The sequence below is a fragment of the Vigna unguiculata genome, chromosome 3 (genome assembly GCF_037176805.1).
Source record: "Vigna unguiculata cultivar grain cowpea cultivar isolate G323 ecotype 2 chromosome 3, ASM3717680v1, whole genome shotgun sequence".
Classification (NCBI taxonomy): Eukaryota; Viridiplantae; Streptophyta; class Magnoliopsida; order Fabales; family Fabaceae; genus Vigna; species Vigna unguiculata.
This window is the reverse complement of record NC_140794.1, coordinates 26,730,098-26,793,178: the sequence shown is the minus strand read 5'-3', so window position 1 is coordinate 26,793,178 and position 63,081 is coordinate 26,730,098. Positions and strand designations below refer to the sequence as shown.

Sequence of the window (63,081 nt, the reverse complement as noted above, 5' to 3'; positions counted from 1 at the left end):
CTGGCTCACGCGTTCCATGAACCCCGCTATTAAGCAGTCCATTTTATGCTTCAGAAATCTGGACAGATCTAAAGGAACGTTTCTCTCATGCGAATAAGTTTCGGATTGCTGACCTCCAAGATCAAATCTAGAATTGTAAGCAAGGTGATTCCACCATTTCTGAATACTACACCCGTTTAAAGATCTTATGGAAAGAAATTGAAATCTATCGTTGTGTCCTTCTCTGCAACTGTACCTCGAAATGTTCTTGTGATCTTATTCCTAAACTCCAAAAAGAAAGGGAAGATGATTACGTCATTCGGTTCCTTCGTGGCCTTAACGATGAATATTCCCAAGTTCGTTCCCAAGTGATGATCATTGATCCTATGCCTTCAATTGTCAAAACTTTCTCAATGATCCTTCAACATGAACGCGAGTTTGTGGGTAATCTTCCTTCTTCTATGTCTCAAGACTTTATTGCCTTTTCTGTTCAGTCCACTGATTCTTCCAAGCATAATACCTTCACCAAACCCAATACTGGGATGTCCAAAAACTTCAATCTTGGAAAGTCATCTCACTAGAACATCAAATTTTGTGAAAAGTGAAAGAAAACTAATCATACCATTGAGACTTGTTATTGGAGAATTGGTTTCCATGCTGGATATAAAAAATCAGGACGCACAAATTCCTATGCCACCATTGCATCGGTTTACTTCGCTGAAGTAGCTCCAGATACACCTTCCCAACCTGCTAACCTGGTTGAAGAATCTTCCCATGATCAATTCAGTTTCTCCAAAGACTAGTATCAAGCTCTCATGGCCCTTATTCAGCAGTCCAATCTTAATTCGTCTTCTGTGAATCATACTCAAAGTTCTCACCATAACTCTTCAGGTACTGTTTCTTCTCATTCTTCCTGGATTGTTCACAATGGTGCAACGGACCACATATGTCCTTCTAAATGTTATTTTAATTTTTTAAAGCCTATTACTCCTATTCAGATTAAACTACCCAATCATACCACTGTTTTGGCTCGTTTTTCTGGTAGTATTAATCTTGGCAAAATCACTCTTCATCATGTTTTATATGTACCAGATTTTGTTGCCCACTTAATATCCATCCCTCAGCTTCTTTCTCAAAATAACTGCATGATCATTTTCTGTGATATAACTTGTTTCATTATGCAGAAATCCACTTTCCAGATGATTGGTCTAGCTAAGAAATGCAATGGCTTATTTTACCTCCAAGATATACATGATTTCAGTGATTTGAAGCCTACTGGATCAGGATCTGTTCCTGCTGTCAACACTTCTCATACAGCCAATAATAGTCCCATGCTCTGGCACCTTAGATTAGGACACACATCCAACAAAGTGTTGCACCATTTATCTTCCATATATAATGACATTGTTTTCACTAGTTTTCACTAGTTTTCACCCTTGTGATACATGCCATTATGCAAAGCAGAAAAAGTTGCCTTTTCCCAACAGCATTAGTAAAACTTCCAATTTTTTTGAACTCATTCATGTCGATATTTGGGGTCCCATTTCTTCTCTTTCCATTGATGGTTTTCGATACTTTTTAACAGTTGTGGATGATTTCACGCGTTTTACTTGGATTCATCCCTTAAAAGCTAAATCTGATGTCAAGATTGTTCTCCCATCATTCATAAAATTAATTGAAAATCAATTTGCTTTAAAATTAAGGTGTCTTAGATCTGACAATGGAAAAAAGTTTCTCTTAAATGAATTTTACTCCAACAATGGCATTTTTCATGAAACTACATGTGTTGAGACTCCTCAACAAAACAACATTGTTGAAAGAAAGCATAAACACTTATTAAATGTTAGTCGTGCTTTATTATTTCAGGCACATTTGCCAAATTGTTTCTGGTCTTTTGTTGTCAAACATGCCACTCATATCATCAATAGACTTCCAAGTTCTTCCTTAAATTTTAAATCCCCTTATGAACTTGTGCATGGTCGGTCATTCACTTGTTTTAAATCACCTACGTGTCTTTGGATGTTTAGCTTATGCTACCACTATTGCTGTTGGGAGAACTAAACTTGATAAACGTGCATCGAAAACTGTTTTTCTGGGATTTAAGCCAGGCACAAAAGGTTTTGTTTTATATGATCTTAGTCACAAATCTTGTTTTATATCCCGCAATGTCATTTTTTATGAACAACATTTTCCATTCTCTATGCATTCTCATACTGCCAATACAGATGTCATACAACCTGATAATATTTTTTTTTATTGCCTTTTTCCTTTTGACTCTAATGCATTACAACCCCCTCCTGCCACTCATGTTACAGCCAACCCAGAATCTCTTCTAGAGGCTCCTGCTCAAATCACTAAATCATACGTATTTCTCATAGAATCAAGAAGCCACCTGCTTACTTAGCTGATTATCACTGTCCCACTATTGCTTCCTCTCATGCTACTTCTAGCACTCCTTATCCTTTACATTCATATCTTTCATATTCTAATTGCTCTATTGCTCACACTGCTTTTTGTTTGAATCTTTCTGGTGCCTTCGAGCCAACCTCTTTTAAGGAAGCAAATCAAATTGACTGCTGGAAAATGGCCATGTTAGCTAAACTACAAGCTCTCCAAAGGAACCAAACTTGGTCATTGGTTAGTCTTCCCCAAAGCAAGAAGGTTGTGGGGTGTAAATGGGTCTACCGAACCAAATTCAAACTGGATGACTCCATTGAAAGACATAAAGCAAGATTGGTTGCCAAAGGTTTCAACCAAACAGAGGGAATAGATTTCTTTGGGACTTTCTCCCCTGTTATCAAATTAACCACTGTGCGATTTTTACTTTCCATTGCTGTCTCTTCTAGCTGGATTCTACATCAACTTGATGTTGATAATGCTTTCTTGCATGGTGAACTTGATGAAGAGGTGTACATGAAACCATCCCCCAGATTGTCTCTTTCTTCTCCCACACTTGTTTGCAAGCTCCATAAATCTTTATATGGCCTACGACAAGCAAGTCGACAATGGAATGTCAAACTTACCTTTGCCTTAATCAACTTCGGATTCACTCAGAGTAATGCTGATCACTCTTTATTTATGAAGCAAGATGTTGATTCTTTCACAGCCCTTCTCATGTATGTCGATGACATAGTACTCACAGGCAATAATCTTGGTACCATTAATGATCTCAAAACCTATCTTGATAATCAGTTTCACATTAAAGACCTTGGTGAATTGAAATACTTCTTGGGCTTCGAGGTTGCTCGATCCAAACATGGCTTTGTTCTCAATCAGCGCAAATGTTGTCTTGATATTTTAGCTGAATTTGGTCTGACGGGTTGCAAACCCGTATCCTCTCCTGCTACTCCCTCTGTTAAGCTCAATGATGATTAGGGATGGCAACGGGGCGGGGCAGGGACGGGTTTCACTATCACATACTCATCCCCGTAAAAAAAATTCATCCGCATCCCCATACCAAAACCCAAGGGGTATCAAACTTTTGTCTCATCCCCATCCCCACCGGGTAATGGGTATAATCTCATACCCATTTTCTTACTACTTTAATATTAATTTTAACTAATTTTTATAAAATAATAAAAATTACGGTAAAGGAAATATAATATTATCAAATATTCAAAATTAGGAGTATGGTTGTTTCTTTGATATCAAATACTTTGAAATAAATTATAATTGTTTACATTTTAGATTAGAATACCAAATAAAATTTAATGAGAACCAAAACATTTATTAAATTTGCAAACATTAATGAAACCTAGTTGATAAACTTAAAAAATATTTTTTAAAAAAACTATAAAAGGAAAACATATTTTTTTTAAAATATAAAAGGAAAAAATATTTAAATTAAAATATATTTTAAATGTTTGTTTACTTCAATTTTTTAAATTATAATGAATCTATATTCTATACACAAATAAAAGTTATAATACATCACTTGATCAAAATGACACAAAGAACAAATAATAAACATAATAATAAAATTTTAACATAGATCATGTATCTTTTGAACCACAATATATGTTGGATGGTGGTAAAAAAATATTCATGGCAATTACATTAAATTTTTATATTGTAGTAAATAAAAATTATTTATACAATTATAGTGAAAAAATTTAAAGTAATATTGTAATGAGTTAAAAAATAAAAAATAAAAAATAATTAGATAAAATTTATCGAAATAGTATTCTACATCATAAAAATAAACAAAAAAAGAATATTAAAAAATTACCAAATGTGTATCTTATAAACAATTTGGAGACTATTGGAAGGAATCACACAAAAGAAAACAAACATATAATTAAGGGTATGATAAGATGAAAAATATCTTAAAGATCTAAGAAAATTTTTCTAATATCAACATATATACTCAATGGTTGATAAAAAAATGACGCAAAGAACAAATAATAAACATAATAAAATTTTATCATAGATCTTGTATCCTTTAAACTCCAATATATGTTGGATGGTGATAAAAAATATTCATGACAATTACATTAAATTTTTATATTGTAGTAAATAAAAATTATTTATACAATTATAGTGAAAAACTTAAAGTATGATTGTAATGAGTTAGAAAATAAAAAATAATTAGATAAAATTTATCGAAATAGTATTCTACATGATGAAAATAAACAAAAAAATATTAAAAAGTTAACAAATGTGTGTTTTATAAACAATTTGGAGACTATTGGAAGGAATCACACAAAAGGAAACAAATATATAATTAAGGGTATGGTAAAATGAAAAATATCTTAGAGATCTAAAAAAACTTTTCAAATATCAATATATATACTCGATGTTGATAAAAAAATGACGCAAAGAACAAATAATAAACATAATAAAATTTTATCATAGATCTTGTATCTTTTAAATTCCAATATATGTTGGATGGTGATAAAAAATATTCATGACAATTACATTAAATTTTTATATTGTAGTAAATAAAAATTATTTATACAATTATAGTGAAAAAATTTAAAGTAATATTGTAATGAGTTAAAAAATAAAAAATAAAAAATAATTAGACAAAATTTATCGAAATAGTATTCTACATGATAAAAATAAACAAAAAAAGAATATTAAAAAATTACCAAATGTGTGTCTTATAAACAATTTGGAAACTATTGGAAGGAATCACACAAAAGAAAACAAACATATAATTAAGGGTATGATAAGATGAAAAATATCTTAAAGATCTAAGAAAATTTTTCAAATATCAACATATATACTCAATGGTTGATTAAAAAATGACGCAAAGAACAAATAATAAACATAATACAATTTTATCATAGATCTTGTATCTTTTAAACTCCAATATATGTTGGATGGTGATAAAAAATATTCATGACAATTACATTAAATTTTTATATTGTAGTAAATAAAAATTATTTATACAATTATAGTGAAAAACTACAAGTATGATTGTAATCAGTAAGAAAATAAAAAGTAATTAGATAAAATTTATCGAAATAGTATTCTACATGATGAAAATAAACAAAAAAAGAATATTAAAAAATTAACAAATGTGTGTTTGATAAACAATTTGGAGATTATTGGAAGGAATCACACAAAAGAAAACAAATATATAATTAAGGGTATGATAAGATGAAAAATATCTTAAAGATCTAAGAAAATTTTTCTAATATCAACATATATACTCAATGGTTGATAAAAAAATGACGCAAAGAACAAATAATAAACATAATAAAATTTTATCATAGATCTTGTATCCTTTAAACTCCAATATATGTTGGATGGTGATAAAAAATATTCATGACAATTACATTAAATTTTTATATTGTAGTAAATAAAAATTATTTATACAATTATAGTGAAAAACTTAAAGTATGATTGTAATGAGTTAGAAAATAAAAAATAATTAGATAAAATTTATCGAAATAGTATTCTACATGATGAAAATAAACAAAAAAAATATTAAAAAATTAACAAATGTGTGTTTTATAAACAATTTGGAGACTATTGGAAGGAATCACACAAAAGGAAACAAATATATAATTAAGGGTATGGTAAGAGGAAAAATATCTTAGAGATCTAAAAAAACTTTTCAAATATCAACATATATACTCGATGTTGATAAAAAAATGACGCAAAGAACAAATAACAAACATAATAAAATTTTATCATAGATCTTGTATCTTTTAAACTCCAATATATGTTGGATGGTGATAAAAAATATTCATGACAATTACATTAAATTTTTATATTGTAGTAAATTAAAATTATTTATACAATTATAGTGAAAAAATTTAAAGTAATATTGTAATGAGTTAAAAAATAAAAAATAAAAAATAATTAGATAAAATTTATCGAAATAGTATTCTACATCATAAAAATAAACAAAAAAAGAATATTAAAAAATTACCAAATGTGTGTCTTATAAACAATTTGGAAACTATTGGAAGGAATCACACAAAAGAAAACAAACATATAATTAAGGGTATGATAAGATGAAAAATATCTTAAAGATCTAAGAAAATTTTTCTAATATCAACATATATACTCAATGGTTGATAAAAAAATGACGCAAAGAACAAATAATAAACATAATAAAATTTTATTATAGATCTTGTATCTTTTAAACTCCAATATATGTTGGATGGTGATAAAAAATATTCATGACAATTACATTAAATTTTTATATTGTAGTAAATAAAAATTATTTATACAATTATAGTGAAAAACTTAAAGTATGATTGTAATGAGTTAGAAAATAAAAAATAATTAGATAAAATTTATCGAAATAGTATTCTACATGATGAAAATAAACAAAAAAAATATTAAAAAATTAACAAATGTGTGTTTTATAAACAATTTGGAGATTATTGGAAGGAATCACAGAAAAGAAAACAAATATATAATTAAGGGTATGATAAGATGAAAAATATCTTAAAGATCTAAGAAAACTTTTCAAATATCAACATATATACTCAATGGTTGATAAAAAAATGACGCAAAGAACAAATAATAAACATAATAAAATTTTATCATAGATCTTGTATCCTTTAAACTCCAATATATGTTGGATGGTGAAAAAAAATATTCATGACAATTACATTAAATTTTTATATTGTAGTAAATAAAAATTATTTATACAATTATAGTGAAAAACTTAAAGTATGATTGTAATGAGTTAGAAAATAAAAAATAATTAGATAAAATTTATCGAAATAGTATTCTACATGATGAAAATAAACAAAAAAAATATTAAAAAATTAACAAATGTGTGTTTTATAAACAATTTGGAGACTATTGGAAGGAATCACACAAAAGGAAACAAATATATAATTAAGGGTATGGTAAGAGGAAAAATATCTTAGAGATCTAAAAAAACTTTTCAAATATCAACATATATACTCGATGTTGATAAAAAAATGACGCAAAGAACAAATAACAAACATAATAAAATTTTATCATAGATCTTGTATCTTTTAAACTCCAATATATGTTGGATGGTGATAAAAAATATTCATGACAATTACATTAAATTTTTATATTGTAGTAAATAAAAATTATTTATACAATTATAGTGAAAAAATTTAAAGTAATATTGTAATGAGTTAAAAAATAAAAAATAAAAAATAATTAGATAAAATTTATCGAAATAGTATTCTACATCATAAAAATAAACAAAAAAAGAATATTAAAAAATTACCAAATGTGTGTCTTATAAACAATTTGGAAACTATTGGAAGGAATCACACAAAAGAAAACAAACATATAATTAAGGGTATGATAAGATGAAAAATATCTTAAAGATCTAAGAAAATTTTTCTAATATCAACATATATACTCAATGGTTGATAAAAAAATGACGCAAAGAACAAATAATAAACATAATAAAATTTTATCATAGATCTTGTATCCTTTAAACTCCAATATATGTTGGATGGTGATAAAAAATATTCATGACAATTACATTAAATTTTTATATTGTAGTAAATAAAAATTATTTATACAATTATAGTGAAAAACTTAAAGTATGATTGTAATGAGTTAGAAAATAAAAAATAATTAGATAAAATTTATCGAAATAGTATTCTACATGATGAAAATAAACAAAAAAAATATTAAAAAATTAATAAATGTGTGTTTTATAAACAATTTGGAGACTATTGGAAGGAATCACACAAAAGGAAACAAATATATAATTAAGGGTATGGTAAGAGGAAAAATATCTTAGAGATCTAAAAAAACTTTTCAAATATCAATATATATACTCGATGTTGATAAAAAAATGACGCAAAGAACAAATAACAAACATAATAAAATTTTATCATAGATCTTGTATCTTTTAAACTCCAATATATGTTGGATGGTGATAAAAAATATTCATGACAATTACATTAAATTTTTATATTGTAGTAAATAAAAATTATTTATACAATTATAGTGAAAAAATGTAAAGTAATATTGTAATGAGTTAAAAAATAAAAAATAAAAAATAATTAGATAAAATTTATCGAAATAGTATTCTACATCATAAAAATAAACAAAAAAAGAATATTAAAAAATTACCAAATGTGTGACTTATAAACAATTTGGAAACTATTGGAAGGAATCACACAAAAGAAAACAAACATATAATTAAGGGTATGATAAGATGAAAAATATCTTAAAGATCTAAGAAAATTTTTCTAATATCAACATATATACTCAATGGTTGATAAAAAAATGACGCAAAGAACAAATAATAAACATAATAAAATTTTATTATAGATCTTGTATCTTTTAAACTCCAATATATGTTGGATGGTGATAAAAAATATTCATGACAATTACATTAAATTTTTATATTGTAGTAAATAAAAATTATTTATACAATTATAGTGAAAAACTTAAAGTATGATTGTAATGAGTTAGAAAATAAAAAATAATTAGATAAAATTTATCGAAATAGTATTCTACATGATGAAAATAAACAAAAAAAATATTAAAAAATTAACAAATGTGTGTTTTATAAACAATTTGGAGACTATTGGAAGGAATCACACAAAAGGAAACAAATATATAATTAAGGGTATGGTAAGAGGAAAAATATCTTAGAGATCTAAAAAAACTTTTCAAATATCAATATATATACTCGATGTTGATAAAAAAATGACGCAAAGAACAAATAACAAACATAATAAAATTTTATCATAGATCTTGTATCTTTTAAACTCCAATATATGTTGGATGGTGATAAAAAATATTCATGACAATTACATTAAATTTTTATATTGTAGTAAATAAAAATTATTTATACAATTATAGTGAAAAAATTTAAAGTAATATTGTAATGAGTTAAAAAATAAAAAATAAAAAATAATTAGATAAAATTTATCGAAATAGTATTCTACATCATAAAAATAAACAAAAAAAGAATATTAAAAAATTACCAAATGTGTGTCTTATAAACAATTTGGAAACTATTGGAAGGAATCACACAAAAGAAAACAAACATATAATTAAGGGTATGATAAGATGAAAAATATCTTAAAGATCTAAGAAAATTTTTCTAATATCAACATATATACTCAATGGTTGATAAAAAAATGACGCAAAGAACAAATAATAAACATAATAAAATTTTATTATAGATCTTGTATCTTTTAAACTCCAATATATGTTGGATGGTGATAAAAAATATTCATGACAATTACATTAAATTTTTATATTGTAGTAAATAAAAATTATTTATACAATTATAGTGAAAAACTTAAAGTATGATTGTAATGAGTTAGAAAATAAAAAATAATTAGATAAAATTTATCGAAATAGTATTCTACATGATGAAAATAAACAAAAAAAATATTAAAAAATTAACAAATGTGTGTTTTATAAACAATTTGGAGACTATTGGAAGGAATCACACAAAAGGAAACAAATATATAATTAAGGGTATGGTAAGATGAAAAATATCTTAGAGATCTAAAAAAACTTTTCAAATATCAACATATATACTCGATGGTTGATAAAAAAATGATGCAAAGAACAAATAATAAACATAATAAAATTTTATCATAGATCTTGTATCTTTTAAACTCCAATATATGTTGGATGGTGATAAAAAATATTCATGACAATTACATTAAATTTTTATATTGTAGTAAATAAAAATTATTTATACAATTATAGTGAAAAACTTAAAGTATGATAGTAATAAGTTAGAAAATAAAAAATAATTAGATAAAACTTATCGAAATAGTATTCTACATGATGAAAATAAACAAAAAAAAAATAATAAAAAATTAACAAATGTGTGTTTTATAAACAATTTGGAGACTATTGGAAGGAATCACACAAAAGAAAACAAACATATAATTAAGGGTATGATAAGATGAAAAATATCTTAAAGATCTAAGAAAATTTTTCAAATATCAACATATATACTCAATGGTTGATTAAAAAATGACGCAAAGAACAAATAATAAACATAATAAAATTTTGTCATAGATCTTGTATCTTTTAAACTCCAATATATGTTGGATGGTGATAAAGAATATTTATGACAATTACATTAAATTTTTATATTGTAGTAAATAAAAATTATTTATACAATTATAGCGAAAAACTTAAAGTATGATTGTAATCAGTAAGAAAATAAAAAGTAATTAGATAAAATTTATCGAAATAGTATTCTACATGATGAAAATAAAAAAAAAAGAATATTAAAAAATTAACAAATGTGTGTTTGATAAACAATTTGGAGATTATTGGAAGGAATCACAGAAAAGAAAACAAATATATAATTAAGGGTATGATAAGATGAAAAATATCTTAAAGATCTAAGAAAACTTTTCAAATATCAACATATATACTCAATGGTTGATAAAAAAATGACACAAAGAACAAATAATAAGCATAATAAAATTTTATCATAGATCTTGTATCTTTTAAACTCCAATATATGTTGGAAGGTGATAAAAAAATATTCATGACAATTACATTAAATTTTTATATTGTAGTAAATAAAAATTATTTATATAATTATAGTGAAAAAATTAAAGTATGATTGTAATGAGTTAGAAAATAAAAAATAATTAGATAAAAATTATCGAAATAGTATTCTATATGATGAAAATAAACAAAAATAAAAAGGCTTAAATACCTTTTTGGTCCCCATTTTCGTAGTGTTTGTTGCGGATGGTCCTCATTTTGACAGAATGTTTAAAATGGTCCTCATTTTTACCGAATGTTTAAAATGGTCCTCATTTTCGCAATTCGTGTTTTATTTGGTCCTTTTCTAACGCCATTTAAATCATTAACGGAGCATTGCACCACACCTGTACAGTACACGTAACACACCCTAATACAAACCGTGCCACCTGTACAATGCTTCATTAATGATTTAAACGGCGTTATAGAAAAGGACCAAATAAAACACGAATTGCGAAAATGAGGACCATTTTAAACATTTGGTAAAAATGAGGACCATTTTAAATATTCTGTCAAAATGAAGACCATCCGCAACAAACACTACGAAAATGAGGACCAAAAAGGTATTTAAGCCAAATAAAAATATTAAAAAATTAACAAATATGTGTCTTATAAACAATTTGGAGACTATTGGAAGGAATTGCACAAAGAAAAATAAATGTATAATTAAGGGTATGATAAGACGAAAAATATCTTAAAGATCTAAGAAAACTTTTTAAATATCAACATATATACTCAATGGTTGAGAAATAACAAAAATTGTTTTAGTGAAATAAAAGAGTTCTTGAAATGAAATAAAAATTAATAATAATAAGTAATTTTTTTTATATTACCAAGTAAATGAAATGTTTATGCTATTAAACACTTATTAAGAGTATTAAACATTCTCATGTGAAAGGAAAATATACAATAAATAAAAATATTAAAAAATAATAGAAATATTCAAATGTTAGACATAAATTTTTTTTAATTGACATACATCATTTTAACATAACTACATAAAGATTATGATAAGATAAACAATATATTGGAGATGCGAATGAGTTTCATGACAAACCAAATATTTAGAAGAAATAAAAAATAAAAAGAATATATATATATATATATATATATAGAATTATTTAATTAATTGTGAATATTTTAATAATTTAAACGATGATGGAGATATGGCGGGGACAGGTATTATGGCGGGGATATATTCATCCCCATCCCCATCCCCATACCCAATTGAAAAAATCGGGGATTCCCCATACCCATACCCATACCCATACTCTAGTCAATGCGGGGATTCCCCGTCAAAATGGGGACAAGTTCGGACAATATCCACGGGGACGGGTTTATTTGCCATCTCTAATGATGATGATGGAGATTTACTTTCTCATCCAACCAATTTCAAGAGACTCATTGGCAAACTCTTATATCTCACATATACATGACTTGATATAAGTTTTGTAGTGCAGAAAATAAGCCAATTCATGACCAATCCACAAAGCTCTCATTTACAAGCTGCCATTTGCATTCTCAAATACCTTAAAAATGCTCCTGGACAAGGTCTTTTTTATCCTGTCCAAAATTCTCACAGATTTCAAGCTTTTATAGATTCAGACTGGGCAAGTTGCAGCACCACTAGAAGATCCATCACCAGATATTGTGTCTTTTATGGGCATTGCTTAATATCATGGAAATCCAGAAAGCATAACACTGTTTCCCGTAGCTCGATAGAGGCTGAATATAGAGCCTTGGCCACTGTGGCTTGTGAATTACAGTGGTTGCAATACATTGCCACTAAGGCTTGTGAATTACAGTGGTTGCAATACATTGCCACTGATTTATCCTTGAATATTCCTTTACCAATTCCCACATTCTGTGACAACCAATCCACCATACAATTAGCCAAAAATCCTTCATTTCATGAGAGAACCAAACATATAGAGGTTGACTGCCACTTCATATGTACCAAGATAAGTGAAGGCCTCATTCTTCTTTCCTACATTCCTTCATAGCATCAACTTGCGGACATGTTTACCAAAGCCTTATTTCCTGCACCTTTTGTTGTGGATATGTCCAAGATGGGTTTCATTAACATTTATAACCCACCTTGAGGGGGGATATTAGAGATACATGATTTTGCTATTCTGTTAGCATAACCGTTGCTGCCACGTGATACCCCTGCTGTGCATTTTTGTGCATTTTTCTGTTTTGCCTTTTCTCTTTCTGTTAGAGAAAGTTTGTTATTTTCTCTTTTCTTCTTTTTCTCAGTCCTATATAACTAAGCCACTGTATCCCTTTAACCTTGGGTTGATCTTTCTAATACAATGAGAAATGATATACCATCATTCACTAATACTAACCATCACAATGTGTAGGAGCAACTGATAACGATTGTATTGGAAAACAACAATGACTTGTTTGTCTGGACATCAACCAACATGGCTGGGATACATCCAGGGGTAATGGCATACAAGTTGGCCATCTTCAAGGATCTTAAGTCGGTCGCTCACAAAAAGTGGTGTTTGGGAGAAGAACGGTGTAAGACGACAAAGGTGAAAGTGAAAAAGTTACCAAGGTTGGTTTCATAAGAGAAGTCAACACCACTTGGCTTTCTAATGGTATGCTCATCAAAAAATCGAGTGACCAATTGCGAATGTTGACTGACTTCACTACCTCAACATAGTTTGTCAGAAGGACTCCTACCCCCTACTCGCCACGTGTAATAAAATACCTATGTTTTATCTTTATAATTAATTGAGCAACTATTGTTACGAGGTCAAGTCGTTTAGACTAAAGAATTTTGGTGCAATGTACTAGAGGCTTATGGATAAAAATTTTCAGCAACAAATAGGCAAAAACATTGAGGTGTATGTGAACAATATGGTGGTGAAGTCTGAGTTCGTCGATGACCATGCTAATGACCTCAAGGAGATATTTGATCAAATATGAAGATACAACATGCACCTAAACTCATTAAATGCGTCTTTCGATTAACAGGAGGAAAATTCATGAATTTCATGCTGACGGTGAGGGACATCGAGGTCAACCCAGAAAAGTGCAAAGTTATCATAAACATGAGAAGTTACGTAAATCCGAAGGAAATGCAGAGGTCAAATTGATTATTAAGATATTAATCAGTAACCATTTAGAAATTAATTAGCCAAAATCTTAATAACTAATGTTAATAATCAATTTAAAATCTAAATAGCCACTTATTATAATTTTGTATTCTTAATAGTTTATTTTAGAAATCAATAATTTTTAATTTATAAAATAGTATTTAATTTAATAATTACAATTATCAATTATTTTTAGTCTTGTAATTTAAATATTGTCTTATAATATTTAAATATTGTTTCATCAGATCCAAACATCCATAAACCTTCACATGGCGGCAGGTATAATTGTTAAAGTTGCGTTATTTTCAAAATTCTCTCAACTTTTCTAATTTGATGTCTTTGTATTCAATAGTTTTCTGCATTAAGTGATATTTTTTGACAGAATTTTAGTTCATATCAAACAATGTAATATAACCTTTTAAAATAATGGAACCAATTTTTTCGATGATAAATTGATATTTTTCAATTTCTAATATACTTTTTCCTTCATTTCTTATCTTTACTTCTTTGGATGTTTCTTGAGTTTAGTTAAAAGTCAAATCTCCATTTTTAATATATAGATTCAAGTTTGTACAAAGTTTATAAATAGATAAAGTTAGGTTTTATAAAATCAATTTACCCTTTTTATCGATTGAATAATAATACAAAACAGCTTCAAAATAAAGTCATTTAAACATTAGGAAACCAAGTCTATTGATTCAAACTATTTTTTTTAAATTAATTTATTGAGTATAATATATTTATTTATTCGTCCAACCAATGTTTTTTTTTTCTCTTAAAAACAACAAATTTTTAGTTATCTAATAAATTTACAGAATTATATATTTGATCTCTATTTTATTATTAAAATGTAATTTAATCTTTATATAATATCTTTATAATACAATCCAATTATTATTTATAATATTAATAAAAGAATTCTTCTATACAAACATAAGATAAGGTAAACTAATTTACGAAAGAAACAAACATATATGAAATAAACAAGTTTCATCATAATGCAATACACTTCAAGTAGTCATAGAGAAATACAACATACAATATAAGGACTCTTTTAACTTAATTATCTAGATAATACATTGATATATATTCGTGGTGGTCTCTACTACTCTATAGAGTCATTATCAATGGGTTTCACCCTACTATAAACAAGGTTAATCCTTTCACCTTACCACACTTCAATGAACACACTACAGAAACTCAACTAATGAAATTTCCCCCATAGGATTCCTAACATTATATCAACTCATATCCCTACTATAAGTTTGGGAAAATCAAGAATGTCAACAATTAAAACCAGCCAAAAATAATAAAAAGCATAACGGAACCAAAAGCAGAACTAGCGCTTGACGGTATCAAAGGCATGCCCAACGCTAGCATGACAAGGGCTCATTGCCCATTGAGTACCCAACGACCTAAGCTAGCACCTAGCACTGGAAACCCTTTGAGCTCTTTGTGATGAGTGCGCCTAGCAATGCAATCCAGAGCCTAGTGTTAGAGACCACCAGAGTTCTGTGGAACAATGGCGCCCAACAGTACAAACCATTGTTGAGCGCCCTAGCACGAATTTGTCCTCTGACTTTAAAACTTTAGCCTGGCATCCATGCTCCAAAGATGTTGCTAGAGGCCATGACAATAAATCTCAAATTGAGTGTTTTGCTTGTTCAATTGCTCAAACTAGTACTTCCCATTCTTTTCTTAACTCAATAGTTTTGAAAAACCTGCTATAATTTGTATTAGTTTGACCAATTACTCAAGTACAACTCTCTCATTCAATCATACAAAAATCAACAATTTAACCCCAAGCAAAAGGATATTCGGAGCATCTAACAATTTCAACAAATTTTCACATTCACAATGTCAAACTTAAAGGCTTCAACATACAAAATTCATCATTATAGGTTAAGTAATAGGATACTCAACTCAATTTCACACCACTATTGTTTCACAATACACAATTTCAAACACACAACCACACGTAACATCAAGAAATCTTAGCTTTCCTCACCTAACAAAGTTGCTCAAATAGCTCTTAAGACAATTCTACACTTCCAACCCACAAGATGCTTTATCTACATATAAAATCATCAGAAATATGATCAAACCATAATATTATGATACCTGATCTACAAAGACTCATATAGATGACTAAAAGAGCACATGTAAGCAAAACAATTTGAATCGAGAAAAAACAATAATAAATCAACTTACTCAGTTGAAGAAACAAATCAAATGAACTTGAAGAACTTGTCGCAAGGATCACTTGAGAGTGAGAACAAGAAGAGAGAAGATAAAGTACTTAGAAAAGTGGTTTCTAGAGAGATAATGGTTTTATTTAAAATGAAATCTAGTTATTAGAAATCTATTTATTTTTCAAACCTTTTATTACTAAAACAATATAATGTTACCTTTTTACAGAAATCACCACAACTCTTAAGCTATTTTCTAGGTTTTCACAAAAATGAAAAGTTATTTATAACAAAATTATCAAAAATTTTACTTTTTATAATTACCCTGTATAAAAATTATTTTATAATTTAACAATATTTTTTGTTTCAACAATTATTATAATAATAGTAATTTATTATTATAATAAAAAATAATATAGACATATGCACATAATTGTAAAAGAAACATTGAACATTTTATTGATCAACTCAGCTTGAAAGATCAATATACAAGAGTATATGTACAACTGAAAAACTGTTAAGAAGAACCATCTTGTACACATTTGCATGGAAAGGTGTTGGATGAAGAAACTTGGTAAACATGCCCGCAAGTTGATGTTTTGATGGAACATGAGAGATAATAATGAGTCTTTCAAGAACCTTGGTCTAAATGAAGTGGCAATCTACTTTTTTATGTTTGCTTCATTCATGAGAAAAGGAATTCTTGGCTGGCTGAATCGTAGAATGATTATCGCAGAACACAAGAAAAAGGCATGGGTATGGAAAGGGCTACATTTTAGCTATGATGCACTTATTATTAATCTTAGAACTGACATAGATTAGTCTAAGAGGTCATTACTAGTATGGTTGTATTGGGCTAAACAGAAAAATGGAAAATACAATCTTTCTAATGGTTCCTTGCAGGTTTATGAGTTCTTACAATGGTAACAATCATAGCATTTTTCATAACATGGAAGTGTCAGGAGATAGATTTTATTGTTTTTACCAATTCTTAAAAGGGAAAAACTTTTGGGCATAATCTGAATTATGTATGAAGCAAATCAAAAAAAAGGCACAACTATCTCAAGCAAGCATATGGAAAACGGCGCCTCACATGTAGGAATAGGACAAACAACTAACAATTTAGGTTTTAATAGAATCTTTGGAGGAGATTGAAACTACCTTATACAAATGATTAAATTAGAGAAAATAACAGGTGGACTATGTATTTTGTTGCATTGCTAAGTAAGTTAGCTCTTAGCCCTTCTAAAAGTAAACTCCAGACATTAGGAACCGATTGAAAGGACATGTTAATTGGATATTTCTCATGTAATTAGCTTCATAAATATTGTTTGGAGTTTATTGTGTATAAATACATTGTATATGGGTTAGAGTACCCTAAGTACTCTATCTTATAATTATATAAATACACTTATTGCTGATAAAAAAAATGGAAAGGGCTAGATCATCAACAACATATTTTAACCATTGTAATTCAAAATCCAGTGTGGCTAAAGCCTTGTATTCAACTTTTGTGGAACTACGAGAGATTGTAATTTGCTTCTTGGAATTCCATGATATTAACCAATGACCATAGAATATGTAGTAGATTGTTATAGATCTTTTAGTGGCACTACATATGGTCCAATTCGAATTAGAGAAGGCTTGAAGCTTGTGAGGATTATCTGCTGGATAAAAAACGCCTTGGCCAGGTTCACGTTTCAAATACTTGAGTATGCAAAAAACAGCTTGAAGATGTGGTTGTCAAGGTTGAGACATAAACTGGCTAATTTCTTAGACGACAAAATAGATAATTGAATAGGTTTTGGTCAAATATATTAATTTGCCAATTAATCTTCGAAAAATTGTTATATCGTAAAGAATAACACCATCTTCTACATTTAATTTCATAAATGGGATGGAAGGAGTATTGGTTGGTTTACATCCAATGAGACTAAATTCAGAGAGAATGTCAAGGCAATATTTCCTTGGGTTGAGAACAAGACCATGGGTGGAAAGGACAACCTCAAAATCTAAGAAAAATTTAAGTTGACCAAGATCTTTGATATGAAACTGAGCATGAAGATATAGTTTGATTTTGGTAATGAAGGAGATATTATTGTCATTTAAGAGAATATCATTTAAATAAACCAAAAAAGTTTTGATGGATGAAACATTATGTTGAATGAACAACGAGCGGTCAACAAAACTTTGGATAAAACAAAAAGTGAGTAAAGCAGAGGTGAGCTTAGCATTCCATTGCTTGCTGGCCAGACGCAACCCATGTAGAGATCTTTGTAGTTTATAAACCATCTTAGATGTAGAATGAAGAAAGCCATGAGGAAGCTGCATATAAACTTGTTTAGTGAGATCTCCATGAAAAAATGTGTTGTCAACATCAAATTGGTGAAGAAACCATCTAGAAGAGAAAACAACATAAAGAAGAAAACACATTGTGGTTAACTTCACAATTGGGGGAAAATTTTCAAAAAACATCCACCCCCTCTATTTGTGTGAAACTATGATGCACAAATACAATACGTGTATCGGCTACGACACGTATCCGATATGTCGACACAATTATTTTTAAAATAATAGGATACAATACGTGATAGATACGTTATGGTTTAATTACTCGGATGGTACCCACTTTGGTAGGAGTGTGTCAATTTGGTACCCGCCGAAAAGTGGGGACTAAATTGAAACAATCAAGTACATATGGGTACTAAATTGAAATCAGTACAATGACAGTTGTCACACGTGGCATTATCCTGCCACATGGCACTGACATTGCCACGTGTCAAAATAGGGACTTGACACGTTGCAAAAAAAATTTTTACAAAAAAAATTTAAAAAATTTAAAAAATTTAAAAAAAATTAAAAAAACGTGAGAGTGACACGTGGCCTGCTGTTAACGACGTTAATTATTTTTTTCTGAAAGGGACCTGATTGATGCACTTTTTCAAAAGTGGGGACACAATTGACACTTTTTTTTCGGCGGGTACCAACTTGACACACTCCTACCAAAGTGGGTATCATCCGAGTAATTAAACTATACGTTATATATGAATAATGAAAAGTGTACAATAATTCTTACAAACATAATAAATATATGATTGTTAATGTGTGAATCCAAATTTTCCAATTAGAGACCAATTATTTTGGTAGTCAAAACCTTGTAGCTAATGTTAATGACCAATTTAAAAACCAATTCATCATTAAAACTATTTTAATTAACAATTTAGAGACCGATTATAATTTTTTGGAACTATTTTAGTTGTCAATTTTGTCACTATATAGTGACTAATTATTTTTTGTCACTAAAATTGGTTACTATTCAAAGATTTTATTGTAGTGTACTACTACTTTATAAATTAAATACTTCATTGATAAGTATCGTTAAAATATCCTAAAGTATCAGACACGATACGTGTCGGATACGTGACCCAAGTTGAAGTATCGGTGCATCATAAGTGTGAAACCTTGAGCCACCAATCTTGCTTTGTAACGCTTAGACCCATTTGAATGGTATTTGTTACGATAGATCTATGTACAACCTACATTTTTCTTTCCAAGAGGAAGAGCAACCAAGGACTAAGTTTATTTCTCAGAAGAGCATGTGATTCAACCTTTATAGCATGCCTCCAACAATCAAGTTGACTTACTTCTTTGAAAGTGGTGGGATTAGATGTACCAGATACAGAAAAACAAAAAATAGTATGATTATTTGAGCATTTAGAATATGACAAATAGGAATCCAAAGGATAGAGAGTAGTACAAGCAGAACTAGATGACTAAGTTTATTTCTCTGAAGAGCATGTAATTTAGCCTTCATAACCTACCTCCAACAATCAAGTTGACTTGCTTCTTTGAAAGTGTTGGGATCGAATGTACCAAATACAGAAAAACAAAAAACAATGTGATTATTTGATCATTTAGAATATGACAAATAAGAATCTAAAGGATAGAGAGTAGTATAAGCAGCACTAGATGAAGAAATAATAAAACATTAGTAATCAGTTAAATAAAAAGGTAATTTTCTTACTCAAGTGGAAACTCTTGAATCTGATTTAGTAACTTGAACTTGATCAGTATGTAAAGAACCAATATTTTTTAAAAAAATTGAGATTTTCATGTAGATCTGAAGTGTTATGTGCAAGTGTAACAGAAGAATTAAAGAGAGGTGTGTCAATACTGAAATCAAATTTATTATGGTCTTGTAATGTTATTGACAATATCAGTATGTGGGTTAAAAGAATCATCATTGGGATAACGAAGATGAGTCTCATAAAGATGTCATTTGAGAAATAGAAAAGATTTGTGATTGAGATTATACAAAAATAGACTTTAGTAACACTTTTAAGTTTGGTATGTGCAATTGTAAGACTGTTGGCAAATACACGTAAATCATGCAAATAAGGGGAATGTCCATATAAAATTTCATAAGGGGATTTAAGTTTTGAAAAAAGATTGAGAAGCTTGTTAATGATATGTGTAGCATGATTGACAACAAATAACCAAAAGCAAAAGGGTAAATTGGCTTGAAAAAGTAATTCATGACTAACATTAAGTTAATATTGGTGCTTCCTTTCAATAATACCATTTTTGAGGAGTCTCAACACAAGAAACCTCATGCAAAATGCCTTTGTTGGAAAAAAATCATTTACAAAGAACTTTTACCATTGTCAGACTTGATTTTCTTAAATTTTAAAGTAAATTGTGTTTCTATTAGTTGAATAAAAGATGAAGAATGGTTATGACAACATATTTGGTTTTTAAAAAATGAATTCATGTAAATTATGTAAAATCATCAACTATGGTAAAAATATGTTGAAAATAATCAATAGACGTATGAGCAATAGGGTCCAAAATATCCACGTGTATGAGTTCAAAGAATATAGAACTACAATTATGACTATTGGGAGAAGGTAATTTCTTTGTTTTCCATAATGACAAGCATCACATTGAGGTAAAGACTCAAAAGTGATATCATTGTATTAGAAGGCAAGTATTTTAACATTTATGAAATGTGTGGCCTAGCCTAAAATGCCACAACTAAGAGTTTTCAAATGCCATTACAAAGAAAAACTGAAAAGGAAAACAATGTGTATTAGATGTATGTCTTCACAAATTCAATTGGATCTTTACATGTAAAACAAGTCATTCTTTTAATTAGCTATACTAATCATTTGATAGTTGGATATATGCATGATGTAACGATGAAAATCACAAAATAAAATCATGTAATTGAGGATGGAAATTAATTTTGGAATGGAAATTAAATGAATCGCAAAATCTGGTACCTAAAAAGTGTTTTTGAGGATTAAAGGTCCAAGATGAATGGTGCCAAAACATTTGGCAAAAATTGTGGTTTGATTAGGTAATTTTATTGGAATAGGCATGATAGGCTGAATGGATGTGAAAAAAGATTTACAGGGACAAGTATGATTTGTTGCCCCACTATCTAGAATCCAATGACAAGAAAAAAAATTTTCACCTGAATGATTGGTAGATGAAGTCTAAGTGATTAATAGAAGACAAAGTGTCCTTGTTTTGTTGGAGGAGAGTTATGAGGGTCTAATATTCCTCTTTTAAGACATGAAATTGATCTTGATTAGAACTATCTCCCGAGGAAGAAGGTTGTGAAATAGTATTTGGGTCTACATTAACCAAGCTGACCGAAGGAGCAGAATTGGAAATTTAAGTGCAGTTGGATCTTCTATAGCCTAGGGAAAAGCAATGTGAAAGTAACGAGTGTCGATGGTGTGATTGGTTTTCTTGCATTTCTCACAATATTTTTTGTTGCGACCAACAAGTTTTGGGATGGGAAAGGTTCCTTGTGGAAGTCGATGATACTTTGGTGGAAGCAGTAAACACAATGGAATCTTGGGGTGAAGGAATGGAACGCACACTAAGAAAATATCATTCATGTTGCATTATCATAGAAAAACTCTTCACAGGGGAATGCATGGGATCTATCATCATGATCTGAGATCGAACTTGAGAATAAAATCAGTCAACTCACGAAGAAAGTGAATGACAATCATCTTTGCGTTCTCTTTGAAGCTAAATAAGAAGACCACAAGAATAAGAACCAGAACAGGTGCAAGAAAGAATACACCGATGCATTTTTATTTCTTTCCATAAGATCTTCAATCGAGTATAATATTCAGAAACAAAAGAGTCACCTTGTTTGCAACTTTGAATGTGTTCTTGAAGATCGACAGTGTGAAATTTATCAGCATGCAAAAACCTATCTTTAAGATCTTACCATATTTTTGCTTCAATTTCCATCCACATCACTGAATGTTTGATAGTTGGACTCATTGATCTCGTAAGCCATGAAATCACCATACGATTGCATTGACGCCATACATCATGTAACAAATCATAGATCGAAGGATATGGGAAGGCATTTATGATAAGTTTTTTCGTTATTCTTGGTTTCAAGCGCAACAATCATTTCACATTCTCAGTGATAGTAATTAGTTTCCATGAGAAGGGCATAAAAAAGAATGGAGAATGCTAACCCGTGCCCTTAGGGCACTCGTCAAGGAATCATTAATGTGCATTGGTAATATTATTTTTACATTGAAAACTGAAATAATTAAATACATTAATTAAAATAGTATAAATGCATATTACAAATTTTCTAAAAACAAAAATACCCTTTTAATTTTAGACAAGAATTTTTTGATACAAAACAAAGACTTTGGAACTTTTAAAGTCCCAACTCAAGTTGATACTTTAATTGTTTTTTTTTCAATTTTAGATGTTCAACACTATTTTTTTTTCTTGATTTTTCTGTTAATTTAAACTTTCTTATGTTTAATTATATTTAATTTTTAACAACATTAAAATATATTTTTTATTATTTAATTGTTTTTTAATTTTTATTGATGACTATTAAATAAAATATTAAACACACATGTACAACACTTATGGGTATTTTTGTCATTTAATTAAAATAAAATTGCATTAATAGTTGTTAGGTCAGATTTTAGTTAATATCACACTTAACTATGTACTTTTATATGATTCCGTGTATATTAACTATCCTTAACCAGTGCTATAAGGACACTTGTTAGCAAGACCCAAAAAGAATAAGGGCTAGATTTTCTCAAGGATGGAGATAAAGAGGATTTGCAAGATTGATAATATGATCAAGTGGTTGATTGGGATAAGGGTTTTGGATGTTGGAGGTCATAGTTGATCAAGAAAACAAAAAAAAAAAGGTGTAGAGACAAAAAGTTTTTTTTTTTTTTTGTTTTTTATAGTGATACCATATTAGTGTTTCTGAAGAGAGAAAAATAGAACACTCATAAACGAAACACTAAACACTATTGATCAACCTAGCATGAAAGATCAGTATACAAGAGTATATATACAACTGAAAAACAGATCAATGGAAAAACTTATTATAACGGAATCAATTGTATACAAAAGCAGATATTCCCTAATAGTCTTTCTTAATAAATTATATTAACCCAAAAAATTCATTTAAAATTCAAGTCTTTCCTTTAATCTTTATTTTTAAAAACTACACCATTGTCCCCCTAGTTTCATATGTTCATACAAAGTACATAAAACAAAGTTTTTAAATGTAAACTTCAAATAACGAAATACAACATTCAAATAGAGGCGATTTGAGGAATTTACCATTCTCAAAAGAGCTCTAATGTTGTTGCCATGATTAACTAATTGAGACGATTGTGAAGTTCACCAACTCCCACGTTACCTACAAAACTACCAAAGTATGGAATTTCTAAAGTGATTCCAACTACGATAACGACATTTTGAAAAAAAAATTAAATGCAACACACAATTGACTTGTTGGTAAAGTTAAACGATGAAATAACTATATTTCTCTTAGTGTAAGCATGTAAAGAATATAAGGGTACCAAACGTGTGACATTAGTCGTGTTCATTCTCATTAAGGTAGCTTTTGTAACTTGCTCAATGCTTTTCAGCAAGTCCTCATTACCAGTAATCATTACATGAGCATTTCCCATTAACAAAGTGATGGAAACGATTAGCATCCCTCACAATAATTTCCCTCTGAACTACTTTTGATATGTATTTGGTAACAGTATGACAGTCAACACATACACGAAGGTTTTTGGTGATCCTAATCAAGCTTCCATATGGAGTGCTTAAAAGACCAAATGCAATGGCTAGTCTCTCACTGTGTCCCCAGAGTAACTTAACCTTCATTGGCTCATTTACATCACGAAGAACACAACTAGTATCAGGAATGTAACCTTCTGCCTCCACCTCAAGTCTCAAATTTTCTAATAATTGATAAATATCTGACCAACAAGGATGTGAATCGTCACTAGCAAAAAATGTGTATAGCCGATTCCCTATTTCTATCAAACTGTAACCTGGTACCTTTTTTAGACCATGCATCCTCATGAGGCCTCGTATGTAATTCACTGATTCCCATCTTCCTGCTTCAGCATAAATATTTGATAACATGACATAAATTCCAGAGTGCAAGTAATCTAAGGAAATTAATCTATCTGCTATCTGTATCCCCATGTTAATATTCTTATGGGTTCTGCAGCCACTGAGCAAAGCTTCAAACACGTCTGTGCTGGGTTGGAAGGGCATTTGTTTCACCAATGTATCTGCTTCCTTGAGGCGGCCAGCTCGACTAAGAAGATCCACAAGACAAGCATAGTGTTTGTCCTGAGGCTTGATATTATGATCCCTTTCTATACAGTTGAACAAAGCCTTACCCTCTTCAACAAGACCTGAGTGACTGCAAGCTGTTAGCAAAGAAATAAATGTTGTTTGATTTGGCTTGAGCCTTTCCTCTATCATTCTATCATATACAGCTAGAGCGTAATGCCCAAGACCATGCATTCCATAACCCATAATCATAGTGTTACATAGTATAACATCTTTTAAAGGGAATCCATTATTGAATAACTTCTCAGCAGAGCGAATTTTACCACACTTGGCATACATATCAAGCAACGCTGACATATTAACTGCATCAAATGCATAGCCATGCCGGATCAAATAAGCATGGACACTCCTTCCTTTCTTGAGGGATCCTAGGTGGGCACAACAATGCACAAGGCTAACAAGAGTGACAGAATTGGCGGGAACCTTTTCTTCTTGCATTTGACAAAATAATTTAAGGGCATCCTCTGCATAGCCATTTTGAGATAAACCCACCAGCATGGCAGTCCATGTAATTACATTCCTTTTCTCCATTCTTCCGAAAACAATAGTTGCTAGCTTTATGGCACCACATTTAGAATACATGTCAACAATTGAAGTGGACAAAACTATGTTCGACTCAATTCCTTTTCTTATAATACAAGCATGGAGGATTCTTCCATTTTCCATGTCAGATGTTTGAGAACATCCTCGAATAAGGCTCACCAAGGTCCCAGAATCAAACCCAGAACCACTTTGGATTAGTCTACGAAAGAGTGCAAAAGATTCAGGTATCAAACCATTTTGAACGTATCCTGAAATCATAGTATTCCACGAAATCAAACTTCTATTGAACATGCCATTGAAAACCAAAGCAGCATTGTCTGTGTCACCTAAATTACTATACATATCAACCAACGAAGTAAGCACAAATACGTCATTCCCCATGCCTAAAGCAATGAGAACACCATGAGCAGAGGTTCCTAGTTTTTTAAGTCCACTCTCTCCACAGGCTTTGAGTAAGCTCACCATTGTCACTGGACTCGGCCTTAACCCACCACCAATCATTGCAAGGAACAGTTTAATTGCCTCCTTGAAGAATCCCTCCTGCACATAACCACCAATGATAGAATTCCAGCATACAATATCCTTTTCCGGCATTCCGTCAAAGACTTTTCGCGCATCATCAAGATAGCCACACTTCACAAAAAAGTTAACAATCGAACTACCAACATAGGGATGCAAATGAAACCCCCTTCGAAACACTGTCATAACTATTTCCATACCAATTTCATGATCCAACAAGCTGGTGCATGCCTTGAGAGCAAACATGCACGTGTAACTATTGATTTCTAAATCACCAGATACCATCATTTTGAACAACTTGGGAACCTCCACGTGTTGCTGGTTCCTCAGGAACCCAGCCATCATGGCATTACAAACAGCTGTACCACGTAAAGAACATTGATCAAACACCTTGCGGGCAGGGCAAAGAAACCCCAAATCAGAATAGACCTTGATGAGTTTTGCGGCCAGATAGTTTTCAGTGGATATCCAGTTCTTAATAATTTGTGCGTGGATGGACTTGACATGGATAAAGGTGTTTGAGAATTGATGCAAGAGTGAGTAGAAAATTGAAAGAGGTTGGTTGAATGGGGCATAATGAAGAGAAACAAGTGTAGGGAATGGTGCAGAGTTGCAGATACACCTGCACCTGCAGTGGATCCTGGTCTTCGCAAATGTGTCTCTGAGGTGGAAGTATGATAAAGGCATCAACAACAACCAACCATAGATGAGGAAGGAAAATTTAGTTACGTGCTTCGTTAAACGACCTAGCTCCCTTCAATTCGGTTTCTTCTGCCGTGTAAATATCATATAACCGTTATTATTACATAGTTAAGAATTTAAATATTTGGCAAAAAGTACTTTTGAGTAAAAAACAAGAATATATCACGAATTTTTAATTTCTAATACTATGTATCATCAACATTTAAATCTAATCGATTTTCAAAAAAAAAAAATAATTGCTTTCATGAAAACATGACAAACCCTGATGGATCAAATGAAAAATTATATTGGTATAATTTGATCAATATTTTAAATAGATAAAGAAAAAAAACTTAACATAACTGGATTTAGACAAAAAAAAATGATATTACTTGTTTCAAAAGGCTAGAATCAATTAGGTGGCAAAAGTTAATTAAAATAGGTTACAGTTAATACATAACATGTCTAAGTTTTTATATGATAAGTTTGCACATGATATGAAAAACCTGATAAAGTACTTTCTTTTTAAAAAAAAATTAAGTTATATAAATGAAATTCATTTTAATTTTTTATATATTGATTTGATAGATAAATTCTAAAACCTGTTTGTGCTATAATAAAATAAATGCTACTTCCACCTTTAACAAAAAGTGGCCGCTTAATTTAGGTTGCTATTTTTTTTTTTCAGTGTGGCCCAGTTTATTTTATGAAATTTTTGGACTAATACATTGAAACATACTTATTTTATCAATTCTACAAACTATGATGATTTTTAACTTTTGTACTACATTATTTATTGAAAATTACTCTTCTAAGAAGTCAAATGAAATTGAACTTTTTGTAATGTAATAAAAATCAACTTGACTTTCAGAACCATTCAATGCTCATAAGTTTGAAATGTTTTCCAATGTTGGTTAAGTAATATACCCACAGCAGGAGTTTCTTGGTCAAAAGTCCAATTTCTTATTGCATGTCATACACCATTTTAAAAATGTTTTTTCACACCAATTGCACCGGTTGCCAATCGGCTTTTAGAGGTAATTTGGTCATTAAAAAAATTAACATTTTGTATTTGTAAAAAAAAAAAGAGAGATTGAAGAGTAAAATAGTAGATATAGCATGATATGAAGTCGCTCCATATGTTGAACAATGGTTTCAACCTGGCTTCGAATAACATTAATGGAATCAGGGTCGATGCAGATGCTTAAATCTTGCTTCTGGTTAATATTTTGTAGCTTGTGATCGGGAAAGAGTTTTACCTGGATCTTATAATAGGGGCCAAATGTTCTTATCTGGAAAAATCTTTGAGATAAGTTAGTGTTTTTGGGAAGTTGGGCTACTATTCAAGTCAACAGAAAGGAGATCAAACTCTAACAGAAATCAGGAGAGATCCATTTGCAAAATATCCTTCAATAACTGTATAAAGTGTTCAGTAATGATTAAAAGTTTCTTCATGTTATAAAGCACACCCAAGATAATAACAATATACAAAAAATATTATATTTATCGAACTCGGGTTGAACTGAAGTAACTTTCATTTAAAATGTTATCGGGTCTGGATTATATATATATATATATCATAAATATCAAATGTGCAGTGTAACATTTCAATTTTAGTGGCTTAAAAAAAATTAGGATATTTCATTATAGTATTTAAAACTGATGATCCATTTATATAAAATATATTAATACAGTCTTATAAAAGATATGATTATCAAAATATATCATTTATACAAACCGAGTAAAATCAACCAAACTTTATACACACGTTAACCACTTATTACAGCTCCCAGAAACCTTTTACTAACCTAACTTATGGTTCCTCATCCTTCAAAGGGACCCCTAAATCTGCAACCTCATCTGCTACCACCAAAAAATGATCATCGCAAAAGAAAGAAGAACAACACAAGACACAAAATACAAGGGTAAGCTAGTTTATAAAAGAAATAATCATATAACAATTAAACTTATTACATCATAAAATAGCATATTTCAAACATTCATAAAAAGAAATATCAAACATATAATTACAGACTCTCTAGACTCAATTATTTGGATTGATGCATTGACTTAGACATAAAAGTTGTTCACCTGTCATAAAAGTGGATTGCGGCAAAAGCCCTCACTCCACTTGGCCTAACCAACATAAATTAATTTCCACTGGACAGGGTAAGTTACTTGTGGCATCACTAGATTAGTGGTTCCACCCCCCTAATATTGCCATAAGAACCTCCTTCAACTCTCACCACCTAGGCCACGACACTCTATATGAGTTTGTAAACCTAGTAGAGTATAGGATAACTTTTGACTAACATATATCCCTAGCCAATGCATAACAACTTACTAGTGAGGACTACACTTCTTCTTTAGAAGCTTAACCCTTATGCAACAAACAATTCAAATCAATTTTTCTCATTTCATTCCACTTATTCTCTTTTATACTTATAACCTCATCACTTCTCCATAAAGCATAATCTCACACCGAGTTCCTCATACCAAACAGTCATACACAGCTCATTCATCATATTCACATATCATATTTCATAATTGCATGTAATAAGCACTATGTAACATCAATGTTCAAGAACAACTAGTAAAACTTTATAAACAAAAATAAAAACACAAATGTCACACATGACAAATGGGAGTCGAGAGTTCATGTTAAAGTTGAAGAAAACAAACAGAAGGTTTCGCAAGTAACTTGTGGATTTGGTAATAGGATGAAGATTTCATACCAGCGTGTTCCACAAGTAACCAGTGGATATTTCCACAACCTATGGATTTAACTACAAGAAGCATAATTCAAACAACGAATTCCATAGGTAACCACTGGATATTTCCATAACTTGTGGGTTCAGCTACGACAAGCATAATTCTAACAACGAATTTCACAGGTAACCAATGGATATTTTCACAACTTGTGGATTCAACTTTGAGAAGCATAATTTAAACCATACAAGCAAAAACAACCATACTCATCACATATCAAATTCATCAACATGCATTCATTAATTTAGAAAAACACTACAAAGTAAACCAATACTAGCTTCTCTTACCTGACAAAGCAGATCAACCAGCTCAAATAGCTCAACAGACCCAAGGAACACCAAAACACCTTTAACTCCACATGATGCTCTATCTATACCTAGGAACAACACAAGAACGATCATGACCAACCATTATGATCACTAACCGACAAAGACTCATATTGATGATTAAAATGTCACATGCAATCAAAGCAGGATGTAACATCCCTAGGGAATATTACTAATTAAATAAATAAAATATAAAATGAAATTTAGTCGACGAGATATTATTATTCCCAAACGCGGGAAAAATTCAAAATGTTTAACAACACGCCAAAAATTTATACAATAGTAGTATTGAAAGCATTAAAATTTCTAAAACCCTTAATCATAAAATAAAACATGATAAAAAATCCCTAGCTCTAATCCCAGCTAGCCCTCACTCCGTCGCCTGAGCATCCTCAACATCACCTGTATCATCATCTACTCCCGTGCAACGAATCACACGATCATCGCCATACGCAAACAGAAAGGGTGAACTGATAAAAATAGAAATAACATATATAATCACAGAATATAATAAGATACTCATCTTATTTAACCTAATTAGTTCTTGGCCAAGACCTTAACTCCAAGGCTTTTCAGCCTTCAAATCACACAAAATGGTTAGCCTTGGACTCAAGAATGTGATGCTCACACGAACATGCCCGCTCGTGATCCTGCCTCTACAAACGTCCTCGCTCGTAGTCCTGCTCTACGGACCTACCCGCCCGTAGTCCAACACATGTGATCCATCAGCCACGTACCTCCCCGCACGCAGCACCTCTCAAGCGTGAGCACGGAACATACGAACCTACCTCGCTCGTATCCCCACGCGAGAGTAACTGGATATGAACCTCCCCGCTCATATCATCACATGTTAACCCCCATCCATGAACCTACCCGCTCATGGCACAACATCTCCCGACCCAGGTATAGCATCACTGCTTAAAAGCAACGCACACAAGTCATAATCTGCAACACTATCGCCTGGCGCAGCCCCAAGCGTTGCCAGGCAAAACCCGTGCAGACCACCTAGCGGTTCAAGCCACGCCGCCAGGCGCCAGGTCCATGAACAGAACACCTACCTCTTCGCTACCACCTGGCGGATCCTACCCTACCGCTAGGCGCCAATCATTGTAGACCCCTTCCTGGAGCTCCTATCGCCTGGCACGCACGCTCCAGCCGCCAGGCGTTGTATCAGCAGCGTACCAATTGTTGTTTTCGCACCTCAACCAGATTATCTCATACTCTCTTAACTCCTCCAAGGTAGCAAGGCACTCTCATTCATCCAAGTCTCATTCTTGATTCCTTGGCACCCCACAGGCGATCCCATTACCTATAATTCTCATTCCCAATCTCATAACAATACCTAGGATTTACCAATTTCTTCCCTCATTATCCAATGACTCAACCTAACTCCAAATTAGACCACACAGTACAGTTCCTTATAGCACACATTACCTACCTTAATCACATTACAATAGTAATACACCGTCTACTCATTTAACTTTCAATCCATATTACACAATTCATAGCTAATACCTTAACTCACTAAGGCACACTATCTCGTGACCTAATTGTACATCCCCAAGTAAACCTATACTTCCCAAACCTGAAACTTTGAATTAGAATCATCATTCTCCCTTTCTTTAATTAACTTTCCTACAATTACACCATAATATACTCATACTTCCAAACCTCTTTCAATTCACATAATTTAGTACTATAATTATATTTTTCCTTACAATTTCATTAATAAATTTCTAGTACCACTCACTCACATAGGTTCCTCTCTTCATTTTCCACTACTCAAACTCGCAACCCAATGACTGCACCTCGCCATCGCCTGGCGACAAGCATAGTGCCGCCAAGCGATACACCAGTATTCAGCCTAAACCTAGGTTTCTCCATCCCTGCGAGTGATTTCAGCCTCCTTCAATATACGACCCTGTTGTCAATCGAACCAAACTGTAGCAATTTACCTAAAATAGGCTGGACTTCTCCTCTCAATGTAATTCTTAAATTTTACTCAACCCTTGCTCTCTGGAATCCACCCCAATTCACTCCCTTCTCACATTAGAGCATATGATCACAGATTCTCATACATGAGTATGTCCCCAAACTGTACTATACACACAATTCTAATTAATTTCCTATCAACAATGCCCCCAATAGGGTCTACACAAATCAATTACAGAAACCACCTTGATTTTCGTTCAAACAGCATCAGAACAAACCAAATCGACGTGAGCACTGTCTCGCCGCCTGGCAACAAACAAAAACAAAAACAATGCACATATTGATGAGCCGTCAGGCGATTTCTGGGCAGAAACCCAGAATCGCGAAAACAACACAATGAGGGAATGGGTTCATGCAATAAGGTTTATTCAATGAAACAGTACATCATAAAGGATTTAAAACATGCGAAAGTAGCTCCCCTTACCTGGATTCCTTGCTCCAAATTCGAATTCTTGATATGTCTCTAACTCAAAAGCTCTCTTAGCCTTCTCTTGCACTTAACAATATTTTCCACTCTCAATTCTCTCAGCACTCATCACGAAACATTTATGGAAACCATTGCTTGAATTTCACGCACAATGCAGTACCATTTCCCTTCCAATTCTCTTCTCTCTCACAATTACTACCCTAATTAAATGAGATTAACTCTAAAAACGAAAATACCATTAAGTTTTTGGTTTAATGGTTAATCAAATATCATTATGGTTTTGTCTCTAGCCTCTCAAGCTATCTCCCTTGGCAGCTAGGGTTTTCTATCTTTTTGTCTCCATGCCAAAAATAAAATTAGGCAAAAAAATAAAGTTTAGTTCTTATTCTTAGATTAAAATAACACACAATTGGCATACATAGGACTTAAACCCAAGTCCTCTCACACAATCAAGTACTCTCAACCATTTGAACTAGTACTTTTCCACATCATAGCACTCTGCATTAAATGTCTTAAAGGCTCCTATTACCCGCATTTATTAAATAATTATTTAATTAACTATTTAATTTTCTCGGGTCTTACACAGGGTCACATGCAAGCCAGAACAGAAAAGACCCACAAGAAAATAAGTAGAAATTCAACATACACAGTTGAAGAAACTAATCAAATAGAAAGGAAGAGCTTGCCAAGAGGATCACCATAGCAGTCTTCGATCTTCCAACAGATGAACAGAAGATGAGAACTTCTAGAGAAAAGTCAAAGAACTCTAGAAAAGTGATTTCTAGAAAAATTGCGTTAAAATAATGAAACTCGTTTATAATAAAACTATTTATACTAAAACCTTTCAATATTAAAATAATTGAGTCTTACTACTTTTAAACATATATCAATTCTAAAACGCTATTTTCTAAGATTTAACCTAATAAGAAAGTTCAACCATAGGATGCTAAGAAATGTTATTGTAAATGTAGATGTTTCTTAAAATAATTAGATTTAAATGCTTCAAGTTTTGTTTTTTATCATTTTTCTGAGAATTTTACTTTTGGATTTTAGGGGACGGTTGTTTTAATTAAAGCTATGTAATTATTCTTAACTTTTTAACATTTCTAATAATTGAAAAAGTGCTTAAAAATACTAAAAAGAGTTAAAGCAAAGGTCAATAAGTGAAAATCATTTTTACCAAACATCAAGAAGTTAGATTAGTTTAAAGTAAAGTCTCGGAATACTAGTAGCTCGTGTGGAAAAAGAAAGAACAAAGGTCAATGAAAGTGAAACATGTGGTATGATTAGCGGATCATCGATTTCTGAAGTAGCTAATATAAAAGATATGAAAAGAACCTTTTACGAAGAAGGTGAAAACAAGAAGCAGATTAAAAGGACTGGGACACCATAGAAGAGGGAAGGGATCCGATCTTGCAGCTTAACCACTTGTCGGCATAATCCAAGACAAAATGCCAATGAAATAGTGTAACAATTTTTTATTCATCAATAACTCCAATAATACATCTTATAAATCTAAAACGAATTTAAGTATAGCTTTTTTAGTTCTTATAATAAAAAGGTAAATTCAGTTATCACTTTTACAATTTCTGTTTTTTAATTTTTGCATGTATTTTTCTCAAAAGTAAAGTAATATTATTTAAAACATAGTTAGATGTCAAAATAGGAAATTAAATCGACTGATCCTTATTCAATTTTAGGGAGTAATTTTACAATTGATTTGAATACGCGTGGAGGTGTCTGCATATCTTGGGTGATTGGCTATTTTGTGGACTTTTCCTGATAAACTGGATCCAGTTGCTTCCTTGCTGTTTGATTCAAAGATGACTTCTACTTGAAGTAAATGAGGCAGATGTTCTAGGCAGATCTCTCACATTGACCTCACACTGAATCTAGTGTGCATTTATTCGAGGAAGATTCCTTTTCAATTTCTCAGTTAATCTCAATGATCCTGATGGAGTTAACTCAATGATTGCACAGGAAGGAGCATACCAAAAATGTTTGGTTCAAACTGAGCTCATGCCCTTCAAGGAAGGAACATATCCAAAACAAATATTAGTCACAGATTCTCTGAATGAGTATATTCGTATAAACTTCTCTTTTTCTTTCCATCTTCTACTTTTATGATTTGATTAGGAAAAGCTGGAAAAGAAAAAGGGAGACAACTGTTGACTTTTCTATCTGGGAAATTTGATGTTAAATCTGAGTACATTTATTGAGATTCAAAGAGTGCCTTGATTCTGGCACGATCTAATTTAAGTTGTAGTCGGTAGAACAAGGGCTAGATGCTACAGTTAACTATTTCAACAGTGCAAACAGCTAAAAAAGACGAAAACAGGAACTTGTGTAAGAATTTCATAAGGAAACAATATATCAATTGATTTCTTTACACGCTCATACAGGGGTTAAAAAAGAAGAAACCAAGAAAAGAATAACTGAATCAAAGAGGCTGACTTTCTTACTTCACCTCGTATGACCAGTTTGCAAACCGCAGTGTGGAAAATTATGTCAAATAATGAGAGAACAGAAGAAACTTGAAGTTGTTTGCAGAACTACACCATTCAAAGTTGCTGCAACTTACGAAGATGCTCCAGTAATGAAGTAGCCTTCCGTTTGGCCCTCTCTGTACCAGTTCGAGCAAGTTCAGAGAGAGGTATGACGGCACCGAGTCTACTTATACAAGCAAGATTGTCGGCATCCCTTTTGCACAAGGCCAGAAGAATAGCAGCTGCATTCTCTTTATTGCGAGGCAATCCGGTCCTCAAAAGATCTATCAAAACTGGTATAGTGCTGGCTTTTACTATAGCAATTTTTGCCTCTTGGTGGCTGGCAAGAACTGACATTATTGTCAGGGCTTCGTCAACCATTGATTTGCTTGAATCTGTAAGCATTTTCAACAATGCTGTGATGATCCCTGCTCTAATGGCCCTGCCCTTGTTCCCTTGATAAATGCATAGATTGAACAATGCTGTTGCTGCATCCTTCTTTCCTCTAGGACTCCCGTTTTGGAGCAATTCTACCAATGCGGGTATGGCTCCTGACGCGCCAATTATTATTTTGTTCTCATCTGCAAGTGACAAGCTGAAGAGGGTTGCTGCTGCATTTTCTCTTGCTTCCATGGTTCCAGCACGGAGGACTTGGACAATGGATGGAATGGCACCAGCAAGCATTATAAGTCCTTTGTTATTTTCATAAATGGAAAGGTTTAGAATTGAAGTAACAGCATTGTCTTGCGTCAATACATCTTCAGATGTTAGAAGGTTCACTAGAACTGGAATTGCTCCAGCTTCAGCAATTAGTATCCTATTGTCAGTACTTCGTTTGGATAGTGATCGGATTTCAGTAACGGCTGCTCTACGCTCCTCAACAGATCGGCTGGAGAGCTTCCGCACCAGAGCTTCAATTGCTGCTATGTCACCCGTAACGTCTCTGAACGACCCATCACTCTTCTTTATTTTCCCATTAGTTAGTCCTGTTGGCTGCTCGATATGGTGCTCTATACACCACTGAGAAATAAGGCTCCTTAAAACATAATTTGGTGTGAGTGTCAAATGTTGGAGCTTCTGCTGAGTTTTCGGACACGTTGTATTTCCACAATCTATCCATCTCTGTATGTAAGATCTCTCATACGTCTGCAGAATAAAGGAAGCAGGAAATTTAGAAGACCAGAAAAATTTGCAGGAATATTTCTTTTGTTGATGCAGCATTTGATCTGATGAGATGAATTTACCTGACCAGTCGCCACAATAACAGGATCTCTCATTAGTTCCAAGGATATAGGGCAAAGAAAATCTTCAGGAATCACAATTGCTTCAGGCCTTTTAACCTCAGGTAGACTTTTTGTCTCAGAAATTTCTTGACTTTCAGGATCAGATTCATTCAAAAAGAGAACTTCAGAAGAAGCAGGGATGCTCCTTGCTCTTTCCAAGAGAGATCCAAGCCGATTTGTGCTGCAATTATTCTCTCCATTGTTTTTAGGAATGCTGTCTAGTTCTGATAAATTTTCAGGACAGCTGTGTTGTTTGTACAATCCACCTACGGATTTGGAAAGAACCTGACTAATTTCTTCAGTCAGTGGCTGGGATAATTCATGAGATGGCATCTTTGAAATCATAAACCCATATTTATCTGAGGCTCGTTTCAATTGCGTTCTCACCAAATCCACCTAGAAAAGCAAATAATATCAGCAAATTAACTCAAGCAAATAGTATATCAAATTAAAACCCAACCTACTCATCCAAAGTGTACCTGTTCTTTGACTTCCTCTGAGATGTCCAAATTGTCATACGGCAAATCACTCAACAGTTTCTCCAATTTCCACGTCACACACTGAAATTGGAAGACAATGGTCTTTGCGGCTCCATCCTTAAATCAAGATACATCAAATTTCAGAGAAGTACACAGACATCCTTTTACATATAGACATGGCCACAGAAATTCAACCCCCCGTAACATTCCGACTTAAACAATTGAACAAGTGCAAAATTATCTCTCTATATAAAGAACACATCGTAAGGACACAAATTTAACAAAGACACGAAGAACAAAACCAGAATGCCAAACAGAAGAACACTCCCATTCAATGAAACAACACAGTGGACATTTGTTTTTTTTCTACAGATATCCTCATTGAGCAAATTTGTTTCAGACACCGTTTAGCCCCAAATGCAAGACCCTCTCTCATAAAGGACTCAAACCTTGATTCGCCACGCTGTGCGAGAATAGTCTTTCTACAAAACCGACCCTCTTTGTAAATAACGCAAAGAACATAACGCAAAGAACATAAGCAAGCCCTGACTAACTTATAGGGGAGGTATTTTACTTCTCCACTGAAACATGACAATAGCTAGTGATTTGATTGCACGCATTACACCCACTCAACAAAAAATTAAAGTAACAATTTCCTGAAATATCTACTCTCACAAGTAACAATTGGACTTTATAACCAACACAAAATTAAAGAGCAATCTTCCTCAAAAAAAACTTTGTACGCTGCCGTTACGGTTACTGAAAGGAATGCAAAAAAGACCTAAAAGTTTGGGAATTTTAGGCAGCGAACTACAGATCTAAATTACTGGAAAACCGAAGAATACGAAGTCGTAGCTCAAGTTTCGAAACCCCCCACGCGTTAGCGTTGAAATAGATCAAGAAACTCACAGAGGAGCAATTGGAACGGAAGTTTCTGGCGACGGAAAGCAAGCTTCTTGCAGACTGAAGAGCGAAGATAAGATCAGAGGACCAAGATGCGGCGGAAGATGAGGAAGAAGACGAGGAAGCGGAAGCAACAACATTGTTGCTGTTGTTGTTGTTGCTGTTGAGTTCTCTAATCTCCTCGAACAAGTGGGTAAGGAGGGAGATCCGGCGAACCAGATCGGTACAGTCCTTGCGGAACATGGCGTCGGCGGCAATGGGTGCGGCGGAGGAGGAGTCGACGCACATTCCGGCGATGTCGTGGACCAGACAGAGGAGCTCTGGTGTGTGGTCTCCGGCGAGTTCGCCGGCCATTGTCGCTGCAAAGGTTAAGGTTAAGGTTGTGTTGTGTGTTGAGGAAAGTGAGTCAGAGACAGTCTAATAAGGTGTATGAGGAGACTTATCAAGTGTGGACACGTAGAAACACTGCAAAACGCTGTAATAATGTGTTTCATCGGGTTTTCTAAATTAATTAAATTATATAATATATAATATTTTTTTAGAAAAAAATGAAAAATAAAATAGTTAATTTAGTTTTTGTAGTTAATAAGAATTAATAATTAATTGGTTGGTTCATTCTGAGAGGGTTAACGTGACGCCTTAACTGGGCAAAGCGAGAATCTCGGAGGAATTGAAATTGAGAAGAATGATAATGAAAGAGAGAGAAATGAACAAGAGGATACAGTTGGGTTTGGAATATTATGAATTGTAATGCAACTAACTACTATTTTTCCTAAAATGTATAATATATTTTAATGTCTTGGAATTTCTAACCAATTTTTTATTTTTGTTACAAACTACTATATATGTAGCTATATCCTACTACCCATTGTCTAATTTTAATTTTTAGTCTTTCACAGGTTTAGATTATATTTTAGTTTAAGTAATTATAATTTGGTATTGCAAGTCCAATTTTACCATAGTTCAATTTAAATTAATTGGATTGGATTTAGTTTACCTTCTATTTCATTGGTTCATAAAAATATTGTCCAATACTTATGAATAATCATCAAAATACTAAAATGTCATGATTATAATCATGATCTATTTTTTAATTGAATTGAATAATTCGATTAAGAAAATTAAGCAAAATATGATATTTATTCACATGTGTGACATATTATATTTATTTCGATAAAAAAATATTCAGGATGATTACAAAATTGCTATTTACGATATTAGATTAACTCTATATTTATTATATAATTAAATTAAGTTTATACTTTGAAACCTTATTTCTAATTGATATATTAGAGAAATTCAACTTAAATTAATAATTCAGGGAAGTATAAATATTATTCAGTAAAATAAATTCACAAATTGTACCAACGAAGATGTTCACGTTTAGGTTTGAGCAATTTTAATTTAATATAAATTTTGAATCCAACAAATATTTTGCAGTATGATTTGAATTGTATTGTTTCTAGTATTTGATAAATGTGGGAATTTTTAATTAAGTCTATTATTATATTTTTATTCTTGTAATGTAATTATTTATTGAGACAGAATAATCATCACATTACTCGATTCATAGTCATATTACATAATTAATAAAAATAATTTAACAATAAAAATATAATTTTTAAGTAGTTAATAGACCATAAATATTTATTAAAAATTAATTACAAGTTTCTAAATAAATTTAAAACTTAATTAAGTCTTAACTTTAATGATATTATTAATATAAAATTGTCAATTTTTTTAATTAGTTAACAATTTTATATAATAACATATTTAAAAGTTTAAAATGTTCTCCTTTTCCTAAATAGATTATACAATATCGCAATTAAAAATACAATACAAAATTACTATCATATTTTAATAAATGTAAATATAACAAAATGAAACTCTAAAACAACCTTCCATAACCAGTACTTATACAGCTTCTTAATTCTAAATATAACATTATATCTTCCTTTTCAATCCAAAATATAAAGCAAAACGTTTGATGAAAATAAAGTAAATTCAAAATAGTTAAAAAATATTTATTATTATAATCAATTTTCAAAATGTTTTTACATCAATTAGTATTAACCACAAACAGTACACAATCCCATTTGTTTTATGAAGTATTATCAAGAATTTTATTTAGAGAACCGACAATATAAATGATTTTATTTCATTATTGAACTACATATTATTTATGCAATAAAAAAATAATTTTTATAATAATTGATTTAAAAGTTATATATCTAAGTATTTTTGTTATATAACTTTTAAATACGATTAAATAATTGTTGAATAAAAACATTACGCAAAGTAGCAATAGTCATAAATTATGAACGTAGGCAGCGGCGGAGCCGCGTGAGAGCAACGTGGAGCACAGGTCTGTCTGAATTTTTCCTCAAAGAAAAAGCAAAGAAACTAAACATTTATTTATTATTAAAAAAATAAACATTTATTATTTTTAATATTATCTTATCTTTTTCTTTCAACGTCATAAACTGACATTTTTTTATTAGTTTTTGAACCATCTAGCTTCTCTCTCTTCCGTTCTTTTTCCAATGCACCAAAAATCCACTACCGTTTATTTCTTTCCATTTTCTACAATAGCTGCTCATTACCTTTTCTACCCTCACTCACTTTTATTAGGCCATAGAATATCTATATTTACCAAACATAAGAGCTTTGTGATTTGTATTGTGTGAGTGTTTAGAATTTTCTTTATTTTATTTTTTTGCAGTTGAGCTTGTAATTACTAAATATTTAAGCAAATTAATGGAGCAATATTATGGTAATATTAACTGTAAAGATATTTAAGAGTTTAAAGAGAAAATGAATTATGTTTTAATTAATTTACAAAAGAAGGGGTTTTAACATTTAGGTAATTAGTTATCTGTTCTGTTTTTGTTGTGATATTTTGGTTTGTTATGATGATTTTGGTTGCTAGCTGGAATAGAAGCATTAGAAATAATGCATGAAAAAAAGAAGGAAAGAAAAAGGGTGAGGACGCAAGGTCTTCTGCCAACCTGTAAAGCCATCATATTGTCGTCTTACAAAAACAACTATCAACCATTTAGATGTTTTTATAATCGAATAATATAATATATTTGTGGGGTTAATACAATTACATAATATCACTAACGAAAACAATTTATATATATATATATAATCAATTTTAAAAATAAAAAATAATAATCATTATATTAATCAATTTAAATAGCAATTTATTAATTAAATATTATTAATAACTAAAATCATTTTTAAATTGATCATTATAATAAATTGATCATTAACATCAGTTATTAAGATTTTAGTTACAAAAAAGAATTAGTCTATAAATTTGTCTTATTAGTGACAAATTTAGATACAAATTCACACACCAATTTTTTTAATAACTAAAATCTTGGTAGATAATGTTAGTGACCAATTTAGAAACTAATTCACTATAGTGGCAATTTAGAAACTATTTTAGTTACCAATAATTTTTAACTTATAAATTAGTATCTAAATTAGTCACTATAGTGACTAATTATTTTTTATTATTAAAATAAATCATTAATTAAACATTTTCTTGTAATAATATATATTATTCATTTTATAACTACATCTTAAAACATGCATTACATTACTTTAAGCACACTAATTTTACTTGATCAAATCGAAGAAGATTATTTATTTCAGTTATGAATATCCGCACCAATATTCATAGCATTTTTAGTGATAAATACTTTAAAGGAAAGAAAATTGATTTAGTTTCTTTTTTTTTAAGCAATTTACTTTATGCTTGATCATCTAATACTCACATAAAAAAGAGCCAATGTCAATTTTTATTATTCAAGCATTACAATATTGCTTAAATGATGCCAATTCTCATATTAAGTCATACATTCCAAAGATTACCCCAAGTCTCTAAGTCTTCATTAGTTAAAAGGCAAAAATCACAAAAGAAAAATAATTTATTCGATATATTCCCGATTCGTCGGTTAAGTAACAACCATTATCACTTGAGTGACCATGTTTTATCGTAATCATGATTATCATCATTCTAGTATGACTCAAGTAATCAATATAACACTCAAGTAATATAGGTAGAAAATCATAAAATCACAACAACAATGAATAATAATGGATAGTACAAAAGTCATAAAACAATACATTCTAATACATCTTACAAGTTTTAACCATTGTAATAAACTTATTTACTACCCCCAACTTCCAAATATATACTCTCAACACAATTACAAACTCATATGCTCTAGCTAAATTGTAAAATTATCACTAATATAAATAAAATTGTTTACATAATCAACACACTTAATATTTTAAATTCATAGTCTTAACTTTATAATATTTAACACGATTCCAATATTTTTTGATATCTTAAACATACCAATTCAAACTGCAACACTTGATATTATCCCAACTTAACTAAATTAACATATTTTAATAAATGTATATCATTAACTTATCTTATCTAAAGGCAACTTAATACTTAAGAAATCTTCAAAACTAAAACTTAGTTTAGAAACTTTTGAACTAACTTCTAAACTTTAATATTGTAAAAACAAAAAAAAAAAAACAAATCTAGAATCTAAGTTTCACACCAGTTTAATATAACTTAAGTTTCTACTCTTGAGTTGATTCCACCCTTAAAGCATGAATATAATCGCATTAAAAGAAAAAAGACAAGAAAAAAGAGAGACAGAAACTGAACTATGAAATTAGAAAACTTAATCTATTCAAAGTTCTAATTTTGGTCAATTTTAATATATTTCTCATTTGTGAGATCTAATCATAAAAAATAATACACAATCAATGTATAAACTTAATAAACATAGAAAATGTAAAGTTTAAAGATATAAGATTTTAGAAGATGTATTTATTCATTTAATTTAAATTTTATTATCTAAACTTAAAAGATTTATCATATCCTACCAAAACCTGTAACCATTTTAACATCTAACGATATCATTTTTAATTATATAAAAAAAATCATCTATCAAAAGGATATTTAAATTTTAGAGGGATAATTTCTTTTGAAGATTTAATATATTTGAAATTTTACGAGAAGAGAAAACATATTTTACCATAGTATCTTCTTTATTAATAGCGTAAAAATTGATTATATGGTTTTTTTTTAAATCTTGTTATTTTTTTTAATTAGCTAAATGATTTCTGAGTTATTCTTTTTTTTTTTAATTTCATTTATATTTTTACCATTTATGTTTAATATTGGTTTTAAAACATATCAAATAAGCCTTAATTTTGCAAATTTAAATATTATTAAAATTAAATCATAGTTAACTGTATAATTTAAATGAAAAAAATAATTATTTTATTAATTAAAAAAAATGTATTGATACTCTTTAATATTCAAGATACCACATAATTTGTATTTATTTCATTTTATATTTCCAATTTTTGCTATGGTGCAGGCGAAGCGATACACTATAGGTGAGAGAGGTGGACTTTGTCTTAGTTGGAAACCATCATTTATTTATTTATAATTAAATGAGTTTTGAAATGGTATTGCTTTGTTTTTAATACGTGTGCATTTGTCCTAAATATTTGTTTTTTTCTTTGTAAATAGCCATAAATAACAATGCTGGTCCCCCTTTGTTTAAATAAATTCCTTCATGAGTACCTATAAAAAAGTAAATAAAAAAAATCTCTCATAAGATAATTTTAGTTTAAAGAGATTTTTTTTTCTACATTTCTTTTGAATATTTATAAAAGCTCAAGAATATCATACATTGATGAGTAACACTAACTATTAAATTAGAGATAAAAGAATAATCCGTGTAAATTTAATTTAACTGTGGTGTGTTCTTTTCAGTTATATTTTCTTTTTAATGTACTTGTAACCTCAATCCATTTCTTTTTCTTTGTGGTGATTTGTGTTTAACTAAATTAAATCGGTATTCAAATACACCTTATACTGTTGGATGTTGAGGAAAAGGCCAAACAGAAGAAAACCCAATCGATAAATTAATAAGCAAAGTATATTATCATAGTAAACTTGATACAAGATCTTAATCTAAATCCTTAAAATATATATATATATATATATATATATATATATATATATATTCCATTTTATATATTGTCCACACTCATCACATTCTCAACCAACATGTGAGATTTCGAGCTTGCTAACATATGCTTTCAGAAAATTTATTTTATTTTGAATAAAAATAGCTCATTTAATACAGTTCTTCTTTGATGTTTAAGTTTCAGCAATATGTTATATTTTAAAAGGAATAAAAGTGTTACTAAAAAAGGAGTGTAAAAGATTGACATTTTAAAATACTTTTTTGTGTATAGTTTTTTATGCTATTTACATAAGATTTTAAACTAATATACTACAAACTTTAATATTATGGTATTTATCACTTGGATTATTTTATTTTTAATTTAAAATATATAATTATTAACAAAACAATAATCATAATAAAAAAATCCATATTCATGCTTTAATAGATTAAAAAAACTTTTTTATTTAAATATTAATACTTTTTTTACTTATTATATGTTTTTTACTAACAAAGGTTATTAATGAAATTAATTTTATATATTGATTAATAATTTTTTTATTATAAATTTAAAAAATAAAGTAAACTTATTTAAATTATTAAATTATAAAAAATAATATTGAATTATAATTTTAAATATATACTATTTGCAATATCAATTTTATAAACATTCTAAATTTATAAAATTATTATGTTTTATTTTTTATTTTCCTTATATAAATTTAAACTTTTTATATCTTGTATTATCAATATTAATATCTTATTTTTCTATTAATGTATATGTTTAACTTATGTTTATTTTTATATCTTGATGAACTTGGTTAGGAGATGAGTTATGTTGACTTGGCTAATGATGTTAAATGTTGATTAGTTGTCCTTGATAGAGTGTTGGCTAAGGTTTGAACATTCCAAGATGAACAAAGAAGAAAAGAAGACATTTGGCCAAAAATAAAAGAATAGAGATGAATTAAGACTCACCTTGAATCGAAATGTACATTTTTTCATAAAGTCTTAGTTAATATTTGAAGAAGCTTTCTCTCCCTTTTGGATATGACTCATCAAGTCAAAGGGGAGTTTCTTTGCTTCTCTAGGATATGTCTCACCAAAGGTGATAAAGAAAAAAGATAAGTCATTGAGAATATTATTGGCCTGAGATGAAACTCTCTCACTTAAAAGAAGACACAAAGACTCTTCTTGAATCACTCTTATGATTTCTATTAAAAGGAAATTTACAAAGCTCATTATACAGGGAGGTCGAGATACACTTGACCCAGGGGAAGCCGAGATGTGCTCAGCCCAATATGTATACAAAGCTAGCCTTGCCAGCAAAGGGGGGAAAGTGGGATGGAGGGTGGCCCATTTCGGCATGGAAAATTCAAAATGGAGGGAGGGAGTGATGAGGGGCTAGTGTAAGAAGGGGTCAGGAACATCTCGTCCATGGAGGCCGAATACTTCTCGGCCCATTAGGCCGAATACAACTCAACCCAATTAAGGGCATGCCAAATCTTAACCCAGTACGGGAATAGACAATGTAATCTCAATCGGAATAAGGACATATAACGGTGTATTCAGGTCTGGGACAATTACAATAGGATATTCATAAGGTTTATTACTATTTATGAAGGAAGGAAAATGGCTATGAAAGCAATGAAGTCAAGATCGAAACCAAGTAATATAAAATAAGGTCTAGTATTCGAAGCTAGGGGAAACTAACTCAACTCAGTTTGAATACACACGCTCTATTGAAGTGTCACTAACTTGAGCATCAAAGTGCCTGCAGGTACCCTAATTCCAGGAGTGTGGTTCAAAAGTTACTTAGAAGCGAGTTCCAAGAAGTAAGGGCAGAGGATAAAAGGCTCTTGAGATAGTTTGGTTCTATTCAAGAACACTCACTAAAGCATCCTTATATAAGCTTGAGTGATGAGATTCTAAAAGAAAAGTTTTCAAACAAATAGTTTGAAAACGTTTCCTCAAGAAGACAAGTCAAAAAATACAAAACATGTGAAAAATATTGCACAAAACCTCTCATATGATAAAAATAGCTCGAAGAGAGACACAAATTAGTAATTTATAGAATAACTAATTTTAGGTTAGAATAATGATAAGGATTTATACAAAACTTTAGGTGGGAATTCAAGTCCCACATTTGTAAATAAGATTTGGATACTTAAGACTAAGACCTCATAATAAGAACTCATATGAGTGTTGTTAGAATCCTTTGAATTAAATATACATTTGAGAGCTTGAATAATCTTTTTGTATAGGTGGGCTTGGTTTGTCATTCTATTTGTCTTTCTTGGAGCATCCGTGAGACTGTACCAAAAGACCTCAATGATCTTTGTCAACCCTCTTAGGTTATGGACATTTGGTAAGATACTCACATCCTATTTCCATTTAATTTTCTCATGTTCATTATTATTCATTGTCAATTTTTATTTCATTTCTTGCATATCTTTTGTGTTATTGTTAAACGTGCCTCTCTCTTCTTTCCACCTCTTGAAGTTGTGAAGAATAAAAAACAACACAATAAAGGATCATTGAATTGTGTTTTTAAATCTTTCATAATTTTTCATGTGTGTCATCTGAAGATTTTCCTTGAAATGACATGTTGATAAAGATTAGATGACTTATCAAACGCTTTTGCATGGTGAGTTTTAAAACTTCCTCATTTTGTTAGTTTCACAATAATAAGATGTAATATAACAAATTAAGCGAAAGAAAATATACTTTGCTTTTTTATATTTGTTTGTCTGATCACATAGACTACATTAGTTCTTTACCAACTAGTCATGTTCCACTAAGCAAACTATGGTTGCAAAGTACAATTAAGTATTATCTTGGCTCTCAACCCCTTTTGGCTGACTTTGTTCAATTATTCTTTCAGTAAGCCACCTTTTTGTTCAATCAAGTCTTCTTTCAACATGTTACTCTTGGCTCAACCTGAGCATTCTTTCAGCTTACATCACTGTTGGCTCAACATGAGTATTCTTTTAACAAGTCACTTTTGGTTCAAATAAGTTTCTTTTAACAAGTCAATTATGGTTCAACTAAGTTTCTTTTAGCAAATCACTCTTGTCTCAAGACAAATACAATGTCTTTGTTATTGCAAGATCACAATTTGCACTCACTAGGAAGGGTAGTGTTTTTCAACGTGTACAAGGTTTAGACTTTTTATACTAGTTTTCTAGAATGAACACAAATAGTATTCTCACAAAGCTTTTTAGATAAATGAGAAAATTCAGTAGAGTTTTGGCACTTGTAAGCAGTGGTCATTCTTCTTGTCTTATTCTTCAAGGAGTGTCTTTATATGAGCTCATTAAGAAAGAATCATTGTAATCCCTTTTTCTTCCCTTTGAGTAGCTTTGAACTCAAATGTTTGTCCCATTATTTTGCTATCATCCATTGAGCTTGGATGTTGAGAAGCATTGAATGCACTTCATGCAACATTAATTTGTCTTCTCTTCTTTATGCAACTTCAATGATAATTAGCATTACTTATCTCCCTAGGTTGCATAAATTTTTACTTCAAAGAGTGATAAAAGCACACACTATACTAGGCATATAGTTGGCCCATAGTTGACACATGTTTGTATAAAAAAAAGTTGGCAGGCATTCAACTTTATCTTGAATCGCAACATATATTTGAATGAAACTTGTATTTGGCACAAATCTCTTCAAGATAAATGATGAAGAAATTTCCTACATTATAGAATTAAGCATTAGAAATATTCTTTAAGTTCACGTCAGCTTAAAGTCTTTTATTGTTCTTATCATTTGATCATCGTCATTCACTTATCACATGTAGTGAAAAGAAAATTACACAGTGCTCTATCACCTATCAAATGAAATATATGCACTCATGATCTATTCAACATGTATCAAATGAAACTTCTTATTTTTTTTATCTTTCAACTTTGCATTTAAACATTTAATCAAAAGAATAGAGAGTTTAAGCACTCAATCAAAACAACACTTAAATCCTTCAAGAAATAACAACTTAATTCAAAATAAAAATCATAACAAATGTTATTTCATATTAATGCTTTAACAAATTTTAAAATATTAATTTAAATATTAATATATTTTTACTAACAAAAGGTTATTCATGAAATAAATTTTATCTATAGTTTAATAAATTTATTTTATTATAATTTTAAAAAATAATATAAACTTATTTAAATTATAAAATTATTAAAAATAATAATGAGTTCTAATTTTAATTATATATATTTGCAATATAATTTTTGTAAACATGCTAAATTTATAAAATTAGAATATTATATTTTTCATTTTCTTTATATGAAGTTAAATTTTTTATATTTTGTGTTATCAATATCAATATTTTATTTTTTCAATTAATGTATATATTTAATTTATTTTATTATCTTGAAAAACTTTGTTAGGAGATGAGTTATGTTAACTTGGCTCAATGTAACATTCATACTTTGCAGTTACATTACTACTACTCATCTTTTACTAAACATCTTTTTCATTACTACGACGAACCATAAATCCCTAAGTTTACCATTGGGATGATTCGTCATTCACCTTAGACTTCAATTGGGGACTTATGTTGCTATCACGCCTAATAGTTTCATATCGCTTAGGAGTCGAGACTTAAGGCGGTTTAAATACCTTTTCCTCTTTCCATCATCTAAGGCGTCTTTTACGGACAAAACCGTGATAGAGCACATACTTCAAAGCAGATAATACCTCATATGCATGGTGTTGAATATTGATGTGTATGTCCTTACCATGCCCAATAGTCTCACATTGCTTAGAAGTCGAGGCCTAAGGCAATTTAAATGCTCATTCCTCTTTCCACCTTCTAAGACGCCTTTTAAGGACAAAATCGTGACTGATAGGCTCCAAAGCGGACAATATCTCAGATGCATGGTGATTGACCCTAACGATGTCACTTGATGGACATGGGACTGAAACATTGACGCCCTCCATGTGAATGATAATGAGGTTCTAAAGATGAACCATCAGTCCCTTAAGCCCTACATTGGGGATGATTTGTCATTCCCTTTAGACCTTAACTGAGGAGCTTATGTTTCTACCATTGCCAACAATCCCACATCACTTAGAAGTTGAGGCCTAAGACGTTTTAAATACCATTTCCTCCTTTCACCCTCCAAGGCTTCTTTTAAGGACAAAATCGGGATGAATTGGGCCGAAGTGGACAATACCTCAGATGCATGGTGATTGGCCCTAACGATGTCATTCGACAAACAAGGGACCAAAACATTGGCGTCCATCGTGGGGCCGATAACGAGGTTCTAAAGACAAACTATCGGTTCCTTAAGCCCTCCATTAGGGATGATCTGTCATTTTCCTTAGAGCTTGACTAAGGAACTGATGTTCCTACCACACCCAACAACCATTATGTCTTAAATTGCATTAAACTAATAAATTCAAATGTAATAAATATCATATATAGCCAATCAAATCATTTAACTTATACTAATAATAGAAAATATGTCATCTTCCATTAGTTGGACTAAACTTTTGACTCAACTACTAGAGAGAATATTTCATTGTAGTCCACCCTTTATTTTTTCTTACAACCCTTATATGCTAAATTTGAACTTTAAAACTTTAAACTAGAAATGAAACTATACTACATTACACATAAAGACTAAGAATACACTAAACTAAAAATTAAACTAAAAATTAGTCTAAAAATTCTTTATTATAACATAAATTAAGAAAAAAAAGGAATTTAACCTTCTAAAATAAATCTACTCAAAAAACAAAAAATTAAAAACTAAAACAACCTTAAAGAAATGCAAATGGTCTAGAAAATTTTTCACAAAAATGGGACTTGTCAATGAGTGTATCGGAACAAACTTGATGAGGAAGCTATGGTTGTGAAGAACAAAGCTAGGCTGGTAGCAAAATGTTACTCACAACAGGAAGGTATTAACTACACTGAAACTTATGCTATTGTTTCTAGATTAGAAGTCATTCACATATTGCTATCATTTGTTATATTTAGTAGCAATAAAATCTACCACAAAAAATTAAAAACTAAAACAACCTTAAAGAAATGCAAATGGTCTAGAAAATTTTTCACAAAAAATGGGACTTATCAATGAGTGTATCGGAACAAACTTGATGAGGAAGCTATGGTTGTGAAGAACAAAGCTAGGCTGGTAGCAAAATGTTACTCACAACAGGAAGGTATTAACTACACTGAAACTTATGCTATTGTTTCTAGATTAGAAGTCATTCACATATTGCTATCATTTGTTATATTTAGTAGCAATAAACTCTACCAAATGGATGTTAAGAGTGCATTTTGAAATGGATTTATTAAAGAAGAGGTTTATGTAGAATAACCCATTGAAACTTATGCTATTGTTTCTAGATTAGAAGTCATTCACATATTGCTATCATTTGTTACATTTAGTAGTAATACACTCTACCAAATGTATGTTAAGAGTGCATTTTGAAATGGATTTATTAAGGAAGAGGTTTATGTAGAATAACCCACTAGATTTGAGGATTCATCACATCCAAACAATGTCTACAAACTCAATAAAGCTTTATATGGTTTAAAACAAGTTCCTAGAGCTTGGTACGAGAGATTGAATATGTTTATAACTGAAAATGGATTTACTAGAGGTCATGCAGACACCATCCTTTTTAGAAAATACTATTAAGATGATTTCATTTAGTATAAATATATGTAGATGATATCATTTTTTATTCTGTGATAAATTATTATGTAGGAATTCTTAAGCCTTATGAAAATTGATTTCGAAATAAGCATGATGAGAGAGCTAAAATTTTTCCTTGGTTTGCAAATAAAACAAGTTAGGAATCATATCTATATTCATCAAACTAAGTATGTTAAAGAACTTCTTAAGAAATTTAACTTGGAAGATACAAAGGAAATGAAGATCCAAGTGCATCCCAATACATCTCTAGGATTAGAAAAGAATCTAAATCAGTAGATCACACTAAATATAGGTAGATTATTGGTTCCTTGTTGTACCTTATTACATCAAGGCCTAATATTATGTTTAATGTTTGTTTGTGTGATCATTTTCAATCAGAACCAATAGAAGTACACCAAAGTGTTGTAAGAGAATTTTGAGATATTTAAAGGGTACTACTATTCTTGGTATTTACTACAAAAAGCGATAAAGTTATACTTTTTAGGGACTGCGATGCATATTACGTAGGGGATAAGATTGAAAGAAAAATCCCTATCAAAGGATGTCCCTTTTTTGGAGGGAATTTTGTCCATGGTATAACAAAAAGTAAGGCACAATTGCTTTATCGATTGTTGAAGCATAATACATATCAACTGCCAAATGTTGTTTTAAATTCCTAAGGATCAAGAATTAATTGGAAGACTACAATATACATTAGAGTAACATTCCTATAGTTTCACTACAAGAAAAACTGATATTACCAACGGTTAAAATTCGTCGGTAATGGTCTAAATCCGTCGCTAAATCAATTATTACCAACGAATTATCGACGGTAAAAAAGTTATCAGTAAAACTTTTGTCGGTAAAATTTTACCCACGAAAATCATGTTTTGTCAGTAATTATCGACGAAAAAATTTGTCAGTAAATCTGTTGATAATTATCGATGAAAAAATCCGAAAGTAATTACGGACAAAAAAATCCGTCGGTAATTACGGACAAAAAAATCCGACGGTATATAACATGCACTGTTCATCTTCTTCCTCATCCCCCTTTCATTCTTTTCGTTTTCTTCTTCTTCGCCATCGCTGTCATTGTCGTCATCGTCGTCGCCGCCGCCATCGTCTTTTTCCTCTTTCTTCTTCTTCTTCTTTTTCCTCTTCTTCTTATTCTTCTTTCTCTTCTTCTTCTTCCTCTTCTTCTTCCTCTTCCTCTTCTTCCTCTTCCTCTTCTTCTTCTTCTTCTTCTTCTTCTTCTTCTTCTTCTTCTTCTTCTTCTTCTTCTTCTTCTTCCTCTTCTTCGTCTCCCTCTTCTTACGGACAAAAAAATTCGTCGGTAATTACCAAAAAATCTATCGGTAAATAACATGCAATGTTCATCTTCTTCCTCCTCCCCCTTTCATTTTTTTTTGTTTTCTTCTTCTTCGCCATCGTTGTCGTCTCCGTCGTCGCCGCCGCCATCGTCTTCTTCCTCTTCTTCTTCTTCTTGTTCTTCCTCTTCCTCTTCTTCCTCTTCCTCTTCCTCCTCCTTCTTCGTCCCCCTCTTCCTTCTTCTTTTTTCGATAAATGAAATCTGTAACATCCCTAAAGAGTATTACTTAATTAACATATAAAGATATAAAAGAAGTTTAAACGTCGCAATATTATTCATCCCAAACGCGGGAAAAACAAAATTTAATATTCAATGCAACAATGCTCAAAGGAAATTAAATCAAAAGTTATTACAAGTTCCAAATAAAACCATAAAAGCAATAGTAAAAATCCCTAGCTCTATCCCAGCTAACCTTCACTCCATAGTCTGAGCACCCTCAACATCACCTGTATTATCATCTGCTCCCGTGTAACGAGTTACACGATCATTGCCAAACACAAACAGAAAGGGTGAGCTCAACAAATTATAAGAAACATATCAATTCAATATTGCAAATACACCCAATGATATTCTTATAGTTAGACCCTAGTCACATTCTTAATAACCCCAAGGTTTTTAAACCTCCAGTATAATCAACAAAGTTAGCCATGGTTTCAGGATTCATGATGCTCACACGAACATGCCCGCTCGTGGTCCTGCCTCTACGAACCTCCCCGCTTGTAGTCCTACTCTATGGACTTGCTTGCCCGCAGTCCAACACATGTGATCCACCAGCTACGTACCTCCCCGCACGCAGCATCTCTCAATTGTGAGCACCAAACATACGAACCTACCTCGCTTGTATCCCCATAGGAGAGTAATTTGAGTATGAACCTCCCCGCTCATACCATCACATGTCAACCTCCATCCATGAACCTATTCGCTCATGGCACAACATCTCCTGATCCACATTCGCATCATTGCGTACAACAATACACACAAACTACACTAAACTCGCTTGGGCTAGAAGCCTTAGCTTAAGCGACCAGGCCTGTCTCGCTCAAGCTAAGCTTCGTCGCCTGAGCGAGCGTGCTGCCATGGTTTACGTGCGAAGACTCGCTTAGGCGAGCTCGTCTCGCTTGGGCGAGATCTCCCTTCGCTCAACACAACATCACTCGCCTAGGCGGCGAGACATCAAAACACACACTTCTCAGTTGCGATTCCTCGCTTAGGCGAGTACCTCTCGCCTGAGCGAGGTACTTTGTCGTTCAAACCATGGGCTCCTCGCCTGAGCAAGACCCTCGAGCACAACCTCACCACTACATGATTTCTTGCCTAGGCGAGCTGCTCTCACCTGAGCGAGATGTGGAGACACAACCCAGAATTTCGTTTCTGCTATTCTCGCCTAGGCGAGCCTAGTTAGCTTGAGCGAGAATAACACTTATCCTCCTTGTAATGCACGCGGAAATCTATCCCAACATGCCCAAAACCCCATTCTACTATGCCAAACAATTCATCTCAGGATACAACATTATGTGCATGATTTGGACACCAAATAAGTCACCCAAAAATACGAAATCAGACCTTATACACCATTAGTACATAAAATCCCATAATTTCCATACAAACTCATAAGGGTTGTATCACATTACAACAAAACAATCCCACACCCCAATTCACAGCATGTTGTCAATCAAATTACGTGACAAAGGTACATAATTACTGTAGATTACAATATACACGAAATTCGCCTCAATAATCATATAATTGCATGGAAAGGAGCTCCCCTAACCTGGAATTCCTTGCTCAATTGGGTCTTTTAACCTTAACTTTGCACTACCACCAATAACTCCCCTTTTCTTGGTTCTCTCTAACTCCCCTTGGCACCCCAAACTCGTGCTCCCCTTTCATAGACCATTATGGGCTGTTTTTCCCAACTCCCTTGGCTGCCCATTGTCTATAGGGTTTTCTCACCCTTTCACATTCAGACCACAAGTATTTTAACAAAAATAAAGAGATTAATTTGTTCTCAGCAAGGGTTAAACCCACAACCACTCAATCACAAGGCAATTGCACAATCAATTCAACCAAGTTATGTTTATGTTAATTCCTCTAATTCTATAGTTATGTTATCACCCAACATAATCATGCATATGATTAAAATTAATAATAAATCAAATAACACATACATGACATACATAGGACTCGAACCCAAGTCTTTTCACACAACCAAAGTACTCTCTACCACTTGAGCTAGTACTTTTCCACATCATAACAACTAACATTAAATGCCATAAAGGCTTCTACTACCTGCATTTATTAAATAATTATTTATTTAATTATTTAATTTTTTCGGGTCTTACAAAATTTGTTACCGATGAATTTTTTCGTCGGTAATTAAAATTTGAAAATTCGTCAATAAATCCGTCGATAAATCTATCGGTAATTCAAATTTACTGACTAAAACATATTTGTCAGTAAAATTCTGTCTGTAAGTTTTTTATGTAGTGTTTGTGACAATAATGTGGCCATAAACTTAACTAGAAGTCTTATTATGCATGCTAGGGCCTAACACATCTAGATTAAACATAATTTCATTAGAGATTATGTCCAAAATGGTATTATTTATTCAAAGTTTATTCCAACAGATGATCAACTATTAAATATATTTACAAAACCTCCTATTAAAGAGAGATTTAATCATCTGAGAACCATTCTAGGCATGGCTCTTATGAATGATTAATAAAATGTGATTAGTATTAGACGCATCTAAACTATTAGACACCCAAATATTAGACGTATACATTTTTTATATGCATAACAATAAACGCTCGCATTCACTTTAGTTTGTCATATGGATCTTGAATTGACATTTTCGTAAATTCTTGCATTACATTGAATTTTTTCGTAAATTCATGCATTGCATAGAGACAAATACACATATGATTCTGATTGGTACCAAATATATATTTGTGATTTTGAAAATGTTACCATGATCAACACAACTTTACATACTTTGTTTCCTTATTTCAAAATTCATTTGTTAAAATACTTCCCGATTTCAAATCATTTACAAAAATATCTTTATTGAAGAGGTTTTGATTTTTATTTCAAAAAAATTTCAAATGTTTCCTATTTTCGCATAAACTTGAAAATTCAATTGATGCAATTACCAAATCTTTCTCTATAAGTCAAATCACACCTCTCTATCTTTCGAAACCTACCCACTTGTAGGAAGCTTATTCCGAAACCAACATTTGTTGTCGACAGCTTTGAGTCAATAAAATCTTCATCCAGATTTCCCTCTTCGATACAACCCACATTCTTTAATCCACCACTTATATCATATATGTCTCATACAAAGCCTCAAAGGACCACAAAGATTATTAACACGATGAAAAAGATTGTTGAAAAATCCATTGCTTAGGAACGCCATCATACTCTTTAATTATTGAATGCATAAGAAGCTAGGCAAGTTAATGCATTGAGCATGCAACCTACAACATGTCGATCTTTATGCATAATGTGTTTATTTCCATCCTCACAACTTAATACCCCCTTCTCCTAAACCTTCTCAGTAGCTGTGATGACTTCTTTCTTCTTCAAACTCTTTTTGATGAATGAAAACAAGGGGGATAAGTGAAGAGAGATGAAGCAGAGAAAATCATGCCAACTTTTATGATTTCTAGAAGTTTCCTCTATGGAGTTTTCAAAGTGTTCTTTGTTTTTTTTTTAATTTCATTATTTTCAACCTAGTTGGAACAATTTATTGTTATTTGGCACATTTTCTGTGAATAATGATTTATTTAAATTTGATTGGTTTTGGTTAATATTTTGCTATGACATTATCTTATCTTATTCACTCTGAAATCATGATCATACCAACATATTCTGGCCAGTTTAATACTCTAATATCTTATATTATAATTGTTAAATTTTACACTCTAATACCTTGCTTATGAATTATGCTATTCACAATCTAATATGTTTTTAGTTGTGATTTTGATCCTAAGATTTATTCTTATTTTACTATGATATTTGATATGATTGATTGAAACATGTGCTATAATACTACATGATGTTCATCATTCTTGATTGGTGTTGTCGTCATAAAAAAGGAAGAGACTGTTAAAGTGGACGAGCCCCTTAAACTACTAGAGTTTTTACGAGAACAAAACAGTTACCTTGTTAGGCAAGATATTCTTGGTTAGATGTGAATCACCTTTAGACAAGTAAGGGAGAATATCTAATTGACATATATACTTGAAGTGATTAATCAATGCATTTTGCATATAAAAAAATGTAAGCTAGAAGTCATGCATATGCAATAGACCAGCTCTTGACATTGGACAAGTCTAAGTAGTAGATGAGTTAGCACATTAGATGAGTACAACCAAATAAATTACCAGGTATGTGCATTAGATGATCCAAGTCATTAAACGACCTAAGTCACTAAATAACCTAAGGCATTAGGCAATTTAAGGCTTTAGACGACCCAAAATTAATTAAATCATTAAACGACTCAAACAATGTAGTTTTTTACATGCACTAAATGAGTCAAAATGTATTGTGTTATCTGGCTAAGTGTTTTCATTTTCTAATCTCTAATTGATCATTTGAATTGGTATATTAATATGATCATTTGAAATGATGAATTAATTTAATGAGCTATAATATTCAAAATTACAATATGAAAGAAGAAAGTTTTAAAAAATAAACGATAAAGTCATATGAACATTGGGAAATAATTTACCTGACTTAGGATCAAAATATTTGATCGATTGAGAAGTATTATTGCTTTAACGATTCAAATGCATAATCATATTGCACAAAGTTTTCTTAAAAGGAAAAATATGAAAGTTGAAGGAAGAGAAAAATTCAAATGATATTCATACTCATCCAAGTAAGGAAAGAAGATATCATAAAGAGCATCAACAGATTAAGAATTGAAGCCTTGAAGAATGACAATGAAGATATAATTTGAAGAATCAAATTGAGGAACTAATCAAGCATTTCCTTATTGAGAAAAATCATGAAGATCAAGATGAAGCACTACAATTCAAATTCTCAATGACTATCCATGCAACAACTATATAAAGGATGCAAAGGCATACAAGAAGACTAACAAAATAACAAAAGAGTTATAAATCTATGAATTTCTAAAGTGTTGTGAAATTGCCATATCAATAATGTTTAGTGAGAAATTGGTTTGAGCGCATATACTTTGTAAGTCCTTCAAAGAGTGAGCTTGTATCTTATTAGCTATATTGTAGATTTCTATTGTAAGATGGATTCTTGTAATTATTCATTCTAGTTGAAATTTCTTGATCTTAGAGGGAGACCAAGAAAGATACTTAGAGAGATTATACTCGGTGTAGCCTAGAAAGGATTATACTTGTGATACTTGGAGAGGTTGAAACTCGTTGTAACTTGGAGAGGGTGATACTTGTTTATTGTCAAAGTTGTTGATTAGTGAAATATATTAAGCAGGTTGCGTAAGAGACTGAACGTAACTTTAGTGAGGTGAACCAATATAAATCCTTTATATGTTTTTCTCACCCTACTCTTTTACTTTAAATATTTTATGTTCACGGGAATTGTTTGAATTTGTATACAAACTCTATTCATCCCTCCTTCTACAGCCACATCTCACCAATATAGCCTGGGCCCACTCATCTCAACCTTCATACTAGGCCAACTCGGCTTGATTCTTTAGTCTATATCTATTTAGTTAAACATTCAACTAGGGCTGACTTTTTTCAACCTTTGGTCAACCTTAACTCAATTAGATTCTTCGGCCAAATCAACTCGACTCAACCTTCAACTCAGGAATACTCTACTCGACCTTCACCTGAGCTGACTCGCCTTTACTTTCTATCTATGCCAACTCTACTCGACCTTTGGCTTGACTCGACTCAAGTCAACCTTCAACCTAGGCCGACTTGGCTCAACCTTCGGCCTAGGCCAACTCAACTTAATTGTTCGACCTAAGTCGACTCATCTTAACTTTCATACCAGATCAACTTGGTTGGATTCTTCAGCTTGTGACAATTCAACATGACCTTCATCCTGAGTTGACTTGTCATGACAATTGACTTAGGTTAAATCGACTCGACCTTTGGTTGAGGCCAATTTGGTTTGACCTCCATTCGGGGTCGACTCAGCTCAATATTTGATTCAGGTTGACTGGGCTCGATACTACGATCTAAGCAAACTCGACTCGATATTTTTGTGTCATTTAACATATATTGACCTTTTGGCATGGGCCATGTTTTACATAAATTGAGAAAACATGTTGCAAATATAAAATGAAAGAATCTTGAAGAACTTTGACAAAAAAAAGTAACATCATGAAGATCAACTTCAAAAGATTATTTATATTGATATTTTTTTAATAGTTTTTAAAGTTGTCAGTAATTGAAATACTTAACCAAAACTAGAAAATTAAAATTCACTAAACTTGAATTGCCTTATGCAAATAAAATATTTAAAAATAAAATAATTTGAAATATGGTCAATTTAAATTCAATGTATTTTAATATCTTAGAAAGTGTGAAATTCCTATCCAATAACAAGGTTAGAATTTTGGAGTATAATAGATCAATTCTCTTGGATTGTCTTCCCAAGTTGTGGTTTGTTATAGCTAAAGTTCTCAATTAGTAACTTGACATAGGTGAATCCTTTTATAGCTTTTAGCGTTCATTAAGTACTCATTCTTATTATGGATAAGATGAATTCAAAGTAAAGAGAGGAAATAAAAGTAGAATCTTCAAAATCTTCTAAATTTATAACTAATGTTTTTAAAGTGTAGCTAGTTGAATTAGACACATAAAAATGTTTTAGAAGAAAGAAATCCCATCGCTCTTTAAGAAACAAGAACAAATACAAAAAGAGGATAAGAATAGAAAATAATAAGAGAAAGTTAATGAGACCATTTCCTCCAAATACAGAAAGTTTGAACAAATGAAAAGTGAACAAAAGTGTAGCCAAAGATGGAATTTTAAGAAATATAGGAAGTAAAAGTTATCTGAGTAAATGGGAGGACCTTCACCACAACAAAAACTATTATCTCAAATAAATAAATAAAAACTTTCATTTATCTAATGGCTAAAACAAAAGAAAAACATTTACAAACAAAATTGGCTTAAAATTTTGACATTAATCTCATGTTATAATGTTTAATCTCAAAATAAAACCTCAGTCTTTAAGTTGTTAAGACAATACACCAATTTTAGACAAAATCATTCAAGATTTCGATTATTTAATTGGAACTAAAAAAGGTGAAAAACTCATTCCCAAACAACTGGTTATATAATCAATTATACTATTCTTCAATTGTTTGAAAAATAATTTAACGGATTATGTTATTGATTAAAACTGTTCATTTTTTTTTCACTTATTTTAAGATTTTAGAGAAAAGATTTTACTCATTTTATGTCAATTTTAAGTGTTATGTGTTACATCCAAAGTTCCAACAAGTGCCTTTTGTGTAGAACAAAAATACAACACAAAGAAAGCTAAGATCTACTTTTGGATCTTCACCAACATCATCAAAACATCATCTTTCTTCAAAGTTGGAGGTTAGGTTTCTTCTTGAATAGCAACAATATGTTGTATTTTTTGGCCTTCAGTTCTTTGAAGCTTGACAATTATATATATTGTAGTTATTGGTATGAGTTGTTTCCTTATGACTCCTGTCGTGTAATAATTGAATGGTTGTTATAGGCTATATTGCCTAAATGGTTAGTTGGATTTCGAAGATAAAATGTTAAAAGTTTTTTCCTTTGTCATAGTATCTCCTTGTTACTTCCCACTCCTCTTTTTGACATTGTGGGATTGCTAAAAGTCTCATTCAATGATCTACTTACCAATATAACCATTACAAATAACATATGTTTCCAAATGCCTACTTCATAGTTTTGATGCATAGTATTGAACTTAAATGCCAGTAAGAATAAGAGAAGTCCATTCTGGATATTTTAAACTTCATCCAAGCCTATACTCTCATTTGTGTCATAATGAAAACCTCTTTAGCATTTGGCTTTGCATTCCTAAATATTGTACTATTTCTTTGATTTCATAAACACCATATCAGTGATACCTATACTCCTTTTGAATCATATTAACTTGACTAGTTAGGACCATCAAATTGAAGTTTTGAAAATGTATTTGAGGGTGGTTATTGTGCACTTTACAAACTAGTACCCATTTGTCACATAAATTCCAAGTCTGGGAGGCTACCTTAAAGAACAAATGTTAGGTTGTTTCATCCATCTCGTTGCATATCACACATGTCTCTCGGTGATATTCCTCAATGTGCTAGATTTTAGCATGACTCTCGATGCAAAACATTGTGTTGGGAGAATCGTAAAATTGTATATGTAGCCTTTAACATGTATGCTATGGCATTTGAAACCATGAATATATTTATAAATAATTTTTTCATAATGTTAAAAAATTTAATGTATTAAATATGTTAAAAACTTCTATTAATCAACAAAATATTGTAAATTTATGAATTCATTAAATAAACATTTAAGGGTAAATATAGTTATCCACTTTCATCACTTGCTGGTGGAAACAATACCAAATGTGATAAGAAACAGTACCAAATGCCATTTAATAACTAAAAGTACTTGTTCAAAGTTTTTCTAATCTACTTTATCTTAATCTCATTCACAAGATTATGATTCCTGATGTTATGATTATCACACACTTAACTGATTGTCATACATAATAATAATAATAATAATAATCAATCACAATTTTTTTGTGAAACTTATTTTAAAGGTTGGTTGGATTAGTTTACCATAATCGATCATAAAAACAATTAAAAGTTATCCTAATCATTATTTCAGTATTCACCACTCGTCATATGTTATTTGACACTCTCCATTCCCACTCATTGCAATCAAGTAGGTGCTTAGTTTTAATAATTGGATTTAAGCTTCAATGTCGGGCTATCAAAGCTACTCCAGCAATAAATTAAAGTAAAAGATTGTTGAATAACTGTTTTTTTAAATAATTATAATTCTTCTTTTTACAAAAATGCAATTATAGTTTTTTCGTTAATGTGAATGTCAACATATCAAATAAAAAGTGAGGCATGATCTCCTTCTGTCTATTTTATTCCGTATATAGTAGTTTTTATAGTAATTGATCGATTATTCAAATTTAGTCAACTCAAACTTCAATTATATCACAAAACTATAACTTTACACTTATATAAAAAAAAAACACTTTTGGCAACTATTCTAACTTCCATTAAAACAATGATTAATGAATGGGTGAATAAAGAATTTGAAATTTTTAATTGAAAAATCAAATCAATTAAATTAAATTAAATGTTATATTTTTCAATAAACGTTTTCTATTTTTAATTCTATGATTGTTGTACAAACTAATAATTTATAAATAGGCAACAATTCTTTTTCAATAAGCTTAATTATTATAACCCTTTAAGTGATTTGCACTCTTGATAATGCTCTTAGTGGACAAAGAAAAAGGTTCCGAGTGGGGAGATGCCACTTCTAAAAGAAGACCTTACAATATTATTTTAATTAGGAGTGTGGAAAATTTTAGTTCATGATTAAAGAGTATGGGGGCATAAGAGAAATAAAAAGAAGTAGAGTGAACTTTTATTATATGTGACTCAATAATTGGCCATGGCATCGATAAAAAATTACATTAGAATTCCTTTCCCAACCTTCTTAATCATTCTATAATAGAAATGAGAAAATAAAATGAAACGTACACCTATGAATGAAGAAATGAGTTACACAAGTCTCATAATCAATAGTATTGTCAACAATGTTGGGTCTAATTAATTATGGAAAATACTTTGTTATATGCCAAAAGAAGAACTATATTAGCCTAATAATTATACTTTGAAACATCTCAAAATAATAATAATAAAATAATAATATTTGTTGATACTTTTATAGATAACATAAAGACAACACGCTTGTTGATTAACTTGAGACGTGGCCCCAACAATTAATTGTTTGTGATGCTTTGAGGGTTTACATTTGATGACCATTGACTCATACCTTATCCTTTCCATTTTATTCGATTAAATTCAATTAATTATTACAAACACCTTTCAACACAAAGAAACATTCCATCGTGTGGCACATTCATCTCTTTCAAATACAGTTATAAACTTTAGAAGAAAATATAGGTCCAATATCTTAGAAGTGTATATTGTTCTATAATTCAAAATTTGTTTTAATATTAGTTTAAGCTTTTATTACAGGAATCACTGAAGTAAATTTTCTATTTAAGAAAAATACCAATACGTGAATCTTTTGTTTGGCGTTGAGAATGAAGTTCAAGCAAACGGTTAGATTCAAAAACTAGTTAAGAACTGCAAATTAAAAAGTAGACTAATTTTGTGTTTCAAGGAGAGATTTCAATAATTAAAAAATATTGAAATGGATGATATTTCAATTATTTATAATAATATTTTCTTCATTTTTAAATATTTGATTTGGATAGAGTAATTAAAATATTTTATATTTTAATTTTCTTGATTTAGGGATAAAGTAAATTAAAATTTACAGAAATTATTAGTCAAATTTAAATATTTAAATAATATTTAATAACCTTTTTTTTCATATGGATGTGTTTATAATGTGTAGAACAAGTGACTAGTTTTGAAATTTTAATTTTCTTCATTTTATAATGAATTTTAAATTTTAGTGTATTATTACTTTTTTAAAATTTCTAAGCTTCAATTTTCTTATATAAATAGCCCACTTTTTCAAAGAATTTTAAATCCGTGGAACAAATAAACTATCCTCTTAAATTATCTTATAAAAACATACACAAAATATAAAAAAAAATGTTAGGTAGATTTAACTAGTGAAAATTATAAAGTAATAAATAAAGACATGATTGTTGTTGAATTAAATTTTTAATATTAGATAATTACGAATTTTTAATAATTATAAATTTCTATTCTTACTTTATTTAAAATTTTTATAGTCAAAACATTTATGTAAATTAACTTTTATGTAATATTTTCTTAAAATTCTTTTACTTATTATAATTTAAAATGGTTATACCATCAATAAAAAAAATATAAATATAAAAAACTAACAAACAAATATAATATTAAATCAATAATCTAACAAAGTATAGCAATTAAATAAATATTAAAAATTATATTCATTAAATGTGATTTTGACAATAAAATATTTTATTATTATTTTAAAAGGTAAACTTATAGAAAGTAAATTTTATTGGTAGATTGTTTTGAAATATTAATATAAATAATTTTTAAAATAAAATAAAAGTTATTAAATTAAAATAATTTTATTTAAATTTCATCTATCAATTTTGTTTATAATCTAGATAAAGTTTTCTAGGAAATACATATGATCTATCGTACTCGCAAACTACCAAAATATTCGGATAATTCTTTCCTGTTTTATTCCAAATGATTGTTTTTCTTTTCATTCTTCTTGTGTTGTCTTTTCTTTTCTTTTTATTCTTAAATAGAATCATAATATCTTATTTTAATGTTTATTCATAATTTTTTCCAGTCTGACATGTATTTTGTTCTCTATATTATTATAAAATAAATAATAATATCTGAAAAATTTTAAAAATTATATCGGTAAGTGATTAATTTATTTATTTGTTATATAACTGTTTTCGATAAAAATATTTAAAATCGATATAAAATAATTCATAAAATAAATATATAGAGTTTTTATTTAGACTAATAATGTAACACGATTTTCAATTGGAATA

General features: G+C 30.5%; 1 protein-coding gene and 1 pseudogene across 1 annotated transcript; both read right to left on the bottom strand.

Moving 5' to 3' along the window:
• Positions 1–24,037: 24,037 nt before the first annotated feature.
• Positions 24,038–26,720, bottom strand: LOC114175232 (pentatricopeptide repeat-containing protein At1g11290, chloroplastic pseudogene; annotated as a pseudogene).
• A 7,768-nt stretch (positions 26,721–34,488) lies between these two features.
• LOC114178240 (U-box domain-containing protein 11-like) lies at positions 34,489–37,739 on the bottom strand. Its single transcript, XM_028064040.2, has 4 exons — positions 37,304–37,739; positions 36,395–36,511; positions 35,877–36,311; positions 34,489–35,778 (listed from the first exon to the last, which is right to left on the bottom strand). Exons 1-4 carry the CDS (start codon positions 37,649–37,651, stop codon positions 34,708–34,710), a joined length of 1,971 nt encoding a protein of 656 aa, XP_027919841.1. The 5' UTR covers positions 37,652–37,739; the 3' UTR covers positions 34,489–34,707.
• Between the last annotated feature and the right edge of the window lie 25,342 nt (positions 37,740–63,081).

Excerpts from the sequence above, each read along its gene's own strand:
- LOC114178240 (XM_028064040.2), bottom strand. The coding sequence starts at position 37,651 with ATGGCCGGCGAACTCGCCGGAGACCACACACCAGAGCTCCTCTGTCTG. Across the intron at positions 36,312-36,394 it reads CAGAGGAAGTCAAAGAACAG|GTGGATTTGGTGAGAACGCA; the intron begins GTACACTTTGGA and ends TTGCTTTTCTAG. Across the intron at positions 35,779-35,876 it reads TTATTGTGGCGACTGGTCAG|ACGTATGAGAGATCTTACAT; the intron begins GTAAATTCATCT and ends TTTATTCTGCAG.